The sequence below is a fragment of the Aegilops tauschii genome, chromosome 5 (genome assembly GCF_002575655.3).
Source record: "Aegilops tauschii subsp. strangulata cultivar AL8/78 chromosome 5, Aet v6.0, whole genome shotgun sequence".
Taxonomy (NCBI): domain Eukaryota; kingdom Viridiplantae; phylum Streptophyta; class Magnoliopsida; order Poales; family Poaceae; genus Aegilops; species Aegilops tauschii.
Window position 1 is genome coordinate 583,532,405 of NC_053039.3, and position 70,812 is coordinate 583,603,216.

General features: G+C 47.1%; 3 protein-coding genes across 9 annotated transcripts; 1 reads left to right on the forward strand and 2 right to left on the reverse strand.

The window, feature by feature from the left end:
• Window positions 1-21,214: 21,214 nt before the first annotated feature.
• Window positions 21,215-25,801, reverse strand: LOC109733664 (rhodanese-like domain-containing protein 8, chloroplastic). 2 transcript variants are annotated; one of them, XM_020292889.4, is made up of 8 exons: window positions 25,471-25,801; window positions 25,264-25,323; window positions 24,530-24,679; window positions 22,553-22,721; window positions 22,335-22,426; window positions 22,133-22,236; window positions 21,773-22,048; window positions 21,215-21,586 (listed from the first exon to the last, which is right to left on the reverse strand). In XM_020292889.4, the coding sequence occupies exons 1-8, from the start codon at window positions 25,738-25,740 to the stop codon at window positions 21,439-21,441; spliced, it is 1,269 nt and encodes a 422-aa protein (XP_020148478.1). In that variant the 5' UTR covers window positions 25,741-25,801; the 3' UTR covers window positions 21,215-21,438. The 2 variants fall into 2 exon arrangements, with proteins under 2 accessions (XP_020148478.1, XP_040247300.1); XM_040391366.3 differs by having other exon boundaries at window positions 24,530-24,684; window positions 25,260-25,323; window positions 25,471-25,797.
• Window positions 25,802-29,580: 3,779 nt separating this feature from the next.
• Window positions 29,581-34,179, forward strand: LOC109733665 (uncharacterized). Its single transcript, XM_020292890.4, has 14 exons — window positions 29,581-29,799; window positions 29,929-30,006; window positions 30,091-30,195; window positions 30,424-31,358; window positions 31,487-31,576; window positions 31,660-31,902; window positions 32,196-32,420; window positions 32,538-32,649; window positions 32,735-32,911; window positions 32,999-33,186; window positions 33,269-33,413; window positions 33,498-33,625; window positions 33,711-33,796; window positions 33,886-34,179. Exons 1-13 carry the CDS (start codon window positions 29,694-29,696, stop codon window positions 33,783-33,785), a joined length of 2,607 nt encoding a protein of 868 aa, XP_020148479.1. The 5' UTR covers window positions 29,581-29,693; the 3' UTR covers window positions 33,786-33,796; window positions 33,886-34,179.
• A 1,213-nt stretch (window positions 34,180-35,392) lies between these two features.
• LOC109733666 (uncharacterized) lies at window positions 35,393-38,800 on the reverse strand. 6 transcript variants are annotated; one of them, XR_012183523.1, is made up of 9 exons: window positions 38,411-38,800; window positions 38,265-38,340; window positions 37,943-38,143; window positions 37,409-37,618; window positions 36,965-37,323; window positions 36,810-36,875; window positions 36,051-36,738; window positions 35,918-35,970; window positions 35,393-35,771 (listed from the first exon to the last, which is right to left on the reverse strand). XR_012183523.1 is itself a non-coding variant. In XM_020292892.3 (6 exons), exons 1-5 carry the CDS (start codon window positions 38,620-38,622, stop codon window positions 36,991-36,993), a joined length of 1,032 nt encoding a protein of 343 aa, XP_020148481.1. In that variant the 5' UTR covers window positions 38,623-38,800; the 3' UTR covers window positions 35,393-35,771; window positions 36,965-36,990. The 6 variants fall into 6 exon arrangements, 1 of the variants encoding a protein (XP_020148481.1); XR_012183522.1 differs by having other exon boundaries at window positions 36,051-36,875; XR_002225685.4 differs by lacking the exons at window positions 35,918-35,970; window positions 36,051-36,738.
• Between the last annotated feature and the right edge of the window lie 32,012 nt (window positions 38,801-70,812).

A 70,812-nucleotide genomic window follows, 5' to 3' on the forward strand; every position in this document is an offset into this window, starting at 1 on the left:
GTGATTGATTGTGGTTCCATTGCTTGTGTTCTTGCTGTGGGTAGAGCCGGGAGACAAGTTCGTGAACGAGGAATGTCGTGGAATTGTCACGGCAGATGTCCTCGTGCAAGGACTTAGTCGTGGAGCCATCACAGCTAGGAAGCTTAAAGGCGTTAAACAGGACAAGGGACACGAGAATTATACTGGTTCGGCCCCTTACGGTGAAGGTAAAAGCCTACGTCCAGTTGAGGTGGTATTACTTAAGGTTTCGATGACCAGGGAGCTTAATCGCTATGCCTGGCTATCGATCTGTGGTCTCTCGTCCTAAACCGCCGCCGGATCGTCCCTTTATATAGAGAGGTTGACGCCCCGGCGGCTCTCAGAGTTCCGGGCCGGCTTATAACAATGTCCGGCCTGGACTCTTAGCTATTCTTGCCTTACACTACAAGTCTTGCCATAACGGCGGTTCATCACTACGGGCCTTAAGCCGCCTCCGGGTCTTAAGCCCATTACTGACCCGCCTTCCGCTAGCTTGGTACTGGGCTTCACGTGATGATCATTATAACGTAACCCGGCCCCTCCTGGGCGGGTGACTCTAATGGTTATATCCTCAACATTAGGCCCCAGATTGATTTGAACCGGTTCACGTCAATCTTCAAAATCTTCCGGCTTCTGCTTGTGCAAAGGTTATAACCCGCCATGAAGTCATCTTCTGGATTCTTGGTAACCCGCCATGATGTCATCTTCCATTAAATTCATTTTTTATTCTGTCATATCCCAACGGATCTTATCTTTAATGACCATCCCAAAAATCGAGGCGTTCTGCGACAAGATAATCATGTCTTTCGCCTCCTCTTTTCCCGCGCCCATTTACCAGCCGGCCCTTATAAATAGGCCCGGCCCATAGGTCTTCGTCACTCTTCCCCTCCATCGTCTTCCTCCTCCGACGCTCCAGAGCCCAAGCTCCGCCGCCGTCGCCGCGCACCTCGTCTTCACCGACCAAGGCTGCTGCATCAACCTGTCTTGACCAGAAACCTGCGGCGCGCCTCCGCTGCTCATCAGCACCAGTAAGTCCTCGCCGTCCCGTACCTTAGATCCGCATTAGGGCTCGCAAGTTCTCTGTGTTCTTCGTAGTTCATCACGATTTCTTCACAGTTCCGCCACCGAGGTTTCATTTTGATCCAAAACGGTACAGACTCCCTGCGGTAGTAGTTTCTCACCCATTTTTATGCTAGTAGATCCCTTTTGTCCGCAAAAAGACCTCGTTTAGAGCTTATGAACTTCTCTGTATCAGCTTTTTAGGTCTAGAAATTTTTCCTTTCTAGACGATCGTTTGATCCAAAATAATCCCGGCAATCTGTGAAACTTGTTTGTGCAACACTTAGACAAAAACTGCATCTGTTAACCATGGCGGCTCATATCGCCGGCTTAAAAGAGGCCATGCTTTGTGAAATTTCCGGCTCATTCATAATAGAGTTTTAAACAATTTGAATTGCTCATGATATCCACAGCGGCTTAGATAACCCGACACAATTAGCCATATATCATTAGGCCCCTTCATAAGCCGCCATCTTGAATACTGAACGGAAATCTTCCTCCGGCTTAAATTTGAACCAGAAATTTTCTTTTTTCATAGGCTTCCGTCTTTCACAATGCCGCCCAAGGCTCCCAAGGCACCCATTACGTGCAACTGGGTGAGATCCAACATTACTGATAATACCTTAGATGACTTTGTGAAGACGGGTTACCTGCCTAAGAAGGAGGTCATGTCCTATCGTGCCCCTGACCCGTCCGAAGAAAGACCTCAACCAAGAGACGAAGAGGTCGTTATATTTGCTGATCAAATGTGTCGGGGTTTTGCACCTCCCGGCTCAAAATTCTTCAGAGATGTTCTGCACTTTTTCGATCTGCGACCTCAAGACATTGGACCCAATTCCGTGTCGAACATTTGTAACTTCCAAGTGTTCTGTGAGGTGTACCTTGGAGAAGAGCCTAGCCTACTGCTCTTTAGGGAGCTGCTCTTTAGGAGTGCTGTGTTAGGAGATAAACATTATAATTTGGGAGCCATTGTTGCACGTAGGTTGCATCATAATAGATTTAATGGAGATTTCTTTGGTGGAATTTATGCAACCTGTATAGCTAATTTTCTTGGTGTAACCATACGTGAGGATGATATTGAGTTGCCTGTTGCTTATTTAGATTATGAGGCTATGGTTCATCATCGTTTTGTTGAGAGGAACGATCAGTTCCTCCAGTACCGACTAATCTTTGACAGACGACGCACCTATCACGTCGCTCTCCCTGCTTCCACTTTCTTTGACTTTCAGGCAAAGGGGAGATATTACATAACCAGAGAGGAGGCGGAGGAGTATAAGAGGAGAGCTGAGATAGCTCGCCTCCAAGCTGCAGCACACGATGCAATGACCGTTGCATCTCAGTACCACCCCAACTACAACTTTGGATATCCGCCAGGCCATCCGTGGTAATAAACCAACTTAGGCCAAAATCCTAAGCTTGGGGGAGTATGTATTTCCCACCGACATTACATTTATGTCCACACACTCATGCTAGTTTTCGGTGCTCATACTCTTTCGCTGTAATATCCATGCTAGTTTATTTTCTTTTTGTTGCTTTCTTCTTGTGTGTTTGATAAACCTTAAGAAAAACCAAAAAAATTAGTAGTAGCTTTTAGCTAGTTTACTTTTCTTGCTGTAGTAGTAATAATTAAAAAGAAAACCCAAAAATATTTCATGTTCTTCTTTTGCTTGTTGGGAGCTTTCCCGTGTAAATAGTTTTTTTATTTCTTTTCTTTGGGGGTCGATAGGAGAAGACCATGATAAAAATGTTGAAGTGGCTCTTATATGCATTATTGTTGATTTAACCAAGAGCCCATATTGCCTTGTCTTCTCCTGTTTATTGAATGCTCGTAGATTCCAGCTTAGTCCAATGCACGTGCACTATTATTATTCACATCGTTCGGTAGTGCAAGTGAAAGGCAATTATGACGATATATGATGAACTGACTGAGATGAGAGAAGCTGGTATGAACTTGACCTCTCTTGTTTTTTTAAATATGATTAGTTCATCGTTCCTGATTCAGCCTATTATGAATAAACATGTTTGCAATGACAATTAGAGATTATAGTTGCTTATGCCATGCTTAATTAGCTAGGATTTTATAATGGTTTACCTTGCGTGCCAACATGCTATTAAAATGGTTGTGATGTGGTATGATGGGGTGGTATCCTCCTTTGAATGATTCAAGTGACTTGACTTGGCACATGTTCACGCATGTAGTTGAAACAAATCAACATAGCCTTCACGATATTTATGTTCATGGTGGATTATATCCTACTCATGCTTGCACTCAATGTTCATTAATTTAATGCATGTTCATGACTGTTGTCGCTCTCTAGTTGGTCGCCTTCCTAGTCTTTTTCTAGCTTTCACTTGTACTAAGCGGGAATACTGCTTGTGCATCCAATCCCTTAAACCCCAAAGTTATTCCATATGAGTCTACCATACCTTCCTATATGCGGTATCTACCTGCCGTTCCAAGTAAATTTGTATGTGCCAAACTCTAAACCTTCAAATGAAATTCTGTTTTGTATGCTCGAATAGCTCATGTATCAACTAGGGTTGTCCGTATCTTCCATGTTAGGCGGGTTATTCTCAAGAGGAGTGGACTCCGCTCCTCACTCACGAGAAAATGGCTGGTCACCGGGATGCCCAGTCCCATGCTTTATGCAAATCAAATCAAAATAATTGCAAACAAAACTCCACCAGGACTGTTGTTAGTTGGAGGCACTCGTTGTTTCGAGCAAGCCATGGATTGATGCTTGTTGGTGGAGGGGGTATAAACTTTACCATTCTGTTTGGGAACCGCCTATAATGTGTGTAGCATGGAAGATATCGCCATCTCTTGGTTGTTATGTTGACAATGAAAGTATGCCGCTCAAAATATTATTTATCTCTATTTCAAAAATCGAGCTCTGGCACCTCTACAAATCCTTGCTTCCCTCTGCGAAGGGCCTATCTATTTACTTTTATGTTGAGTCATCACCCTCTTATCAAAAGCACCAGCTAGAGAGCACTGCTGTCATTTGCATTCATTATTGTTAATTTATATTTGGGTATGACTATGACTGGATCTCTTTTACCATGAATTACAATGTCTAGTCAGTCCTTGATCTTTAAATGTGTTCTGCATTTATGTTTTGCGGTCTCAGAAAGGGCTAGCGATATACCATCTTGTTATATCATATTATGATTGTTTTGAGAAAGTGTTGTCATCCGAGATTTATTATTATTGCTCGCTAGTTGATTATGCCATTGACATGAGTAAACATGAGACCTAAGTGTTATTGTGAATGTGGTTAGTCATAATCTTTGCTGAAAACTTGAATGCTGGCTTTACATATTTACAACAACAAGAGCAAACAGAGTTTGTAAAAGTTTTTCTTTATCACTTTCAGTTTATCAACTAAATTGCTTGAGGACAAGCAAAGGTTTAAGCTTGGGGGAGTTGATACGTCTCCGTCGTATCTACTTTTCCAAACACTTTTACCCTTGTTTTGGACTCTAACTTGCATGATTTGAATGGAACTAACCCGGACTGACGCTGTTTTCAGCAGAATTGCCATGGTGTTATTTATGTGTAGAAACAAAAGTTCTCAGAATGACCTGAAACACCATGGAACTTATTTTTGGAAAATATTAAAAATATTGGCGAAAGAATCAAGGCCAGGGGGCCCACCACCTAGCCACGAGGGTGGGGGCGCGCCCCCTACCTCATGGGCCCCCTGGAGCTCCACCGACCTCAACTCCAACTTCATATATTCGTGTTCAGGGAGAAAAAAATCAGAGAGAAAGATTCATCACATTTTACGATACGGAGCCGCCGCCAAGCCCTAAACTCTCTCGGGAGGGCTGATCTGGAGTCCGTTCGAGGCTCCGAAGAGGGGAATCCATCGCCGTCGTCATCATCAACCATCCTCCATCACCAATTTCATGATGCTCACCGCCGTGCGTGAGTAATTCCATCGTAGGCTTGCTGGACGGTGATGGGTTGGATGAGATTTATCATGTAATCGAGTTAGTTTTGTTAGGGTTTGATCCCTAGTATCCACTATGTTCTGAGATTAATGTTGCTATGACTTTGCTATGCTTAATGCTTGTCACTAGGGCCCGAGTGCCATGATTTCAGATCTAAACCTATTATGTTTTCATGAATATATGTGAGTTCTTGATCCTATCTTGCAAGTCTATAGTCACCTACTATGTGTTATGATCCGGCAACCCCGAAGTGACAATAATCAGGACCACTCCCGGTGGTGACCATAGTTTGAGGAGTTCATGTATTCACTATGTGTTAATGCTTTGGTCCGGTAGTCTATTAAAAGGAGGCCTTAATATCCCTTAGTTTCCGTTAGGACCCCGCTGCCACGGGAGGGTAGGACAAAAGATGTCATGCAAGTTCTTTTCCATAAGCACGTATGACTATATTCAGAATACATGCCTACATTACATTGATGAATTGGAGCTAGTTCGGTGTCACTCTATGTTATGACTGTTACATGATGAACCACATCCGGCATAATTCTCCATCATCGATCCAATGCCTACGAGCTTTTCACGTATTGTTCTTCGCTTATTTACTTTTTCGTTGCTACTGTTACAATCACTACAAAACCCAAAAATATTACTTTTGCTACCGCTACCGTTACTTCCATATTACTTTGCTACTAAATACTTTGCTGCAGATACTAAGTTATCCAGGTGTGGTCGAATTGACAACTCAACTGCAACTTGAGAATATTCTTTGGCTCCCCTTGTGTTGAATCAATAAATTTGGGTTGAATACTCTACCCTCGAAAACTGTTGCGATCCCCTATACTTGTGGGTTATCAGCGGCGAGGTGGATTTGCAACGCGTATTTGAGCTTATCGCCTTTGGAGAGGTAAGGACAATGCCGGCTCCCAAACCGGTGCGCATCTTCGAGCCATCGAAGTGCATCCGCCAATGGGTGGAATCCGGCGCTGGCGGCAGGTACTGGGTCTCGGCCCAGTCGACAAGGAAGTCGGCCAGCGCTTGGGGCTTGATGGCGGTGCGAAGCTGGTAGAAGATGGTGTAGGGGGCCAACTCGATGGCCCATTTGGCCACTCGGCCCGATGCATCTTGGCTTCCAATGATCTCGGCAAGCGGGGCGGTGCAGACAACTGTGATGGGGTGCTCTTGAAAGTATGGTTTCAGCTTCTTGGCGGCAAAGTGCACGCCGTAGCACATCTTCTGGTAATGGGGGTAATTCTGCTTTGAGGCTGACAGCACCTCACTCAAGTAATACACAGGCCTCTGGACGGACAGTGCTTTGCCCTCTTCTTTGCGTTCTACCACCACGTCTGTGCTGACCACCCGGCTGGTGGCGGCGATGTAGAGGAGCATGGGCTCCTTAGCAGCCGGAGCAGCTAGAATAGGCGGCGTGGTCAACATCTTCTTGAGTTGGAGAAAAGCTTCGTTCGCCTTGTCATTCCACTCGAAGTGAGTGGTTTTCTTCATGAGTGGTACAAGGGAAGAGCCTTCTCGCCCAGCCGACTGATGAACCGGCTGATGGATGCCAAGCATCCGGTAAACTTCTGGACGTCTCGCAGTCGGGTGGGTCTCTCCATCCTCTCGATGGCTTTGATCTTGACAGGGTTGCACTCAATGCCGCGCTCTGAGACCAGGAAGCCAAGGAGCTGGCCGGCTGGTACTCCAAAGACGCATTTCTCTGGGTTGAGCTTGATTTGAAACCAGCACAGATTTTCAAAAGTTTCCTTGTGATCTTCCAAGAGGGTGTCGTGCTTCTCCGTCTTCACCACAATATCATCTACATAGATGTGGCCATTTCTGCCGAGTTGCTTGAGGAGGCACTTCTGCATGCAACGCTGAAAGGTGGCACCAGCATTTCTCAAGCCGAATGTCATGGTCAGGTAGCAGAAGGCTCTGAATGGTGTGATGAAGGCGGTCTTCAGGTGGTCGGCCGGGTTCAACTTGATCTGGTGGTATCCTGAGTAGGCATCCAAAAAACTCAACAGCTCGCATCCGGCTGTGGAGTCTATCACTTGGTCAATCTGAGGCAAAGCAAACGGATCTTTGGGGCAAGCCTTGTTGAGGCTGGTATAATCAATACACATACGCCACTTGTTGTTCTTCTTCAGTACAAGGACCGGGTTGGCAAGCCACTCTGGAAAGAACACTTCCATAATGAAGCCGGCTACTAGAAGCCGGGCTATCTCTTCACCAACAATTCTTCTCTTCCCCTCTGACAGGTGGCGGAGGGATCGTTTGACTGGTTTGGCATCTGCTCTGACATGTAGCTCGTGCTCGGTGAAATCTGTCGGAACACCCAGCATGTCTTTGGGAGACCATGCGAAGATGTCCCGATTCTCACGAAGGAAATCGACGAGATCGCCTTCCTATTTGCTGTCGAGGTGAGCACCTATGACAGCAAACTTCTCAGGGTGGTTTGGGTCCAAGGGAATCTTCTTGGTTTCTTTGGCCGGATGGAAGGAGCCCTGAGGTTCCGACTCCTTGGGGTCTGGCGACAGGTCCAGCCGCTTGCTGGCCATGGCCATCACCCGGTCAAGGAGCTTCCTCTCGGCAGCGATCACAAGGGACTCGGCCAGCCGGCTGCTGGCAGCAGCACAGGCGGCCGACTTCTTGTAATCTCCAGACACGGTGATAATGCCCTTGGCTCCTGGCATCTTCATCTTGAGGTAGGCGTGGTGTGGTACAGCCATGAACTTGGCCAAGGCAGGTCGGCCAAGCAGTGCATGGTACGGGCTCTCCAGATCCACCACCTCAAACCAAATTGCTTCGTGACGGAAGTGATCTTTGTCTCCGAAGAGGACATCTATCTTGATCTTGCCGATTGGTGAGCAGGAAAGGCCAGGTACAATGCCGTGGAAGACAGTCCGACTGGGCTGGAGCTGCTTCTATTTGATGCACAACTTCTCCATAGTGTCACAGTTAAGGATGTTGATGCTGCTACCACCGTCTATCAGGATCCAGGAGAAGCGAGCAGCTCGCCTCTCTGTTGCAAAGGTAGCATCCAACACCAAGGCATAGGAACCCGGAGAAGGCATCACCTCCGGGTGGTCAGCTCGGCTCCAACTGATTGGCCTCTCGGACTAATGCATGAATTTTGGGGCTTCAGAAGCGACAGCATTCACCTCTCGGTGTTACTGACGCCGGTTGTGCTTGTCGTCGGCCTGCCTGGTGAAGACGACATAGGCTCCATGTTCTTCAGGGAATTCGTCTTGGATGGCGGCAACGGGTCGGGCCGGCTGCTACTGAGCAGGAGGCGGCGGTGGTGGGCCAGCAGGCGAAGGAGGCAGCAGTCCTTCGCCCTTGGAGATTCGAGTGAGCCAATGACACTTCCGGGTGGGGTGGTTAGACGGCTTCGCGCCACTGTGGAACTTGCAAGGTGCATCGAGGGTTTGCTCATAAGAGAAGGCGGGCAACCAAGCAGATTTGCCGCCCTTCTGACGCTTGGGGAGGGGTTGTCCCTCCGGCTGTTGGTCTTCAACTGTCGCCACCTGCCGACAGGTAGAAGGCGGCTGCGGGGCTTTGCGCTTGTCGTCGTTCGGCTGTTGGCGCCGACTGTTGTGACCAGCCGGTGTCCGAGGAGCCGGAGAAAGCACCTTCCCAGACGCATATATTTGCAGCTCCGACTTCATTGAGGAATCGGCAGTGGCGTGCTTGTCTGCTATGATCAGCAGTTCATCGAGGGTGGCCGGCTCGTCACAGAGGAGTCGGTGCTTGAGTAAGGTGCCCTCTCGGCACCCGGCAGTGAAGTACTCTATGGCTTGCATCTCGTGCACCCCTTCGCAGGAGTTGCGCAATTCGGCCCACCGCGTCAGGTAGTCGCGGGTGGACTCTGTGGGGTCTTGGACGCACAGAGAGAGCTGGCGAGGCTTGGGCGGCCGCTTGTAGGTGTTGGTGAAGTTGCGGATGAAGACTTCAGTGAAGTCCAGCCAACTGTTGACGGTGTGCGGCTTGAGGCTGTTCAGCCATGTCCGGGTCGTGTCTTGGAGCATGAGCGGAACGTACTTCACGGCAATACGCTTGTTGCCGTTTGCTATGTTGACTGTTGTGGAGTAGTCAACCAGCCAATCTTCCGGCTTCACGAAGCCGTTGTACTTGGGCGTGTCTCTAGGGAGCGAGTACCCTTTGGGGAAGGGCTCGTCACGAATGCGGGGGCCGAAACAAGGCAGGCCGATTGCATCTTCTTCTTCTAACGCCAGGGAACGATTCAGGCGATTGATCCGATGGCGGGCATCGTTTTCTCCGACTTCTTCCCGGGGGCCAAGCCGGCCGCCAAGAGTCGGGTGTTCAACAGCCGGCGGGGAGACGTGCCTCTCCCTGCGCGGGGGAGGCTGACGGTCGTCCCGTCGTTCCACTGCTCGTGGGCGGCCATCTTGGTCGCGCTCGATGGTGATGCGAGTCCGACTGCGGCTAGCTGCCGGCTCTGGATCTCTTTGGCCGCGGACGCCACCAGTCGGCGTTCGGGAGGTCGCGCCATGCTCTCGGTGAGGGGGAGCTTCTCGGCATGCTGGCCGGGTTCCTCCATGTTGCGGCCGGCTTCTTGCTGCGCGGCAGCCGCGTCGATGAGCTGCTGAACGCGCTCCGTCGAAGTGACGCTCGTCGCCTTCCATGCGGTCCAGCTCGTCTGCTGCCGCCTGGGCAGCACGTATGTTCTCCGCGGGCGTGGCGTAGACCGGGCAGTCTGCTCCAAACATGCTGGCAATGGTGGCCCCATGCTGTCTGACCGTGCCTATGTGGCTGGGCCCGCCAGGAGCCGGTGTGCCGCCAACCACGCGGTCGATCTCGCGTTGATAGGCCTCGGAGAGGCGTCTCATGGTAGCCAATTTCTTAGCCTTCTCGACGAGGGAGACGCGGTAGGCTTCTAGCGTCGCGGCATCAGCGTCTTTAGCGATGGGTGCGGACAGGTCCCGCAATGCCGCCTGCAGCGGATCATGGCCGGATCCGCCAGAGGCTCCGTCGTGGCTGATGACAAGCACCTCTGTGACGGTGCTGCCATCGCTGTCCGCTCGAGGGAGTGGGTCATCGATGACCACCACGTTGGTGGGGAAGGCGTTGAGAGATGTCGTGTCAGAATCGACAAGCATCGGGTTGGTGGAGCCGATCGACTATAGGTCGGAGGCCGGCTCGTTGGCGATGTGGAGCTTGCCAAGGAGGTCGACAAGGCAGCTCTCGGAGCTGGCTGCTCCCGCGTCGGGCGCGGGCTCGTTGGAGAGGCGGATCTCGCCGATGAGATCAATGAGGCAGCTCGCCGCGAAGGCAACTTTCGCGCCATGCAGCGCGTCAGCGCAAACGCCATCGGGCGTGTCGGGCTGGCTGCGCCCACCAGGGAGGAAGAGGGTTCCCGTCCAGAACAGATCTCTGGACAACGGTGCACCAGGCCCCATGGTGGGCGCCAAATGTCGGGGTTTTGGTGCAACATATGCCAAAGGATGGCTTATCATGGTGGGGGAGAGTAAGACGTCACCGGTGCCAAGAAACGGGATGAGGCGTAGACACGTACGGCGGCGAACTTTACCCAGGTTCGGGGCTCTCCTAGGAGATAACACCCCTAGTCCTGCTCTGCGGGGTCTCCGCATGATTACTATCTCAACAAGTAGCTACAAGTGGCTCCTTGAGCTGTTTGGCTAGAGGCGGAAGAAGGGCAAGGCTAGCTCTCTCCTCTCTCTAGGTGTGTGTGTTCTCTAAGAAGCTGAACCCTTTGCATGGGTGTCCTGGGGGGTTTATATAGGCCTATCCCCAGGGGTACAATGGTAATCTAGTCGAGTGTAGGACCCGGCTGTCAGTGTCTCTGGTGGCCGACTTCTCCGTCGGCAGCTGGGGCCCGCCGCCTGGTGGGTCCCGCCGGCTGTCTCGTACTTGGCCGATAGGCCGCACCCGCCGCTTGCGGGTCTTGCCGGCTGCTTAGTATTGTAGTCGTTGTTGGGGAACGTAGTAATTTCAAAAAAATTCCTACGCACACATAGGATCATGGTGATGCATAGCAACGAGAGGGGAGAGTGTGTCCACGTACCCTCATAGACCGAAAGCGGAAGCGTTAGCACAATGCGGTTGATGTAGTCGTACGTCTTCACGATCCGACCGATCCAAGTACCGAACGCACGGCACCTCCGAGTTCAGCACACGTTCAGCTCGATGACGTCCCACGAACTCCGATCCGGCATAGCTTCACGGGAGAGTTCCGACAACACGACGGCGTGATGACGGTGATGATGTTGCTACCGACGCAGGGCTTCGCCTAAGCACCGCTACGATATGACCGAGGTGGATTATGGTGGAGGGGGGCACCGCACATGGCTGGGAAAGATCAACAGATCAACGTGTGTGTCTAGAGGTGCCCCCTTCCCCCGTATATAAAGGAGCAACGGGGGGAGGCCGGCCGGCCCCTGTAGGCGCGCCAGGAGGAGAAGTCTTCCTCCTAGTAGGAGTAGGACTCCCCTCTTTCCTACTCCTACTAGGAGGGGGGAGGAAGGGGGAGAGGGAGAAGGAAAGGGGGGCGCCGCCCCCCTCTCCTAGTCCAATTCGGACTAGAGGGGGAGGGGCGCGCGGCCTGCCCTAGGCCAGACCTCTCTCTCTCTCTCCACTAAGGCCCATAAGGCCCACTATTTCTCTCGAGGGGTTCCGGTAACCCTCCGGCACTCTGGTTTTCTCTGAAACCACCCGGAACACTTCCGGTGTCCGAATATAGTCATCCAATATATCGATCTTTACGTATCGACCATTTTGAGACTCCTCGTCATGTCCGTGATCATATCTGGGACTCTGAACTACCTTCGGTACATCAAAACACAAAAACTCATAATACCGATCGTTACCTAACTTTAAGCGTGCGGACCCTACGGGTTCGAGAACTATGTAGACATGACCGAGACACGTTTCTGGTCAATAGCCAATAGCGGAACCTGGATGCTCATATTGGCTCCCACATATTATACGAAGATCTTTATCGGTCAAACCGCATAACAACATATGTTGTTCCCTTTGTCATCGGTATGTTACTTGCCCGAGATTCGACCGTCGGTATCTCAATACCTAGCTCAATCTCGTTACTGGCAAGTCTCTTTACTCGTTACGTAATGCATCATCCCGCAACTAACTCATTAGTCACATTGCTTGCAAAGCTTATTGTGATGTGCATTACCGAGAGGGCCCAGAAATACTAGTGACACTATGTTTGTCTATATATTCACACATGTATTATGTTTCAGGTTAATACAATTCTAGCATGAATAATAAACATTTATCATGATATGAGGAAATAAATAATAACTTTATTATTGCCTCTAGGACATATTTCCTTCAGTCGTGCTGCTGATGATGCGTGCTTTGTCGGGGAGAGTGTGGCTACAGTCCCATCGCCTGGTGGGCATTCACTGTAGCCACACCCCGTCTCTTCTAATTAATGGCGCACAAACTCCAAGGAGGGGGAGGGCCGCCTGGTCAGGAGTCGGCCTCCCCCTGAGCCGACTGGTCAGGGCTCGCCGCCTTCTGGCTTCTCTCACACAGGTAGGGCCCGCCGCCTGCGGGCCGTACCGACAGCCCGTCGTGAGAGCATGGCCTCTTCTGCCATGGTGATGTCATGGGCCACGTGGCAACAGTGCCGCGTCGACCGAGGGACGTCCACCCAATACACTGCACTGTGCCACGCTCCGCCCTGGATTCGGGGGTGGCAGGCTGCACTGTTGCCACGCCCTGTCTCGTCGTAATTATGTGGGTGCTAAATTTGAGGGCACGAGGAGCCGCCTGCTAGGAGCCGGCCTCTCTAGAGGCAGCCTGCTAGGAGTCGGCCCACTCGGTGGTCGTCTTCTGGGTTTTGCCGCCTCCTGGCAGCCGGCAGTTTGGACCAGCCGGCCCCAAAAAGACGGCCTTCTGCCTTTGATTCTTGAGGGGCGCAGCCGGCCCCGATGTCTTGAAATACCATGGGAGGCTGATGAGGCTACCCGTGGTCATTTACTCCGACAAGTCCACAAGAGATTGATTAGCAACATAAACATACTTACTAGTACTGAATAAACTCAACATACTAGTATATAGAGATCGATGCCTGCATGGATGAATTACTTCCGATTCATATTGCTTGTCACTCAAATGGATTTATCTAGATGTATTTCTGTGCTAGATACATCCATTTTGAGCAACGAGTAATATGAATTGGAGGAAGTATCATACATGGTATGATGAATATTCTAGAAGATGGAGCGGGTGTAGATGATCGATCAATTGCTTGATTGGTGATTAACCGTAACAACCGCAATATAATCATGCATATCATAGACACTGTTTTCAGCCACTTAATAATAATCTAGCAATATAAGCATGGGTCTTACAAAAAGTAAAGATTCGGGGCTTGCTGATTGGTTGATGTGGTATCTAGAGCTAGCTAGCTGCCCAGCTCAGTATAAATAATTGTAGTTTAGTACTTCCATAATTAAGCATGATTAATTAGTTGTTGTTGTCATGCATGAGATGAAATCCAACAACGGCGCTTAAGCTAGCAAACTGTGTGGCTTTGTTTGCCTCCAGACTAATCTGCTCTAGGTTGCTAGCGGTTGGAGATCTCCTCTGATTAGGGGGGACAAGCTATCTAGGAGATTATACTAATAATTAATTAATTAAAGCTCCCAGCTTAGTCTGTAAAGCTAGTAAGAGAAAGCAAACTTGCATGCCTTTGTTTGTGCTGGCTAGTATTGTTGTTGGTGCACGCTAGCTTAGCTCAGTATGCATGGATCGATATTTAGTCAGTCAATCAGTCAAGGAATTTGTTCAGATTCAGGTGTGACGAATTTGTCATCCATCCAGACAAGACTAGCAAAGATGGGTGGGGCCTTAATTAATTCCTGATGCAATCACATAGGTCCATGCATGTGCAATTCCCCAATCTAAAAGGAAGATCAAATCTGGGGGTGGTGATGGATGGATGAGTCGATGGATGTGACATGCTCAAGGATTAGTTAGCTTCCCTCACTTATTAGCCAATCACTTCAATTGAGTTCAGCTGCAAGCCAGCATTCATATGGAATACGAATCATTTTGGGTTAGTTGATCAGAGAACTATATATGCATTTATCAATCATTGTTGTCGAAACAATTAAAGATGAGAACGTTGATTTTATTAATCGCGGGGAGAATGAAATCGGTCCATCATTGTCTAAGGGTGTTTGATTAGTTGCGTGGATTTTGGGCCTCCTACATCTTTGGCCCGGTTGAGCCTGGCTGGGATGAAACACGGCTTGGGCAGCTATGTTCCGCGTTGTGTTTGGTAGACCGCATCTCGCATCAATGCTCATTTCCCCCCTGAAGTTTGGTCACCATCTCCATCCTGGTGCACCTGGCCACCATCCTCATCAGTGTTGCATGTTGTTTGGTCACCTGCATCTATATTTCTGGATGAGTGGATGCAAAGCAGAGTAGTTTGTGTACTAATGTGTGTTCAGCTAATCCTGCTTCAAATATGATGAACTTACCAACCCTACACAACACACTAATCACCCCTGAACAACGTGATTTGAAGACAAGATCAAAACACACAACACATTAACACCAATAGGCACACTATTAACATGAGGGGGTGAAACCGTGATCAAGCATACTAACATTAAAACCAATTTTAAGACAACAAGGGCACCCCCATGCCCATGCACAACAGTAGGTGATGTTCCATGATCAAAGTATGGACAGTTTCCAAAGTACTAACTACCACTACTTAGTTCAGAAGGCCCTTGATAGTTTTCCACCTAGCTGCGACGAATCCAACAGTAGCATTTGATCGTGGAGTTGTTGCTGTCAAGGATCTTGACCCTGAATCCCCAAGTGTTGAGCTTGAGGACGATGATGACATCGGCTCGCCCTGGTGCTTCGGGCAGAACGCTCTCCAGCCCTGCCCAAGCACCACATCACCGCAAATTTTGTCACATGTACCCTCATCTTATACCAGCGGCAGGTGGCCACCGGCATGGATTGGGAAAGGAGATGTGGAGCCAGGTCCCCAGAGGCTTCTAGAAAGCCTTTGGAACAACAAGGAGGACCAGTCCACTAGCTGGTCCGACGAGATCCATGGTGGAGTGATCAACCTCGGGCATGAGAAAGGAGTTGGCTATTGTACACATGAGGTGCTTGATGTAATGCCACATAGAAAGAGATGAGGAAGAAGAAGACCAAGTCAATTCGCCCTTGTGGCATTTTTTTCTACCAACTCAGTCTGTGTGTGGGCCCGGCCAATTAGCGACATCATCAAAGCAATCAGCTCTGCACCCAAGTGTTTTTTGCCACTATTAATTCTTCCTTGCGGTGATTTTTGCCACAAATTGTAAACTGATGGTTTCTAATGACCCACAAGTATAGGGGATCAATTGTAGCTCTTTTCGATAAGTAAGAGTGCCGAACCCAACAACGAGCAGAAGGAAATGACAAGTAGTTTTCAGTAAGGTAATGTCTGCAAGTGCTAAAATTGTAAGTAGCGGACTAGTTTGATAGCAAGATAATTTGTAACGAGCAAGTAACGATAATAGTAACAAGTATGCAGCAAGGTAGCCCAATCCTTTTGAGGCAAAGCACAGGCCAAAACGGTCTCTTATGATAAGCAAAGTGTTCTTGAGGGTACGCGGGAATTTCATCTAGTCACTTTCATCATGTTGGTTTAATTCGTGTTTGCTACTTTGATAATTTGATATGTGGGTGGACCTTTTTTTTGGAACGAAGACGCACGAAGCGTCCGGCTTTAAATTAATAAAGCCACAAGGCAGCATCCACACAAGTTTAGGTTTACAGACCAAACGAACAGCAGTTCAGCGGGCTCGACGTCCCGGCTCTTGTTTATATCTAGTTGAGCTAGCTGCCCCAACCCTTTATGTCTTGTTTATATTGGACTACGGTTGGCTCTTGTATATTATTGATTGATCAGTCGTTAATTCTTCGTGCTTGCAGTTAATTAGCTGGAGTAGATACTTGTACTGTTGGTGCATGCTAGCTTAGTTCAAGTGATTCATGTATGGATGTATGTTCAGTCAGTCAGTCAAGGAATTTGTTCAGATTCAGGTGTGACGAATTTGTCATCCATCCAGACAAGACTAACAAAGATGGGTGGGGCCTCAATTAATTCCTGATGCAATCACATAGGTCCATGCATGTGCAATTCCGCAATCTAAAAGGAAGATCAAATCTGGGGGTGGTGATGGATAATGTGAGAGAGACCAAACCCATGTGACATGCTCAAGGATTGGTTACCTTCTCTCACTTATTAGCCAATCAATTGAGTTGAGTTCAGCTGCTAGCCAGCATTCTCAAGGCCAAAAAGCGTGTCTTGCATAATGCTACATCCATGCGGACTACTAATCATTTACTTACTTAGGTTAGTTGATCAGAGAATTATATATGCATCTATAGATCACTCTTGTTGAAAAAATTAAAGAGGAGAATGTGGACTTCATTAATCGTGGAGAGAATGAAGCATCGGTCCATCATTGTCTGAGGGCGTTTGGTTAGTTGCATGAATTTTGTGGCCTCCCGCATCTATGACCCGATTGAGCCTGGATGGGATGAAACGCGGCTCTTGGGCTATGTTCTACACTGCGTTTGGTAGCTCGCATCGCATCAGTGCTCATTTTTCTGCTTGAAGTTTAAGGCACCATCCCCATCAGGGTGCACCTGACCACCATCCTCATTAGTGTTGCATGTTGTTCGGTCATCTACATTTGTGGTTTCCGGGTGAGCGGATGGAAAGCAGAGTTGTTTGGTTATGTACAAATCTGTGTTCAGCTAATCCCACTTCAAATATAATGACATTACCACCCCTACACAACACACTAATCACCCATGAACAACATGATTTGAAGACAAGATCAAAACACATAGCACATTAACACCAATAGGCACACTATTGACATAAGGGGGTGAAACCCTGATCAAACAGACAAACATTAAAACCCAATTTTAAGGCAGCACGGGCACCACATGTCCCTGCACAACATTAGGTGTTGTTCCATGATCAAAATATGGACAGTTTCCAGCAAAGACAATACTAACCACCACTACTTAGTTCAGAAGGCCCTTGATTGTTTTCCACCTAGCCGTGGCGGACGCAACAATAGCATTTGACGGTGGAGTTGTTGAAGATCATGACCCTGAAACCCCAAGTGTTCAACTTGAGAACGACGATGACGTCGGCTCGCGCCTAGTGCATCACACTGAACGCTCTCCAGCCCTGCCCAAGCACCACCTCACCACAAAATTATGTCACATGTACCCACATCTCATACTAGCAGTAGGGCGGCCACCGACATGGATTGGGGAAGGGGATGTGGAGCCAGGTCCGCAGAGGCTTCTGGAAAGCCTTTGGGACAACAAGGAAGACCGGTCCACTAGTTGGTCCGGCGAGATCCATGGTGCGGTGCTCAACCTCCTCGGACATGGGAAAGGAGTTGGCTGGTGCACATGAGGGGCTTGATGTAATGCCATATAGAAAGAGAGGATGAGGAGGAAGAAGACCAAGTCAATTCACCCTCGTGGCATTTTTTTTTTTTGCTAACTCAGTCTGGCGTGTGTGCCGACCAATTAGTGACCTCATCAAAGCAATTAGCTTTGCAATTCAGTGTTTTGGCCACTGTCAATTCTTCCGTGCGGTGATTTTTGCCACGAGTTGTAAAGTGATGGTTTCTTATTAATGAGACCGCTATTGTGGTGTTTCTTTTTTGCATTAAATCGATGGGAGCGGCACGGAGCCAAGGACGATGTGACATTGGCGTCACTAGTGGAGTGGAGTTAGATGTTGATGGTTAAGATGCGGGGTGGGCTGTCGGTGCCTAAGAAGAACAGTGGGGGTAGAGGGATGGCTGCGGGTGATGGAAGCACTGCAGCGAGGCACGCGCAGAGACACCATCAACCGCGGGTAGCGGCAGCTGGCAGTCCAACCGGTGGTCCATGGATGGGGCGTCCGGAGGAAGATGTGGGGCGGGGGAGGAGGAGGAAGAAGAAGGCCAATCCAACAGCTGGAAAAATCTACTGACTCTAGAAAAAAATCAGACGCATGACATATAGTGGGCCCCGTTTATTAGCTAGGTTGGCTTCAAAATCGTGTACAAAAAACTAAAAGTTGAATCTTGGGAAAGGCATGAAAACATTACTTACTTAACTCAGCTCCCATTTAGCATCTATGTTGAGCGAGAAGCAATTTTTGTGTCAACTCTGCCTTAATCCAGTTGCATCTTTGTTTGTCATACATTCATGTGGATCCTGCTTTTCTTTTCTTCCTTGTTTTGTGTTCACAACCAGGCCAACTCGAGTCATCACGATCTAAAAGTTGATCAACGAGCGTGCATGCAGCTGATGGATCCATATCAGATTAATTGCATTGTTGTAGTAGACGATATGCACTGTGCATGGCACTCACGTATAGTGTTATAGTCGGTCAAACCAAACCAACTTATCCCCATCCCATCCATTTTAGAGTTAAGCAGGCTAGCTATATATAACTATACTATACTCCCTCCGTTCGGAATTACTCGTCCAAGAAATGAATGTATCTAGATGTATTTTAATTGTAGATACATCTATTTTTGTGACAAGTAATTCCGAACGGAGAGAGTACATGTTTATATCTCATCTTAAGAGCAACTCTAGTAGACCCCGCAAAACGCCCCGGCCCGCAAAATAACCGTCAAATTGCGGGTCGGGGCCGAAAAATCTGCACGAGCAGACCCCGCAAAACGCCCTGGCCCGCAAAAAATTTTGCGGGGCGCGGCAAATCTTCTCCCCCAACCTCTATCTTCACGGGCTAGGAGGCCGACCCGAGCTCAACCCCCATCTGGCGCGAGATTTGGCGGGAGGGACATTTCCGCGCCCCCTTTCCCGCTTCCTGCACCCTCCGCCACCATTGCCCCCCCTCCGAAAGCTCCGGCTGCTCCTCCCCGGCCGTCCCTCGCCGCCATGGACGACCCCATGCTGCCCCCCGTCACCGTCGAGGTCACGCACGCCCCTTCCCCTTGGGCGGATCTCGTCGCCGGCCATGTAGGCCCCGCCGGCGTCGCCCAAGCACACGCCACGCCTGCCCGCAAGCGGCAGGGCAACGTGCTTGTGCAAGGCGGGAATCCGGCTGCCCCGCCGCGATGGCCCGCGCTCCGGGCGGCAATGCCGCTGTGCGATCCCGGCCGGCGGCGGAGAAGCTTCGGAAGCTTCGGAAGGCAGATTCTTCAAATTAGAGCATTGTTGGGAGTTGCTCCAAAAGTGCGACAAGTGGAAGTTGATCGACAAAGAGTCCCCACCAAAGAGAGGCTCACTTACAAACATGGATGAAGATGAGGATGATGATGGCCTAAGAAATTTGAACAAGCCCGGTGGCGACAAGAAGACTAGAGAGAAGATAAAGAGAGAGCAAGAAGCATCGAGCTTGAGGGAGAAGATTGATGCCATGGTGCAATCAAACGAGTTAATGTTGTTGAAGTCGTTGGAGATCAAGAAAGAGTTGGCCGAAAAGAAGGCAAAAGAGAAGCAAGAAAAATGGCAAATGCCCAAGGAAGAGGGGCTGCGCAGAGCTGCCATTGAGGAGAGAAAAGTACGCGCCTCTAAAAACAAATCGCTGTCAGTGTTGCTCGCCGAAGAGAACAAGATCATGTCAATGAACCGCAATGACATGGACGACGTCACCAAAACATGGCATGATATGGCAAGGAGAGAGATCTTGAAGAGGAGAATGGTCGCCTCGGCCGGTCCGTCTGCCAGTTCCGGTGATGTTTTCTCTGCTTCATACGGTGGCAATGTGGATGATTTCGGTGCGGGAGTTGGAACAAGCGACGGAGGTGGCTACGGTGGCGCCGATGAACTTCAAGATGGACTCCATGGCGCCGAGTGAAGATCGACCCCCAAGACGATGCCGGACATGGGCGCATACCTTTGCATGCCCTCTTTTGCGTAATGAACTTCGCTTTTATTCGCGCGCAAACTGTTTATGTTATTTGAATTTGAACTTGTTTGTGAAGCCCTATGACAAATTCAGATTTGCAGTTTTTCTGTTTGCGGGTCGTTGCGCTGTTGCCCGAGCAAAACCCGCATAGCCGACCCGTAAAAAAGCATATTCCGTTCCGCGAATATACTTTTTTACGAGTCCGTTTGGAAGTCTGCATCTGTGCTAGCCCTCGCCGGCCCGCAAAAGCGGTTTTGCGGGGTCTGCTAAGTTGCTCTAACATCTATCTACAGACCACATATATACGGCGAAGTGGACAAAAAAACCATGCCTGCACTGCACATGTACGCAACCAGCTAACTTTTTGCCATGCTTGGGATCGGATCCGAATCCGATGATGACGACTTTCATTTCCCTTTAGCACTGCACATGCCTAGCGCTTTGTTTACTCTTGTCTGCACATGCCTAGCCCTTTGTTTTGCCCGCTGATCGACAAATCCACCACAGATCGATTACTACCACTAAACGTATACTTACCCAATACTAATAGAGTACTATATGCATTAGCTAGAAGCGTCCGATGAACTCAAAGTTGCACCCGTCCATCATGGGAAATTTACTTTAAGTAACTATCCTTGACACCTGTAGTGGGTGTTTGCCTTGAGATTAATTTGCTCTAGCAGTTGGAGATCTCCTCTGATTAGGGCAGGGCAGGTTAGCTAGGAGAATATATATATATATATATATATATATATATATATATATATATATATATATATATATATATATATATATATATATATACACAGTTAATTTACTAAATTGGATTATTAGTCTATAAAAGGTAGCAAGAGTGAAAGCATGCCTTCGTGCCTTTGTTTGCAGCTAGCTGACGAGGGACAAAGGAATTGTTTTTGTCAGCAAATAATTCAAGTTCCTTTTCATGCCATGGATCCTAGCTAACTGCCCCCACTCTTGCTTGCTTGCTTGCATGGACCTGATTAAGCTAAGCTAACTCCAATTATGTAGCTAGTTTCTGTCTTGTTTAATTTCGACAAATACATATTGATTAATTGGTTAGATGTTCATGTTTGCAGTTAATTAGCTGGAGTAGTTGGTTAGTTAGTTGGCAGCAGAATAAGTGCACACACAGACAGACCCTGCACTTCCACTGCATGCTATCAATTAAAAGTAGGGGGGGGGGGGGGGGGGGGGGGGAAGATGCACCGAAAGTGCAGACAGATCAGAATGCAAGAAAAATAGACACAAGTAATCCTGTTGAATTTGAAGGCACAAAAGAATTTTACTCCAGCCACTTAGTGTGTTGTTGCTTCCTATCCTATATTGTGTGTAACACAAGTAGTAGGTACGTAGTATACATACGTACAAGAGAGAAACAGAGAGAAAGAGCTACTTGTAAACCTTCTGTAATCGAGCAACTACTAGACTGGACTTGGACTGGATGATACTCAGCTCAGCTCAGCTCAGCTAGAGATGACCGAGGCGTCGTCGCGGTACAGATGCCACTTGTCATATCTCTGGTGCCCCGGCAGCAGCGGCCGCAGCCGTGGTGCGCCTCTGCACTCGGAGCAGCAGCAGCCCCTCAGTTCCTCCAAGCACCCACCGCAGCACCTGCACCACCAGTTCACTTCACTTCAATACATTCCACACTGCACTTGAAACAACCTGCAGCTCAATCTATCTAACATATCTACTCCTAGATGGTACTAGAATCTATATACTCCCTCCGTCCGGAGATACTTGTCGGAGAAATAGATCCGGATGGAGGGAGTAGAAAGGAAGGACCAAAATGCGTACAGGTAGAGGCGGTTGCAGTCGATGCTGGCGCAGTTGCGGTGCCTCAGCTCCTCCACCTCCGACCCGCACACGTAGCACCGCCCCAGCCACCGAGACGACGACAGATCCCCGTTGTCAGCACACCCTTCTTCTCCTGCCTCTGCAAACTTGGCCGGTGGCAGGGACAGCCGGTCGTCGAACACAAACAAGTTACCCACCCACTCCGCGCTCCCTTGGCTCTTGAGGTAGTTGGACACGCCCCCCTTCAGAGTGTACAGGTTCCCGAAACCCTTCTCCCTGTCAAGGACACGCACACAAGATTAAGGTATAATACATAGCCACCAATCCCTTAGCATATATGTGTACACTGCTTTTATTTACCTCAAAATCGTTGAGTACACGTCGCATCTTATGCCACCCGTGCAGTACATTAATATGTCTGTCTTCTCTTTGTCTACTCCATGCAGAGGGTCCGTCGAATCCATCTGCATATATATACATTCAATGAAATAAGAAATTACTTCTCAACAAGCTATATGTATGGAAATACATGGCAGCAAGACGGCATTAGCTCAAGGAGTACCTCCTGCTCTGACAGCCCAAATGAAGTGCTTCTGAAGCAGTCCACGTTAGGCCTCTTGGCTCCTTCAAAATGCCCAATGTCCCATTCATAGTCTGACACAAAAACAACATACGACATAAATACCTACTTAGGTGATATTACCACTTCAAATCATATCGACCCACAAAACATAACAGACGGATTCATCAAAGTAGAGCAGGGGAGAGAACATAGTTTACCATTCCTAACATCAAGGAGCAAAAGCTTTCGTCCTTCAGAGGTATCTCCAGCTGCTTCGCTGTCAAGGCGTTTCCTAGCTTCAAGCTTCTCCCTCCACTCCGATGGGGTCAGTGGTGAAGCGCGCATGCTAGGTTCCACCAAAGGAAGATGACAACTCCCTCCTTCCAACTGCAGGTTTTGTTTTGTTTGTAGATAAGATGTCTGCTGACTTTACTGTTAAAAAACGGACTTATCTCTTCACATGAGTCTGAATATAGTAAACCAAATAGTCTCTTTACCAAATTAGCTGAAACAATGCAAATTCAGTGAAGTGAATTAATGAAGAAATGGCTTCATAACTGTCGCACAAAAGAACACTTGAAAAACAATGCACTTTCAGCATCTTAATTCTTAAACAGAGCAAGAGAGATCGTTATCCAGCTTGCACGTAAGATCCTAGAAGATTCAAAATTTCCTATCTGAACTACAGACGGTTCATGAAATTGACAGCGCAGGTCTTGGTTAAACTTAATTACTTTTAAGTTTTTGCCCACTAACTTGCGCTAAAGGCCTTAGCCAAGCGCAAAAAATTTAAGAATACATGGAGCAAAAAAGATACCTACTGGTCACAATACAAATCAGTAATATAACCAAGTCAATATAATCACTTAAAATCAGGTTCAAAAAATTATATATAATCTCTTAAAACGGAGGCAACAACAAAAAGAGCTAGGAAGATTGCTGCCATGCATAGTAGTATCAGGAGGAGCTCCAGGACAGATTAGAATGTGAAACCGTGAAATGATCGCATGAGTTTAGAAAGACAGTGTTTTCAGCTGAATTTTTGTATGCAATATGAGAATGATTATCTTGTGAACTCTCGGATGGTCAATGTTCATTCCTAATTTCACCATTTTGAACTATTACCAGTAATCTGGGACAATATCTATTCGATTGTTTTCTTCTAACATGTAGTCAGTTACTAGAAAAAGGTTGGCACTTGCTAGGTTGGGTCTTCATCTTACCACCGAGACATGCAGGGAGAACATCAGACTGACAATGCGAAACTACCAAACTTTGGTTCGACATGAGATGAGATGAAAAGCAGATATACCATTGCTTACCTGAACCTAGTCGCATGCTCTCAAGTCTAAATACTGTAAACTAAGTAAAATCTTGGTACTTTTATCTACCAATAATGAAATGACTGCATAACTGTCACACGAAATACACTTGAAAACATTGTTGTGGACTTGAACTAAATATGACACTTTGTTACTGCAGCCCATGTCTTCAGTGTGTAACCTAGCACTTTCAGCATTTTTTTTTTAACTGGACACTTCCTTATCTTATCTTAAACAAAGCAAGAGCAATCATTATCTACCATGTAGATTTTCTTATCTTATCTGAAATCTTAAACAGAGCAAGAACGATCATTATCTACCATCTAAATTTTCTTATCTTATCTTAAACAGAGCAAGAGCGATCTTTATCTAGCAGGAACCGGTCCACGTATTCGGTGTGCAGCCCTGCATTTTCAGTATCTTTGGCAGAGAAAGAGCGATAGTTATCTAGCATGTAACATACTTTTAGAGTTAATCTGTAAGATAACCAAGTCAATTCCACCATTTTGAATGAAAACAACAGGAAAGGACCTAGGAGGCTTGCATCGATGCATAGTTATGAGGAGAAGCTCCAGGACAGTTTAGAATGTGAAGCGTGAAATTGTCATGGGAGTTGTAAGAAAACGAGGTTATGAGCTGAAATTTTGTACATGGCATGACAAGAGTCACATATCTGTTGCTATGTTTTTCACCATTTAGACTTGTGACTAGAAGTAAGAGACAATATATATTCGATTCGATTATTATCTTGTAACATGTGGTCGGTTACTTGGATGATTATCACTTAATTAGGTGGAGAATATGAGCCTCTAAATGTGTGAAGGTACTGAACTTTGTTTCCCTATGCAGCAAAAAAGAGCAGGCATTGCTTACCTGAACAAGAGATTGTTTGTACCGCAGTTTGAGCCGAGGAAAAGCATGCCCACTTAGCGCTGGCGAAATCTGGACGAGTATATCAGAGAAGCGAGGGTCTGTCCTGAGCCAGTCCGCGTACGCTATTGCATCTTTGCGTGGACCACTGTACTGTACTGTGACAAGAGCACAAGTTAGAAAAGTAGCCATGCTGACAATTTCGGCATTGAGATGTAGGAGTATCACTCTTTGTATTTTGCGCTACCCCGCAACGCAGTGATGTTGCTTGCTAATTAATATGCATCGAAGGGTAAGAGAGAGAGGCATATGAATACTAGTGTAGAAAAGTTATGAGGAGATGTGACATTTGGACTGTGGTGACAAACCAACCTAAATTCATTGCTTGTGCCAAGAGTATAGTAGAGTTGTTGGGTGGGTTAATGCAGTGTGACATTAACTTGAGTGTTAACCATATAGTATTAGTATATATATATATATATATATATATATATATATATATATATATATATATATATATATATATATATATATATATATATATATATATGTTGAGAATGGAAGCATGAGACCCTAAACTGTCTCAAACTTGCAGAGATGCACAACCATTACTGTATTTATTTACAGTTGCTACGTGGTGTGCATTTCCCTCCCTATGATGTGCTGCGCTGTTGACTAACATAACATGTGCATCGATGAAAAACAGAGGATGTGTTTTGGATTACGTACGTACGTACCTGAGCGTTGATCCCCTGCTGGTTCATGTAGATGCGACCGTGTATGTCCATGTCGCGTCCCTGGATCGGATCAGGATCAGGATCAGGACAGGAGAGATGCAATTTTTTTTGTTGTAAGAAAAAAAAGATCCAGACTTTCATTCATTCAGATATCCAAAATCTGGTGAAGTGAAGTGAAACTGGAGGAATGGAGTTAGGTGGACCGACCTGGAGGAATTGGAGGTGCGCGGCGACCTCTGCGCGGGGGTCCTCCAAGGGCACCAGCTTGTAGAAGGTGACCACCACGAATCCCGACTCATCTGTGCCGTCGGCGGTGAGGTGGGAGGTGGGGGCCGGGAGGGAGGAGCGGAGGCGGACGGGCGGGAGCAGAGGCGGGAGGGAGCGCCACGGCGAGGAGAAGAGGCCGGCTCGGCGAGCCGGCGGACATGGACGGAGGAGGTAATGGAGGTGGAGGTGGAGGTGGACGGCGGCCGCCATGGCTCCCACTCCAGGTCCAGGTCCAGGTCTTTTTCTTTTTCTTTTGAGGGATATCCTCTCTTCTTCTTCTTCTTCTTCTTCTTAACCACATGAACATTGCCACAACCGTTCCCTTCCTTTTTCCTTTTCCCTTTTTTTTCTCACAAAATTGTAGCAAAACCTATGACTGCCTTGTTATTATAAATATAAATAAATAAATCGGTGAACCAACATGTGATTGAATGGTTAGGTGGACCACAACACAGATACACTACACTAGTCTGCGGTCGGCCACGGTGAATCTCTTTTACCTTCCCCATGTGAGGCATATTCTTTTCCATTTCCCTACCTCCGGCTCTGCCGCTTGCCGGGGTGGCAAAGAGGATGCTTTAGCCGGAGGGGAAGGGTTGCATCTGCTTCCGTGAAGCGCGGATCTGTGCTTGTTTTTGGGCGGGGAAGGACGATGGCCTAGAATAGAGGACGAGACACCCGCTGTGGCGACTTGCCTGCGGTGGCCTTAATTATTGGGACCAAAGCCGCAGTGGTCTCTCATGTTCTACTTTTTTCTCAGTGTCGTGGACGAACACGTACGCGCTGGCCACCGACTCGTCGAGCTCCATGTAGCCAGCCTCTTTCTACATCGACCGGGTGCGGTTTCGCCAACGTGTTGACGACCTTGATGCCCCGCGTGCCTCCGTGGAGCAACTACTCGCCACTCCTCCACGCGCTGGCTTGGCTTGCTCCGTCAGGCTAGGCGGGGTAGGTGGAGCAGCAAACTTTCTTGCTCGTATCCAGCGGGCTCGACGGGCCATAGAACTGCTCTTCCTACTCGACGGATGCCATTGAAAGGGTGGAGAAAATTATAGAAGGAGAAGGGGAGCAGCGGAGCAATTTGAAGAAAACGCCTCGAGAGGGTATCCATCATGAGGCCTTTTTCAGCAATGCCTCGCAATCTAACCAATGGCATTTGTAGAAACCCCTCAGTATGTCTATTTTGTGGCAATCATAAAAGATGCCCGAAAAGCTTCATCCATCGAAGGCATTTTCCATATCTGCCTTCTTGTATATAGTTTAGAGGCATCTTCTATATCTAAATAGCTGCCCCCCCCCCCACTACCTGATTTTCCTGGCTTCTCGTGAGGCCACGTCATTGCTAATCCCCCTGCCGTTGATCGAACGACTACATCATCGCTAATCCTCCCACAGTGTAGGCAAGCGAGTCAGGGCATTGTTCGTTGGTGATAGCCCATGGTGGTGGCCCATGTAAATAAACGCAGGCCTATAGCTGGCTTATTTGATAGCCCATATAAATTAGGTTCATCTTCTCTACTAGGGGAGTAATTTCCGCTGCTTTCTCTTCTGTTCGCGGCAGCCATGACCGATGAGATCCTCCGGCTAAAAGTGCAGCCACTAATGCAATGAAACGGCATCATTAATGCAATGAAACAGCCAAGAATTGATATTTTTCAGTCGGTGAGATATATATTTGTCGGTTTTGTGAAATATATTATAGGAGTTATGTTCGCAACCAGTGCCTAATCTAGCAGTTTCCATTCCAAAAACTACCGCACCGTCCCCTGGAAAAAAGAAGAGCCATTGTACTTGATGGAAAACAATGGACGTAGGCCAGCATCGAATGGATGTAATTTCCTTTTCTCTTTTGTCTAATATCTTTAGAAATTTATAGTCACTCACCCTATTAAGATTTTGATTTCCATAGAGGTTATGTGTGTGAGCACGTTTAATTCTAGACAGCTATTTTAGTCACCATTGTTGGTGCATATTTAATTCATTGATTCAGATTAAGTTCATTGTGCTCGAATCTGTACTGTGAAAAGCTATGGTATCAGACAAGTGGTTCTTCTTAATCAATGTGAACTGAAAGTCTACTCTCATCATTCAAAGAGAGAAAAACTTGAACAAGTATCTCTTAGTATCAAGGCACCGTGCCATGCTTTGAGGTTATGATGCACTCTTTTAGTGCCATTCACATAAAAAATATTGACACACTTAGATAATCGATGTAATCTCTTGGTAAGCAAGTATCAATAATCCAGTGGGCTCAAATGGTGATATCTATAGTCTATCCATGCATCCACAAGACCCAGTGGCGGAGGACGAAACTTTTTGGAGGTGGGGCGAACTCTTAAGCAACAAGTTTTTTTTGATGCAAAACCAACATAAATAATACGAACCAATAGTGCACAACAATATTTTCATATGATCCTAAACAAAATAGCCAAATACAATGAAAATGCAAACATATTTTAAATAGAAGAACAACCTAAAACATACCGATAAGTAAACTTTAATAGCGTGTAGAAGACCCGGGCAATGGTAGTGCCCTACCCTTCTTTTGAAAAGCTCAAGGTGATCTTGTATAAGTTCCATGGTATTCACTTCATTTTGATGAACGGATTGGCCCCTATCATTGCCACTTTCCCGTGTACTTGGATTGAGCCGCTATGACCACCAACTACCTCAAAATATCTCTTTAAATTTGCAATTTATCGCATAAAATGCAACTAATCACTACCACATCATTGTATATCAAACCAATTATCTCAAAATGGCACTAAAATTCAAGAAATTTACCAATGCCCTTTGGCTTTGGCGCTTTGCTGGCCCTTCGCCCCTTTCCCCTTCTTGTTCCTGTCCATCTTCTCCTTCTGCCCGTCGAACTCAAATTGTCACGCGAGCAGCAAGCTCGTGCTGCCCGCCAGGAACGGCGAGCTCTTGTAGCCGTCGGGAAAGCACCCCGGCCGTCTCCACTCTCCACGCGTGCTCCTCCTGCTGGCCGCAGCTGCGCCACTCCCGGCGCTCTCCTGCAGGTTGCAGTCGGGCTGAACGCCGCCCTCGCCCCCGCACGGCGAGCCGCCAAGCTCCTTCTGGCCGCCGCCCTCGCCCCGCCGTCGTCCCGTGCTAGGGTTCGCGCCGCCGTCGTGCACTCCCTATATCTGTTCGAGGCTTCGAGCGAGGGTTCTGATCCTCTGGAGCGTTTCGCGTGCGTGGGCGCGTGGCTGAGTGGATCGAGAGAAGCCAGCCTGATACGCTTTGAGCCTGTGACGGCCCAACCAGGCCGAGGCCCAGTAAATCGTTTCACGGGAGTTTTATTGATCGATTCGATCCGTAGGGATGGACTGATATACGTATAGGTATACCTAGTAATTTTTTCCCAAAAATCAAGGTAGGGCGGGAGCCCCACCTCGCCCTACCGCGTCCTCCGCCTGTGACAAGACCCAATCTACTACCAACGGAGAACCTACTCTCTTTGCTATTACATTGTTTATTTTGGATTTTTAGCGCATTTAGGGTTTTTATTCAAATCATTACACTAGTTCAATTCGAGCGAAGAGGTCCCGCAGCAACGCGCGGGGTATCACCTAGTTTATAGAAACACTCTTACGAAAACACCTCATATTGACAACCGTGTTGTAGTGTTTGGAGACAAATTAAAGCCAAGTGTGTTTTGTGCAGGTTTGATTCTAGATTGGATTGAATTGGTATGTACATGGGTGTGGTGGTGCTGCTTTTTATTGCCATTGCTAGGTTAACATCCTGGTTTGTTATGTGAGAGGAAATAGTTGTTGTTTCACATATTTCTAACTATATACCATAGTAAGAAGTAGGGTTGTGTAATTTGTAAAGGTGATGCGGCATAGAAAACAAAAAATGAAGTAAACATTGCAAATTAGAAGACATATAATAGTTGTTTTTATGATTGATTAAAAAATAGGCCCAGGCGATAAAAATGGCGCATGAGGAGGAGAAGTTATTATATTATTTATTTTCTTGGCTTACTTAACGCGTGGGTGTCACTGTTACCACTTGTCCATCTCCATCTTCTTCAACTAATAATAATAAAATAAATAGGAAAAGGAAAGAAATCCCCAACTCCTTGCCCTCCCCTCCCAAATCTGTCTGTCCCCAACCCTAGCCCCCAACTCCACTCCTTCATCAGCAAGCCAAGAAGCATGGCGCCGGCGGCCGGTCGCGGGCGAGGACGAGGACGGGCCCGGGGACGAGGCCGCGGCCGTGGGCGTGGCCGAGCGGCCAAGACCCCGCCGCCTCCCGCCGCAGGTGCTTCCTTCCTTCCTTTCTTTCTTTCTTTCTTTCTTCCCCCACCACCTTCATTCCTCTCTCTCTCTCTCTGTGTCTAACCAAGCAATCCCCTTCCTTGCTTGCTTGCTCCCGCCCGCCCGCCCGCAGAACCCGCGCCGGAGGAGGCTCCCGACGCCGCCCAGCAGGAGCAGGAGCACGAGCAGGAGCAGCTCACCCACACCCAAGGTATTCCTCTTCCCTCCGCCCTACCTAAATAAAAGTTTTCAACTTTCCTTGTTATTACTGCCCGTCTCCTCTTCTTCTTTCCAGATGCCGCCGCCTCTGCCTCTGCTTTTGCCGGGCGAGAGACGATTGAGATCTCTGACTCGCCAGACGCATCCCCGCAGCACTGCGCCTCCTCGCCAGACATATCTAGTAAGTAACAAGTACCTACCTACTCTGTATATGTTTCCTTTCCACTACTCTACATACAAATACAAGCAAGCGTTGATGGATGGGTCTCTCGTCTCGTGATTTACTAGTTACTTGCTCTTACACACAAGTCTTATTACTCCCACTACATAGTGTAAATATGTTGCTTTGCCCGCCTTCTATCTATTCTATTCTATTCTATTCTAATGGAATGTCATGTCATGATGCCAGGCTCAACCACAGTCCACCAGCACATCAAGGAGGAGGAGCCAAGCTCAATCACACTGCTCCACAACAAACCCCATGAGCTGCTGAGTGAGGCCGACATGCCGTCTGCGTCTGCGTCTGCTACCAATAATGATGAGCAGCAGCAGCAGGAGAAAATGGAGGTGGAGGCTGGAGAGCCTCATGATACGCCCGCAGAGGAACAAGAAGAAGAAGCAGTCCCTACACAAGAAGAACAAGAGGCAGCAACATACGCAGACAAGCAAACGGTACAGAACGAGGCAGCACAGCCACAGGTGATAATAGAGCAGGAGGGTGAAAAAGCCGACGACGATGATGATGTAGCGGTCAAGACTGATGTTCCTGCACATACTTCAAGCGCTGACACACAAAATGAGCAACACACTCACGCTATTAACCCACTCCACCAGGGACAAATGCTTGCTGCAACTCATGATGATAATTCAGAAAATAAGCACCCATTCCACCAACAACAAATGGATGCTGAGCAGGAAGAGGAGGACCCTGAAGAGGTCATTTTCGACGACTCTGTCTCTGTTGGTGAAGGGCAGGCCGCATCTGAGATCAAACAAGGAGAGGACGACGACGGGCAGGCTGCAGCTGAGAGCAAACAGGAAGAGCACCGTGCTAGGGCCGCGGAGGCTGCAGCTGAGGTCAAACAGCAAGAGGACGAGCGCAAGGTTATGTCAGACATGGCCAAGAACAGGCAGCGCAAAAAGGAGCTAGAGATCTTTGTGGGAGGGCTGGACCGTGAAGCCGTCGAGGAGGATATTAGGAAGGTGTTTGCGCACGTCGGTGATGTTGTGGAGGTCCGTCTCCACAAGGATTTATCCACCAACAAGAACAAGGGCTTTGCGTTCGTCAGGTTTGCAAACAAACACCAGGTGGCTCGGGCGCTTGCTGAGGTGAAGAATCCTATGGTAATACCTCAGCTCCCCTCACATTTTCACTTTGAAAAAAAATGTTAGGATACAATGTTCTGTAATGCGATATCTATCCGATTGTTTGTGGGATGTGTGATACATGTTCTTCTTTTATTTTGCTGCAGATACATGGCAAACGTTGTGGTGTCGCTGCTAGCGAGGACAACGATACACTCTTCTTGGGCAATATTTGCAATACGTGGACAAAGGAAGCTGTATGTTTTCCTTCAATAATATGCGCAATCACGAGCTTGCCTGTTAATAAGTAATTTGCTGATTCTGTGCCTTTATTTTCCAGATTAAGAAGAGGCTGCTTGACTATGGGGTAGAAGGAGTTCAAAGCTTAACTCTTGTTCCTGATACTCAAAACGAAGGCCAGAGCCGTGGTTTTGCATTTCTCGAGTTTTCTTGCCACGCGGATGCGATGCTTGCATTCAAAAGGCTGCAGCAACCAGATGCTCTATTTGGTCATCCTGAGAGAACTGCAAAAGTTGCTTTTGCAGAGCCAATAAAAGAAGCAGATGCAGAAGTTATGGCCCAGGTGCTTAACTACTTTACCATGCTTCCGTTCTGTATATACACAGGATTGTTGTATAAGCAAGTTGCCTTCAATTTTTATTGATGGGGTTAGTGAATTAAGTGACAAGTATAGAAAGATGTCATTGTACTTGCAATAATGGTCTTAAACCTATTGGTTAGTTATTTGTAGTTTATCCAAGAGTTATGATTTACAATGATGCTCATATTTAGCTGCTTGTTAATTATTTGGTTTTCATGTCCAACCATCGCAAGTCTACGATTTGTCATGCCGTTGAATACTTTTTCATGCTGCAGGTCAAATCAGTTTTTATTGATGGGCTTCCACCATACTGGGATGAAGAGCGTGTTAAAAACCGATTCAGAGCTTATGGTTTGATAGAACGGGTTGTGCTTGCTCGCAATATGTCTAGTGCTAAAAGAAACGATTTTGGATTTGTCAACTTCTCGACCCATGAGGAGGCTCTTGCTTGTATTGAAGCCACCAACAACACCGAACTGGGTGATGATGGAAAAGCAAAGGTATTTTTCTGGTTTGGAATGGTGCCGTCTTTGTTTTCATGTATACCAAACAATGTGCTCACATGTCCTTGTGTTGATGCTTATAAGTGATAGATAATTTTGGTGTTTTTAACTTAGCTAAAAGTAAGGGTTAGACTTTCGAACCCTCTACCTAAAAGTCAGGCTGTGAAAGGTGAAATGAGTGGCGGGTTTCGAATTGGACATCCTGGTTCTGGTTTTAACAGGCCTGGTAAGTAATTGTGCCCCCTCCCGAATTCCTTGGCTGCTTGTGTTGTTATATGAGGATTTGTTTGTTGACTTCTATGGCTGTGCAGGTAGAGGTTTTAATAGGGGAAGAGCTGCCCCTCGCCGGGAAGGTTTCCATGGTGATAGGGGTTTCAATACTCATACTCCTGGTCGTGGTGGCAGATTTAATTCTGCATACAGTAACAACAGTTTTGAAGCTTCACCCTCTGATTTCCGAGCCAGGCAGGCTCCTCCTGCCTTTCGAGGTGGGCTGCCTATTTCGATTCAAAAACACAAATTTACTCCTTCAACCTTTTGAGCGCTTTTTTTACAATGCTGACTAATATTCGCAGGGGGTAGATGGGAACCTTCCTCAGGAAGGCAGCATGATTTCTTTGATAGAGGGCAGGGGAGAGGATATCATCATCCACCTAGAGGGCCAACATTTGAGCCCGAGGGTGATTTTGGTAGACCCTTTGGTGAAAACCCATATCTCTATGAAGATGTTCGGCATGGTGCTAAGAGGCCATATTCTCACATGGTTTGTTACAATATTTATTACTATATTAAGTCCTAAGTAGTTCTCTGTACCATCTGCACTGAACTTGCTTTTTGTATGATAGGAACCCGGTCCTCCTGGATACTTTGAGCATGGTCCTCCTCGTGTGCGCCCTCGCTTTGACCATTACGAGCAGCCGCCATTTCCTGGAGGGAACCGTTTTGGTCATTATGACCAGCCACCATTTCCTGGAGGGGACCGCGACAGAGGTTGTAATCCTATGTTGTAACCATTTTGCTATGCCCCTTTGATCTTATTTTGTGATAGTTTCTCATTGTATATTGCCATTGCAGACTCTTTTGGGACGAGGGGTGGTTATTCACGTGATCACTATGGCCCTGGTCCTGGTCATCCCCCGCCCCCTGCCCATGCCCATGCCCATGCCCATGCCCATGCCCATGCCCCGCCCCCTGCCCCAGCTGTAAGTATAATGTACCTTGGTGAAGTTTGGTTATCCCTATTTGTCTAATTATCTGGCTTCTACTTTTCTCTCCCATGTTATGCAGCAATATGGTAGGGGTGCATTCCGACCACACCATAGAGGCGGCGGGCATTCTGGAGGCGGTTATTACCACCACTAGGTGGTATCACAGTATGTCTCTTGTCACCTGGTGTGACGTTTCTCTTACTGGTCTTGTTTGATATTTGCATCGTGCGGCACTAACATGGGTTTACATGCAGACTTGAGGTGGTGCCGCGTGACACTAGTGTTTGGTTTGGTATGACTAGTGAGAAACATTATGCCGCTTATTAGCTACTAGTACTCGCAAGTCAGTTGGTTGTTAGTTATCTTGATAATTACCGTTGTTGGGGACCAATAATTAATTGTCCTTGTTAAAGGACATGTTTGGGGTCATGAATCTGTTGTGAGGATATTGGTGGATGATGTTATATGACTAGAGGCATGACATGGACCGACCTCTCTGTATTTGATTAGATAACATTATGGATTATGGATTTTAGACAGTTTATTTATGTGGCTTTGCAGAGAATTACCTGAGATTGTTGATGTTGGTCTTGAGGTGAATGGGGATATGAAATTGATATGAGACTGTTGTTTAGTAAGATATTTGATTCTTGTCTTGGGGATATTTGGTGTAAATGTTGTGATTATATAGTGGAGTGGATGGATGATGCAGTTACTAGCATTCACATGAGGCTGCAGTTAGGTGTCACAATTGTTGGAGTTGGTCAAGTAGACTTGTTTTCTCGAGGTTCATTGGCTGGCTATTTTAGCAGCTGGTCCAAATTTGGTCATATTTATGAGGTGCTCTTTGGGGGACATGATGACAGAATTTCAGCATGGATCAAGAAGTTGTTTTGGTGTTATATAAGAGATTGGTTCTGGTTGGTATCATTTTACAGTCAAATATGAGTTGGATTTTGGGTTGTTGATGATTGGTTCTGGTAGCAAGATTTCATGGAATTCGTTAGAACTTTTAGGCTTTGGTGTTTCTGGTACGTGAAGGATTTTGGCCCCTAACTTGGTGGCAGTTTATGCTGTTGAGTTGTCTGTCCTGTGTTTGTGTTTTTTTAACACTTGTAGCTCTTCCTTCTTCTCTTGGTAATTTGCTAACATAGCTTCAAGCGATTATTACTGGAGCACTAGAAGGAGCATCTTCATGAGGCAGGTAAGAAAAGCCGTCTGGCATGTTGGTCTAGAGGTGTGCTGCATTCTTGGGGCGATGAAGGCATTCTATTTCTTGGTGTATGCATAGCAGCATTTGTTTTGAACAAGGATTCTTCTGATGGATCTTGTGTTTGTACATTTGACGACGACTCTTGTGTTTTTAGATACTATATTCCCAGATGTTTTTGTTTTGTTTTTCAACTCCGTGCACAGATGTTTTGAATGTGATGATAATTATAATTGCTTACTCCCTCTTGATGCGAACAAGTCCGTCCGCCATGAAAAATTTAGGTCATCGATTTAACTAGTGCAACATGTATAATATGACATAAAAATTATGTTTTGAAAGCTCATTTGATAATGAGTCTAGAGACATAATTTTTATGGCTTACCAAGTTACAAGACAAGTTTCGATAGTCAGATCTAGGACCTAACAAACCATGTGCCCAAATTATATTTCACACCTGGGGCAAGTATTTGTTATTACTGATGGTTGTTAACGGGTTTGTCTCGTGTGGTAGAAGGAAGTGATCCGCGTTTCATATTTGAACCAACACAGCCAGCAAACAAATACCACTAATGTTTCAAGCTTGTTTTTACATCACACGTCACTTGGTACATGTGCCTGCGTTTGCGAGAAAATACAACTTAAACATACTTGAAAACGTTTAAGTCCGCTCAAAGCTCAAATTCTTACATCATCACATCACACGTCACTTGGTACATGTGCCTGCATTTGCGAGAAAATACAACTTGAAAACGTTTAAGTCCGCTCAAAGCTCAAATTCAAGTCTGAACCGTTTGAATTCTCAACGCCCAAAAGGGTGATTCTGTAATTGAAATCTGGCATTGATCTCTGTGGCATGCACCGGCCAACAACACTCGCTGGAATTCTTCAGGTTGATGTACCAACAAGTCCCAAGTTGACGATCCAATCCTGTATTATTTAAAGATTGATTGATGATGAATACTAATGACCATCATATATCTTATCAAGACAAGATAGACCATGCTCGTCTCTTGATAAACAACAACAAGAAGTTGGCTGGGTATACAAAAACGGATGCCCTATAATGTTGTTACCTCTTGTTCTTGTGCCAAAATATCACCTGCGGCTAATTCTTCCAGGTTCCCTCCTTACCCAGCCATGTATGTTGTCAATTTCAATTAAACATGTAAGACAGACGACAGACGGAGACAGAGGTTACGGTTTTACCTGCACTGCCTAGGATGATACGATAGTGCTATCATCATCTCAAGACTTTGAGCTCTATCGCACAACAATTTTTCACTTCCTAGACTGAAAGAAATCCCAATGTCGACCATCCTCGTGTTTAACGATTGTACGATACACCTACTGCAGATACTAGTCAATGTCATTTTTTTAAATCTGTCAAGAAGAAATGCCTGGCGCACTACACACAAAATCTCTACTGGCAGTGTAAATTAAATCCTGTACGTACAAGACTGGGCCTTCAGAAACCCATCTCCTATAATGTTAACCTGAATTTTCCATGTCCTAAACGAACCTTGCATATATCATCAGTTTAACATGCAAGACAGGTTACGGGTTACCTGCCTACTGTTCTTCCAGGTCGTATCATCAACCATTTTAACATGTATAAGACGGAGATTACGGGTTACCTTCCTACTGTTTCTTCCAGGTCCGACCCAACCCAACCTTGTATATATCATCAATCATTTTAACATGTAGTACAAGACAGAGGTTACCTGTCTAGTGTTTCTTCCAGGTCCTAACCAAACCTTGTATGTCATCAATCAATCAATCATTTTAACATGTAAGACAGACAGAGGTTACGGAATACCTGCCTAGGATAGGATGATAGTATCATCACACGGCTTTCAGCTCAATCATATCAAACAACATTTTTTCAGTTCCTAGACTGGGAAACACAATCTCAGAGTGCACGTAAGATGTAATAAACACAGAAATATTGCCAAGAACAGATGGTACCTTCCTCTGTTTTTTATCCTCTCTATAATAAAAGGAAGACCATAGGGGTATGGTTTCAACAAAAAGCTGCTAGAGCAGAGTAAGGTTTAAATTTAATCATGACAGCACTCAGACATTGCGACTGAATGAATAAGCAAAGGAGCATAATGGTCTACCTCACGAGTCTCATAACTTGAAATGATTAATAACCATGCCTCCCCGGAGATCGGGACCTGCTCCTCACCCTCCCCGGGTCTCCTCTTCTTGAAAAATCACCACCGTTCCTATCTCTGGGCCTCGCCCTTTCAGAATCCCTGCGGCTGTTATAGGAACCGCCTCTATAGTCTGACCCTCTACCTCCGTGCTCATAGGGCCTCTCTCTGTCACGGCTTCGCTCATAGTAGCGGTCACGGTCATGCTCCCTGGACCTCTCCCTATAGTCGTCGCGGTGGCCTCTGTTATGGTGGCCTCTCTCCCGGTTCAGACGCTCCTCTGCTTCCTTCTCCCTTGCAAGCTTCTCCGCTTCTTTCGCAGCCTGAAAAAGCAACTACCATCAGAACTTGGCTCATAAAGCAGAAGAACATTCTTCTCTTTTGGCGCAACCACTAGTTACAACTGACCTTATATTCGGCGAGGAATTCCCTGACCAGACCATAACCAATGTGCTGCTTGCCAGTGACATGGGACTGCGTCCTCTCAAGGACATCGTTGGTGACGAGAAAGGAGCCGCACTGCTCGCAGAGCTCCATCTTCTTCTCTTGCGGGACCATGGAGAGCTTGGTCTCAATCTGGTGGGTCAGAGCCGACTTCTCGAGGTTGAGAATGTCCACCTGCAAGCCAGGAACAGAAGCTTTGGTTGAGGCATCATGTAATTATCACCAATGGCTGGTAATAATCAGTAAGACGATGTTTCGTTCACTGTCCGTGCTAGCCTTGCCAAAGTTGGCCACGCGAATAATTTGGCGTAGGTTTTCGCCGCCAGCGATTCGGCAACCCGCGGATGTACAAAGGCTGCCAAAAAATTGGCGTGGATCACTATCGAAAGCACGCCAACGCCAATTAATTAATTGGTAGGGCAGCCCCAGGCTTGAATTCAATCCAAGCAGACCCTAAGTAAGATTAGTAAACACAAAGAGAAGGCCAGGGGGGTCTACCTTCCTCATGAGCGCGGTGGCCTCGTCGATCTTGCCGGTGTCACCGAGCTGCTCAATCTGCTCGAGCAGCTTCTTGATCTTCTCTTCGAGAATGGCGAGCTGCTCGACCTTTTCGGCGTGGGCGGCGGGGGGCGGCACCTCCACGACGTCCTGGGCCAGCCTGTCGCGGCCGCGCCTGATCTTCTTATCAAGGTCCTGGACCTGCAGCAGCAGCAGAAAGAGAGATGCGTTGGAATCTGGATAGATAATTCAACCAAAATAGCACCACCATGTCTGTGTAGATGCAAATCTGTGTGTGAAGAAGAGGAAGAGGAACACAGACCAGCCTCTCGCAGCGGTGGGCGAGGTCGGCCTCGAATTTGGGGAGGGCGGCGGCGTAGCGGGGGGAGGACTCGAAGCTGCAAACATATGTTGGTTGGGAGGGGATGATGAATCGAAATCGAAATCTAGATAAGAAAGGATAAAAACCTTTGCTTGAGCGCCGGGTCGTGGATCTTTGGGCATACTCCGAGGTTGCTCTTGGTGTTGATGAAGAGGTCGTGGGGGCAGAAGCGGGCCATGTAGGGGGCGCACACGTCGGGGTCGTCCCACGCCACCTCCCGGTGCTCCTTCTTCTCCTCCTCCGTCAGGTCCCGCGACGAACCCATCAGCGCGTCAAGCAGGGCACGCTGCGCGTCCATCTCTATCGATTCTCTTCTCTTCGATTCGACTCGAATGGAATCGAATCCGAGGGATCTCCGGCCACAAACCCTAACCCTCGGCGGCGGCGGCGGCGGCGGCGGTGTGAGATGTTTGGGGCAGGAGAAGAGAGCCAGAGGAAGAACTACACCACAGAGAGAGAGAGAGAGGGGGGGCCGGCCATTGGATTGGATAATTGTTATTTGGGCCCAAATCTCAATGAAATTTCAGATTCCAAGTCCAGTTACCCAAATTGTTGTATTTACTCCAACTCCTCTAGGATTTTCATCTGGTTTTACTCATGTATACTATAGTATGTATGTAACTCCTCTTACGGCCTACTTGCTTGGTGATTCTTTCCCTCTTGCGACTACGCGGCCATCCCCTCCATGCTTCAGCGACGAGCCTCTCAATCCGACTCCCTTCTGCCTCCCACTCGAGTTGGGAGAGGGCACTCATCGCTCGGGTTGGAGATGATGCTTCGTCTTCGAGTTGGCCTTTCAGACTTCAATCCTCCTTGAGTTTCTTCATCGAGGCGGAATCGACAGAGCTTCGACGTAGATTCATGTCATCTCCTTGGGGAACCGAGAGTAGGAAAAAAAATTGTCGTATGGGTGCGATAGAGAGATTTTATAGCAAGCAAACACTTCCCAGTTTTCATAAACAAGGTCGGGTCAGCTTCTATAAAGGTGCGGCGACAACGGCTCATCAGATAGAGATTGTTGTGCTCCATGTACTCAATGCACTTCTTAGAGTTATAATTACACCTGAGGTACAAAAACTTGTGTGGTGGTAATAAAATCATACATAAACTAAAAAAACATAAAAGTGGTACATTATTTTCGATAAGAACTCAATCAGGCCCAAATCATATCCAAAGTAGCCACACACACCACATATACCGAGAAAAGCCGATTGTGCATGTGTTTTTATGCGGAAAGCCCCACAAGATATATGCTAATTAACCCATGCCACTCCTCTCTATTTTATCCCAGTTCCCAAATCCTCTTCTCCAAATCCGTACCTCAACGCCCAACGGCACACCAACTTCTCGTGTGCACGCCATGGAGGGAGGGAAGAAGGTGAGGCTCAATATTGGGTCATCGCCGATGGCAAGCTCTCGTTGTGCACCTCTGAGAGGCAAGATCTGCGACAAGAACGACGGCGTCAACCAAGCCAGCGGCACCGACGGTGACATGGCTAGCAAATGAAGAATGACCTCAGCGCTTCATTTTGAACCTTTTCGCTTTTGCTGACGCCAGTCACCAAATGAAGGCGAGTTAGACTGGGTCATGTGAAACTGCCCGAGATGATGGGGCTAAATCGTGTGGGTACGAAATGACGCCGGTTCTTAGATTGTGCAATGAAGGATTTGATGCAGACCAACGATTTCAGAGCTGTTCATATGAGGTACTAAATTAGGTATTTTGGTTTCACTAACTTTTGCATTGTCTGAAATTTTGACTTAATGTGCTTTTGCCATTTAAAACTCGATCATAGGGGTTTCACTCCTATGGGTGCTTGAGGTGGATCGATCAAGAGCGGCAGGGAAAAGCAAGGCTTGTGATTCACAAGCCTGTAGATTGATACGTCCATTTTGCATCATGCTTTTATATTGACATTTATTGCATTATGGGTTGTTATTACACATTATGTCACAATACTTATGCCTATTCTCTCTTATTTTACAAGGTTTACATAAAGAGGGAGAATGCCGGAAGCTGGAATTCTGGGTTGGAAAAGGAGCAAATATTAGAGACCTATTCTGCACAACTCCAAAAGTCCTGAAACTCCACAGAAGTTATTTTCGGAAATAAAAAAAAATACTGAGCGAAGAAAATACCAGAGGGGGCCCACACCCTGGCCACGAGGGTGGGGGCACGCCCTACCCCCTGGGAGCGCCCCCCTGCCTTGTGGGCCCACTGGTGGCCCTCCGGTGCCCATCTTCTGCTATATGAAGTCTTTCGTCCGAGAAAAAATCATAAGCAAGCTTTCGGGACGAGACTCCGCCGCCACGAGGCGGAACCTTGGCGGAACCAATCTAGGGCTCTGGCGGAGCTATTCTGCCGGGGGCACTTCCCTCCGGGAGGGGGAAAATCATCGCCATCGTCATCACCAACGCTCCTCTCATCGGGAGGGGGCCAATCTCCATCAACATCTTCACCAGCACCATCTCCTCTCAAACCCTAGTTCATCTCTTGTATCCAATTCTTGTCTCTAAGTCTGAGATTGGTACTTGTAGGTTGCTAATAGTGTTGATTACTCCTTGTAGTTGATGCTAGTTGGTTTATTTGGTGGAAGATCATATGTTCAGATCCATTATGCATATTAATACCCCTCTGATTATGAACATGAATATGCTTTGTGAGTAGTTACGTTTGTTCCTGAGGACATGGGAGAAGTCTTGCTATTAGTAGTCATGTGAATTTGGTATTCGTTCGATATTTTGATGAGATGTATGTTGTCTCTCCTCTAGCGGCGTTATGTGAACGTCGACTACATGACACTTCACCATTATTTGGGCCTAGAGGAAGGCATTGGGAAGTAATAAGTAGATGATGGGTTGCTAGAGTGACAGAAGCTTAAACCCTAGTTTATGCGTTGCTTCGTAAGGGGCTGATTTGGATCCATATGTTTCATGCTATGGTTAGGTTTACCTTAATACTTCTTTTGTAGTTGCGGATGCTTGCATTAGGAGTTAATCATAAGTGGGATGCTTGTCCAAGTAAGGACAGCACCCAAGCACCGATCCACCCACATATCAAATTATCAAAGTACCGAACGCGAATCATATGAACGTGATGAAAACTAGCTTGACGATAATTCCCATGTGTCCTCGGGAGCGTTTTCCTTCATATAAGAATTTGTCCAGGCTTGTCCTTTGCTACAAAAAGGATTGGGCCACCTTGCTGCACCTTATTTACTTTTGTTACTTGTTGCTCGTTACCAATTACCTTATCACAAAACTATCTGTTACCGATAATTTCAGTGCTTGCAGACAATACCTTGCTGAAAACCGCTTATCATTTCCTTCTGCTCCTCGTTGGGTTCGACACTCTTACTTATCAAAAGGACTACGATAGATCCCCTATACTTGTGGGTCATCAAGACTCTTTTCTGGCGCCGTTGCCGGGGAGTGAAGCGCCTTTGGTAGGTGGAATTTGGTAAGGAAAAATTTATATAGTGTGCTGAAATTTACTGTCACTTGTTACTATGGAAAGTAATCCTCTGAGGGGCTTGTTCGGGGTATCTTCACCTCGACCAGTAGAGCAAAGAGTTGCTCCTCAACCTACTGGACCTACTGAAAATGTCTACTTTGAAATTCCTTCGGGTATGATAGAAAAACTGCTAGCTAATCCTTTTGCAGGAGACAGAACATTACATCCTGATGAGCACCTAATCTATGTGGATGAAGTTTGTGGATTATTTAAGCTTGCAGGTATGCCCGATGATGTTATCAAGAAGAAGGTCTTCCCTTTATCTTTGAAGGGAGATGCGTTGACATGGTATAGGCTATGTGATGATATGGGATCATGGGACTACAAACAGTTGAAATTGGAATTCCATCAGAAGTTTTATCCTATGCATCTTGTTCATCGTGATCGTAATTATATATATAATTTTTGGCCTCGCGAAGGAGAAAGCATCCCTCAAGCTTGGGGGAGGCTTAAGTCAATGTTATATTCATGCCCCAATCATGAGCTCTCGAGGGAAATGATTATTCAAAAAATTTATGCTCGGCTTTCTGACAACAATCGCTCCATGCTCGATACTTCTTGTACCGGTTCTTTTATGATGAAGACTATTGAATTCAAATGGGATTTATTGGAAAGAATTAAACGCAACTTTGAAGATTGGGATCTCGATGAAGGTAAGGAGTCAGGTATAACACCTAAGTTTGATTGTGTTAAATCTTTTATGGATACCGATGTTTTCCGTGAATTTAGCACTAACTATGGACTTGACTCTGAGATAGTAGCTTCTTTCTGTGAATCATTTGCTACTCATGTTGATCTCCCTAAGGAGAAGTGGTTTAAATATAATCCTCCCATTGAAGTAAAAGCAGTTGCACCTATTAAAGTTGAAGAAAAGGCTATCACTTATAATGATCCTATTGTTCCTACTGCTTATGTTGAGAAACCACGTTTCCCTGTTAGATTAAAGGATCATGCTAAAGCTTCAACTGTGGTTAACAAAAGTAATATTAGGACACACAAACCTCCTAAGCAAGTTAAAGTTGAACCTAATATTGCTATGGTTAAAGATCTATTGGCTGATAATATCGATGGGCATGTTATTTACTTTTGTGATGAAACTGCTAGGATTGCTAAACCGGTGCTAAAGATAAACATAGACCTGTGGTAGGCATGCCTGTTATTTATGTTGAAATAGGAGATCATTGTTATCATGGCTTACATGATATGGGTGTGAAAGTGCGTTATATCGACTAGAGGGGGGGTGAATAGGCGATTTTTATGAATTCTTCACTGAGGAATTTGCCAGTGAGGAAATTCCTTAGTGAAGAACTACTTGTAGCGGAATAAGTACTCAAAAGTATGCATAGCAGAACACAAGCATGGTCATCATGATGAAATGAAGACAAGCACAGAGTACAGAAGCGTAAACACAAGATAGCACAGGATGAAGACAAACAGACTGAAGAAATTGAACTGAGGAAATTGAGAAAGTCTTCAGTCAAAGTCTTCAATCACAGATATGACAAGCACACAACACAGTAATGAGGAAATGAAAGAGTTGAGGAAATAGAACCAGTAAGCTTGGTGAAGACAATGATTTGGTAGACCAGTTCCAACTGCTGTCTCAGTTGTATGCCTGGTTGGAGCGGCTAGGTATTTAAACCTGAGGACACATAGTCCCGGACACACAGTCCTCACCGTATTCTCCTTGAGCTAAGGTCACACAGACCTCGCCGAATCACTCGTGGTAAGTCTTCAGGTGACTTCCAAACCTTCACAAACTCGGTCACTCGGCGATCCACAATTTCCTCTTGGATGCTCTAGACCATGACGCCTAACCGTCTGGAAGAAGCACAATCTTCAAAGGTAACAAGCGTCGGATCCACACAGGATCAATCTCTTCAGTGATGCTCAATCACTTTAGGTTTGTGGGTGTTTGGGTTTGGGTTTTCCTCACTTGATGATTTTCGCTCAAAGTCCTCGGAGGATGGGATGCTCTCAAATGACAAGTGTCAGTTTCTCTCGGAGCAGCCAACCAGCTAGTGGTTGTAGGGGGCGGCTATTTATAGCCTAGGGAGCAGCCCGGCATGATAAGACATAAATGCCCTTAAATGATATGACCGTTAGGTGGGTAGATATTTTGGGACAGCTGGCGCATTGCACATCAACGGTCGGAAATTTGAGTATCAAATTCCTCAGGGCTATCATGTTCCTCACTGTGTAGGCAATCCGCACTGGCGAATTCCTAACTCCTCAGTCAGAACAAATTCCTCAGAGACCAGAAGAACTTCGTCACTGTCACTGAAGAATATGACTGAACTGTATGAGATTTCCAATGGCTTCACTCGAAGGGATTGGTAGGTGTAGGATTTTGAGTTGAGCATCACATGGAAGTTTTTCCTTCGTATTTCCTCGACCCCCTTTAACAGTACGGTGTTTCCTATGACTCGAGAAAGAGAAAATGAAACTACGAAAACAGAAGTCTTCACGCTTCATGTTCCTCAAATGAATACCAAGTCTTCAAGGTCACACCAATTTCTTCACTTTCAAAGTCTTCAGAAAGTCTTTGAAATCCAAAGTCTTCAGTCGAAGAACTTCATTTTTAGGGGTCGACTTTCACTGTAAATATCAAACTCCTCATAGACTTATAGACCTGTGTACACTCATAAACACATTAGTCCCTTAACCTATAAGTCTTCAATACACCAAAATCACTAAGGGGCACTAGATGCACTTACAATCTCTCCCTTTTTGGTGATTGATGACAATATAGGTTAAGTTTTCAACGGGGATAAACATATGAAGTGTAAATACTGAATTGAGGAATTTGATTGCAAGATATAGAAGAACTCCCCTTGAAGATGTGCATAGTGAGGAATTTGCTTTTGAAGCAATGCACACTTGAAGAGTTGAATCATGGAGATCTCCCCCTATATCTTGTAATTCATACACGCATTTGACATAATATATGAAGAATTTGAAATGCATGATGAAATATGGTGACTGATGTAATTCAGCATGCGTGCAATGACATTAACGAGGTATAAGCATGCAGAAGAAACAGCAAAAGTATCAGGCCACCATAGAGTTTAAGTTTACAACTTGATCCAACAAAGTCATCAGAAGAACGAGAGTTGTAACTTAGGAAAAAAAACGCCCATATAATAGACCCGCTTGAAGACTAACTCAATTTCTCCCCCTTTGTCATCGAATGACCAAAAGGTTCGAAAATGAGGACTAACGCCCCTGAAGAATATCAAGTTGATGAAGGAGCGTCAGCGTTGTCGGGGTCGTTTGTTGAAGTAGGGCCTGCCGCAGTGTCATCCAAGTCTTCATGTTCATCAGTGTCACGTGATGAAGAATAGGAGCTGGCCACCAAGGAAGGAACTTTGACCTTCTTGTACTTCTTCGGAGGAGGTGCAGCCCAGTCAAGATCTTCCTTGAGACCCATTTTCTTCAGATCTTCTTCACCATATATGTGCAACAGAACAGCCCAGGTGCGGTTGAGGGTGTCATGAAGGTAGTAGTGGTTTTTCTTCACTGCATTGTGGGTAGCAGTCATGTTGTGAAGAATTGAACCAAACTGAGGTTTGACCCATTTATGATTGCGATCAACCTTTTGGTGAAGACTGAGGAGAAGCTCACGGTCAGTCATCACCCTGGGTGCTGTGCCTTGAGGATTTTTCTTGGGTGCGTTGGCGGCAGAGTCATGGGTGACAGAGTCATCATTGGTGGAGTAGGATGCAGCCTTGCGAAATTGACCATCCAATGGACGAATGCCTTCATCAATTACAGCAGTAGCCTTGCCCTTTTCATCAGCTGAGGAAAATGTCCGTTTGAGGACTTCAATCGGGGGCAAGTAGCTGCAATGGTTCAGTGTATCAGCTTTGTAGTTGAGTGAAGACCTTGTTCTGATGAATCTCATAATCCACGGTGCATAAGGCTTCAACTCAAATGGTGACATTGCGACATTGGCCAGAGTCCTCATGAAGAAATCATGGAAGTTGACAGGAACGCCATGAATGATATTGAAAAGCAGATTCTTCATGATGCAAACGACTTCTTCTTCATTCGAGTCGTGGCCCTTGATAGGACTCAATGTCTTCGTCAGAATGTGATAGACAGTCCGAGGCACATACAGCAATTCCTTCACAAGGAATTTTGTTCTTGGGGCCTGACCTGGCTTCAAAGGCTTCATCAGCACTTGCATATAGTGATCGGTAAGCTCAGGTTCGTTGTAGACGCAACAAGCACCTTCAAGGGGCGGACTGAGAGGCAAAGCACGAAGCAATTCAGTAGCTGGTGCTTTGTAGTGAGTGTTTTCAGACATCTAGTCCAGCACCCATGAATTCACGTCTTCAGAGTTGCCGGTGATGTGTAGAGTTGCATAAAATTGAAGAATTAGCTCTTCATTCCAATCACATATGTCAGTGCAGAAATTTAACAGTCCAGCGTCGTAGAGAACACTGAGGACTGGCCCGAAGCATGGCAGAGATTCCATATCCACGTGACGAATGTGCTCATGATCGAAGACTTTGTCTTTGTTGAACAGCACTGAGGAATAGAAATTTGCCTGGCTGGCAGTCCAGAAACGCCTCTTCCTTATGCGAGCAGAGTCATAAGGGTTGTAATCAGTGAAGAATATGTGCTCGCCGAAGAAATCATCACCCTTGAATTTTTGCTTCCTTGAGAATGGATCCTTTGGCTTGGGCAGAGGAGTGTCAGTCAGTTGCATGATGACCTCAAGAATCGCAATCTCAGGTTCTTCAGGCTGAGGAATTTTTGGTTCCTCTTCAGTGGCAGCCTGGTTCTTCAAATCTTCATTTTCATTTTCTTCAGCACTAGTGGCTGGAATGTCTTCATGAGCTTCATCAGATCCCATTTGAAAACTGTAGTGGCTCGGGACTGAGGAATTTGCTGCAGTGGAGTGAAGAGTGGAGAATTGGGGTGCTGACTTTCCCAAAAGTCATCATTCATCACTGGTGTGGTACAACCAATGTCCACATCTTCTTCTTCAATTTCTTCAACGCCAGCCTCTTCAGCAGTAAACTGAGGCATAGGCGAGGAAACTGTGGGGGTTGAAGGGATTTTATCCACTTCAATTTCTTCATCCATCTGCTCTGACGAAGCAGCAGAAGGGTTTTCTTCATCAGATCCGCTAGGGATCACATATTCTTCATCAAAAGGGATGATTTCCTTTGATGGCATGGAGGAATCTGGAACATCATCAATTGGATTAGCAAATGAGCTTGTCAATTCTTCATCTTCTTCGGTGCTGAAGAATCTGAAGGAGATGATGCTTTCCTTTTCTTCACTGCTGCACACTCTGCAGCCTTGGTCTTCTTCACATCTGATGCAGATGGAAGGATTGGAGTTGGTGTAGGCGCAGGAGGAGCAGAGGACTGTGGTTGATTTTCTTCAGGCACAACTGATGCAGTTGCCCTGACCTCTTCATTTTCTTCAGGCGCACCACTAGTGGGTGCCCTGGCAGTTTCATCAGCGGCTGGAATGCAGTCATCAGCCCTGGAACTCACATTTTCTTCAGTAGCTTGATCGTCATCAGCGGTGCTGGCATGTTCTTCAGTTGGCTGAGCAGATGCTTCAGCCTGAGGAATTTCTTGTTGCGATGGGGCTGCAATATTTGAGGTGAACATCTTAGTCAGTTTGACAAACCTGACCTTGGCTCCTTTCCAATCAGCATAGTAAGCATTGAAATCATCGTTGAGGACTTTGATTTCAGACTGGATCTTCACAAGTTCATCAGCTGTCATAGAGACAACATTGTTCTTCAGGAATTTCTCCTTCCTGTACTGTGCTTTCTTGAGCTGCCTGGCCTTCTCAAATTTCCATTTTTCTTCTTGGATGAAGGCAGTCAGCTGACTTTGCATTTCCTCGTTCTTCTCAGCTTTTCAATTTTTTCCGCTTGTGGTAGGTTACCACCTCATAATTTTGAGATGTTATCCGTAAGTCCACAGCAAGCTTAGTCTTTTGTTGTTGAATTTCCAACAACTCCGTTCAATGTTTCCTTCTAAGGATGTTCTCTATTTCATTCATGGTAGAAGTTGTCATCTTCTTCCCCGTTCTTCTCATTCCACTCTTTCAAGTCTTCCGGAGGTTTTGTGTTGTTCCTCAAGTCAAGTATCGTTCCATTTCTCAAGTTCATGTTCTATTCTTTCCTTGTTCAGCCGGAGTGCTGCATAAATTCCTTCGTTATTATTCCTTTTCTATCTTGTCCTAACCGGAGTGGTTTCAAATTCAGCCTTATTCCTTGAGCTTTTGCTTCTTGTCTCATTCAACATTACTTTTTCCTACTCGAGTGTTCTTGACTTTGTTCATCCTCACTGTTTTGTTCTTATTTCACCTCATCCCTTTTTCCTTCCGTCTCGGTCCTAAGATCTCGGGACGAGATCTCTTGTTAGTGGAGGAGTGTTGTAACTGTTGGGGATCGTAGAATAATTTTAAAATTTTCCTATGCTCACCAAGATCCATCTATGGAGTATACTAGCAACGAGGGGAAAGGAGTGCATCTACATACCCTTGTAGATCGCGAGCGGAAGCGTTCCAATGAACGTGGTTGATGGAGTCGTACTCGCCGTGATCCAAATCACCGATGACCTAGTGCCGAACGGACGGCACCTCCGCGTTCAACACACGTACGGTGCAGCGACGTCTCCTCCTTCTTGATCCAGCAAGGGGGAAGGAGAGGTTGATGGAGATCCAGCAGCACGACGGCGTGGTGGTGGATGTAGCGGGATCTCGGCAGGGCTTCGCCGAGCGTCTGCGAGAGGGAGAGGTGTAGCAGGGGAGGAGGGAGGCGCCCAAGGCTGTAATCTTGCTGCCCTCCCTCCCCCCTTTATATAGGCCCCCTGGGAGGGGGCGCGCCGGCCTGGAACCCATCTGGAGGGGGGGGGGGCGGCGGCCAGGGGGGTAACTTACCCCCCAAGTCAAGTGGGGGCGCCCCCCACCCTAGGGTTTCCAACCATAGGCGCAGGGGGAGGCCCATGGGGGGCGCCCCAGCCCACTAAGGGCTGGTTCCCTTCCCACTTCAGCCCATGGGGCCCTCCGGGATAGGTGGCCCCACCCGGTGGACCCCCGGGACCCTTCCGGTGGTCCCGGTACAATACCGATAACCCCTGAAACTTTCCCGGTGGCCGAAACTGGACTTCCTATATATAATTCTTCACCTCCGGACCATTCCGGAGCTCCTCGTGACGTCCGGGATCTCATCCGGGACTCCGAACAACTTTCGGGTTTCCGCATACTCATATCTCTACAACCCTAGCGTCACCGAACCTTAAGTGTGTAGACCCTACGGGTTCGGGAGACATGCAGACATGACCGAGACGCCTCTCTGGTCAATAACCAACAGCGGGATCTGGATACCCATGTTGGCTCCCACATGTTCCACCATGATCTCATCGGATGAACCACGATGTCGAGGATTCAATCAATCCTGTATACAATTCCCTTTGTCAATCGGTATGTTACTTGCCCGAGATTCGATCGTCGGTATCCCAATACCTTGTTCAATCTCGTTACCGGCAAGTCTCTTTACTCGTACCGCAATGCATGATCCCATGACTAACGCCTTAGTCACATTGAGCTCATTATGATGATGCATTACCGAGTGGGCCCAGAGATACCTCTCCGTCATACGGAGTGACAAATCCCAGTCTCGGTCCGTGCCAACCCAACAGTCACTTTCGGAGATACCCGTAGTGTACCTTTATGGTCACCCAGTTACGTTGTGACGTTTGGCACACCCAAAGCACTCCTACGGTATCCGGGAGTTGCACGATCTCATGGTCTAAGGAAAAGATACTTGACATTGGAAAAGCTCTAGCAAACGAAACTACACGATCTTTTATGCTATGCTTAGGATTGGGTCTTGTCCATCACATCATTCTCCCAATGATGTGATCCCGTTATCAATGACATCCAATGTCCATAGTCAGGAAACCATGACTATCTGTTGATCAACGAGCTAGTCAACTAGAGGCTTACTAGGGACACCTTGTGGTTTATGTATTCACACATGTATTACTATTTCCGGATAACACAATTATAGCATGAACAATAGACAATTATCATGAACAAAGAAATATAATAATAACCATTTATTATTGCCTCTAGGGCATATTTCCAACAGTCTCCCACTTGCACTAGAGTCAATAATCTAGTTACATTGTGATGAATCGAACACCCATTGCGTCCTGGTGTTGATCATGTTTTGCCCTAGGGAGAGGTTTAGTCAACGGATCTACTACATTCAGGTCCGTATGTACTTTACAAATATCTATGTCTCCATTTTGAACACTTTCATGAATGGAGTTGAAGCGGCGCTTGATATGCCTGGTCTTCCTGTGAAACCTGGGCTCCTTCACAAGGGCAATAGCTCCAGTGTTGTCACAGAAGAGAGTCATCGGGCCCGACGCATTGGGAATCACCCCTAGGTCGGTAATGAACTCCTTCATCCAGACTGCTTCCTGTGCTGCCTCCGAGGCTGCCATGTACTCCGCTTCACATGTAGATCCCGCCACGACGCTTTGCTTGCAACCGCACCAGCTTACTGCTCCTCCATTCAAAATATACACGTATCCGGTTTGTGACTTTGAGTCATCCAGATCTGTGTCGAAGCTTGCGTCGACGTAACCCTTTACGACGAGCTCTTCGTCACCTCCATAAACAAGAGACATATCCTTAGTCCTTTTCAGGTACTTCGGGATATTCCTGACCGATGTCCAGTGTTCCATGCCGGGATTACTTTGGTACCTTCCTACCAAACTTGCGGCAAGGTTTACATCAGGTCTGGTACACAGCATGGCATACATAATAGACCCTATGGCCGAGGCATAGGGGATGACACTCATCTTTTCTATATCTTCTGCCGTGGTCGGGCATTGAGCCGTGCTCAATTGCACACCTTGCAATACAGGCAAGAACCCCTTCTTGGACTGATCCATATTGAACTTCTTCAATATCTTGTCAAGGTATGTACTCTGCGAAAGACCAATGAGGCGTCTCGATCTATCTCTATAGATCTTGATGCCTAATATATAAGCAGCTTCTCCAAGGTCCTTCATTGAAAAACACTTATTCAAATAGGCCTTTATACTTTCCAAGAATTCTATATCATTTCCCATCAATAGTATGTCATCCACATATAATATGAGAAATGCTACAGAGCTCCCACTCACTTTCTTGTAAACACAGGCTTCTCCATAAGTCTGTGTAGACCCAAACGCTTTGATCATCTCATCAAAGCGAATGTTCCAACTCCGAGATGCTTGCACCAGCCCATAGATTGAGCGCTGGAGCTTGCATACTTTGTTAGCATTCTTAGGATCGACAAAACCTTCCGGCTGCATCATATACAACTCTTCCTTAAGGAAGCCGTTAAGGAATGCCGTTTTAACGTCCATCTGCCATATCTCATAATCATAGTATGCGGCAATTGCTAACATGATTCGGACGGACTTCAGCTTCGCTACGGGTGAGAAAGTCTCATCGTAGTCAACCCCTTGAACTTGTCGATAACCCTTAGCGACAAGTCGAGCTTTGTAGATGGTCACATTACCATCCGCGTCTGTCTTCTTCTTAAAGATCCATTTATTTTCTATGGCTCGCCGATCATCGGGCAAGTCAGTCAAAGTCCATACTTCGTTTTCATACATGGATCCTATCTCGGATTTCATGGCTTCTAGCCATTTGTCGGAATCCGGGCCCGCCATCGCTTCTTCATAGTTCGAAGGTTCACCGTTGTCTAACAACATGATTTCCAGGACAGGGTTGCCGTACCACTCTGGTGCGGAACGTGTCCTTGTGGACCTACGAAGTTCAGTGGCAACTTGATCCGAAGCTTCATGATCATCATCATTAACTTCCTCCCCAGTCGGTGTAGGCACCACAGGAACATCTTCCCGTGCTGCGCTACTATCCGGCACGGAAGGGGTGACTATCACCTCATCAAGTTCCACTTTCCTCCCACTCAATTCTTTCGAGAGAAACTCCTTCTCCAGAAAGGACCCGTTCTTGGCAACGAAGATCTTGCCTTCGGATCTGAGGTAGAAGGTATACCCAATAGTTTCCTTAGGGTATCCTATGAAGACGCATTTCTCAGACTTGGGTTCGAGCTTTTCTGGTTGAAGTTTCTTGACATAAGCATCGCATCCCCAAACTTTTAGAAACGATAGCTTAGGTTTCTTCCCAAACCATAATTCATACGGTGTCGTCTCAACGGATTTCGACGGAGCCCTATTTAAAGTGAATGCGGCAGTCTCTAAAGCATAGCCCCAAAATGAGAGCGGTAAATCGGTAAGAGACATCATAGATCGCACCATATCCAATAGAGTGCGATTACGACGTTCGGACACACCATTTCTCTGAGGTGTTCCAGGCGGCATGAGTTGTGAAACTATTCCACATTTCCTTAAGTGCGTACCAAATTCGTGACTTAAATATTCTCCACCACGATCTGATCGTAAGAATTTTATTTTTCTGTCACGTTGATTCTCAACCTCACTCTGAAATTCCTTGAACTTTTCAAAGGTTTCAGACTTGTGTTTCATTAAGTAGACATACCCATATCTACTTAAGTCATCAGTGAGAGTGAGAACATAACGATATCCTCCGCGAGCCTCAACACTCATTGGACCGCACACATCGGTATGTATGATTTCCAATAAGTTGATTGCTCGCTCCATTGTTCCGGAGAACGGAGTCTTGGTCATCTTACCCATGAGGCATGGTTCGCACGTGTCAAATGATTCGTAATCAAGAGACTCCAAAAGTCCATCTGCATGGAGCTTCTTCATGCGCTTGACACCAATGTGACCAAGGTGGTAGTGCCACAAGTATGTGGGACTATCGTTATCAACTTTACATCTTTTGGTATTCACACTATGAATATGTGTAACATCACGTTCGAGATTCATCAAGAATAAACCATTGACCAGCGGGGCATGACCATAAAACATATCTCTCAAATTAATAGAACAACCATTATTCTCGGATTTAAATGAGTAGCCATCTCGAATTAAACGAGATCCAGATACAATGTTCATGCTCAAAGCTGGCACTAAATAACAATTATTGAGGTTTATAACTAATCCCGTAGGTAGATGCAGAGGTAGCGTGCCGACGGCGATCACATCGACCTTGGAACCATTCCCGACGCGCATCGTCACCTCGTCCTTTGCCAGTCTCCGTTTATTTTGCAGTTCCTGTTTTGAGTTACAAATATGAGCAACCGCACCGGTATCAAATACCCAGGAGCTACTACGAGTACTGGTAAGGTACACATCAATTACATGTATATCACATATACCTTTGGTGTTGCCGGCCTTCTTGTCCGCTAAGTATTTGGGGCAGTTCCGCTTCCAGTGACCACTTCCCTTGCAATAAAAGCACTCAGTCTCGGGCTTGGGTCCATTCCTTGACTTCTTCCCGGCAACTGGCTTACCGGGCGCGGCAACTCCCTTTCCGTCCTTCTTAAAGTTCTTCTTACCCTTGCCCTTCTTGAACTTAGTGGTTTTATTCACCATCAACACTTGATGTTCTTTTCTGATCTCCACCTCCGCTGATTTCAGCATCGAATGTACCTCAGGAATGGTCTTTTCCATCCCTTGCATATTGAAGTTCATCACAAAGCTCTTGTAGCTTGGTGGAAGCGACTGAAGGATTCTGTCAATGACCGCGTCATCCGGGAGATTAACTCCCAGCTGAGACAAGCGGTTGTGCAACCCAGACATTCTGAGTATGTGCTCACTAACAGAACTATTCTCCTCCATTTTATAGCTGAAGAACTTGTCGGAGACTTCATATCTCTCGACCCGGGCATGAGCTTGGAAAACCATTTTCAGCTCCTCGAACATCTCATATGCTCCATGTTTCTCAAAACGCTTTTGGAGACCCGGTTCTAAGCTGTAAAGCATGCCGCACTGAACAAGGGAGTAATCATCAGCACGTGATTGCCAAGCGTTCATAACGTCTTGGTTCTGAGGGATTGGTGCTTCACCTAGCGGTGCTTCTAGGACACAATCTTTCTTGGTAGCTATGAGGATGATCCTCAGGTTCCGGACCCAGTCCGTATAGTTACTGCCATCATCTTTCAGCTTGGTTTTCTCTAGGAACGCGTTGAAGTTGAGGACAACGTTGGCCATTTGATCTACAAGACATAGTGTAAAGATTTTGGACTAAGTTCATGATAATTAAGTTCATATAATCAAATTATTTAATGAACTCCCACTCAGATAGACATCCCTCTAGTCATCTAAGTGATACATGATCCGAATTTAACTAGGCCGTGTCCGATCATCACGTGAGACGGACTAGTCAAGATCGGTGAACATCTCCATGTTGATCGTATCTTCTATACGACTCATGGTCGACCTTTCGGTCCTCCGTGTTCCGAGGCCATGTCTGTACATGCTAGGCTCGTCAAGTTAACCTAAGTGTATTGCGTGTGTTCCGAGGCCATGTCTGTACATGCTAGGCTCGTCAACACCCGTTGTATGCGAATGTTAGAATCTATCACACCCGATCATCACGTGGTGCTTTGAAACAACGAACCTTCGCAACGGTGCACAGTTAGGGGGAACACTTTCTTGAAATTATCATAAGGGATCATCTTATTTACTACCGTCGTTCTAAGCAAGTAAGATGCAAAAACATGATAAACATCACATGCAATCAAATAGTGACATGATATGGCCAATATCATTTTGCTCCTTTGATCTCCATCTTCGGGGCGCCATGATCATCTTCGTCACCGGCATGACACCATGATCTCCATCATCATGATCTCCATCATTGTGTCTTCATGAAGTTGTCACGCCAACAGTTACTTCTACTTCTATGGCTAACGCGTTTAGCAATAAAGTAAAGTAATTTACATGGCGTTATTCAATGACACGCAGGTCATACAAAATAATAAAGACAACTCCTATGGCTCCTGCCGGTTGTCATACTCATCGACATGCAAGTCGTGATTCCTATTACAAGAATATGATCAATCTCATACATCACATATATCATTCATCACATCTTCTGGCCATATCACATCACATAGCACATGCTGCAAAAACAAGTTAGACGTCCTCTAATTGTTGTTGCAAGTTTTTTACGTGGTTTGTAGGTTTCTAGCAAGAACGTTTCTTACCTACATATGACCACAACGTGATTTGCCAATTTCTATTTACCCTTCATAAGGACCCTTTTCATCGAATCCGTTCCGACTAAAGTAGGAGAGACAGACACCCGCTAGCCACCTTATGCAACTAGTGCATGTCAGTCGGTGGAACCTGTCTCACGTAAGCGTACGTGTAAGGTCGGTCCGGGCCGCTTCATCCCACAATGCCGCTGAAACAAGATAAGACTAGTAGCGGCAAGAAGAATTGGCAACATCAACGCCCACAACTACTTTGTGTTCTACTCGTGCATAGTAACTACGCATAGGCTTGGCTCATGATGCCACTGTTGCGGATCGTAGCATAATTTTAAAATTTTCCTACGCTCACCAAGATCCATCTATGGAGTATACTAGCAACGAGGGGAAAGGAGTCCATCTACATACCCTTGTAGATCGCGAGCGGAAGCGTTCCAATGAACGTGGTTGATGGAGTCGTACTCGCCGTGATCCAAATCACCGATGACCTAGTGCCGAACGGACGGCACCTCCGCGTTCAACACACGTACGGTGCAGCGACGCCTCCTCCTTCTTGATCCAGCAAGGGGGAAGGAGAGGTTGATGGAGATCCAGCAGCACGACGGTGTGGTGGTGGATGTAGCGGGATCTCGGCAGGGCTTCGCCGAGCGTCTGCGAGAGGGAGAGGTGTAGCAAGGGAGGAGGGAGGCGCCCAAGGCTGTAATCTTGCTGCCCTCCCTCCCCCCTTTATATAGGCCCCCTGGGAGGGGGGGCGCCGGCCTGGAACCCATCTGGAGGGGGGGGGGGGGCGGCGGCCAGGGGGGTAACTTACCCCCCAAGTCAAGTGGGGCGCCCCCCACCCTAGGGTTTCCAACCCTAGGCGCAGGGGGGAGGCCCATGGGGGGCGCCCCAGCCCACTAAGGGCTGGTTCCCTTCCCACTTCAGCCCACGGGGCCCTCCGGGATAGGTGGCCCCACCCGGTGGACCCCCGGGACCCTTCCGGTGGTCCCGGTACAATACCGATAACCCCCGAAACTGTCCCGGTGGCCGAAACTGGACTTCCTATATATAATTCTTCACCTCCGGACCATTCCGAAACTCCTCGTGACGTCCGGGATCTCATCCGGGACTCCGAACAACTTTCGGGTTTCCGCATACTCATATCTCTACAACCCTAGCGTCACCGAACCTTAAGTGTGTAGACCCTACGGGTTCGGGAGACATGCAGACATGACCGAGACGCCTCTCCGGTCAATAACCAACAGCGGGATCTGGATACCCATGTTGGCTCCCACATGTTCCACCATGATCTCATCGGATGAACCACGATGTTGAGGATTCAATCAATCCCGTATACAATTCCCTTTGTCAATCGGTATGTTACTTGCCCGAGATTCGATCGTCGGTATCCCAATACCTTGTTCAATCTCGTTACCGGCAAGTCTCTTTACTCGTACTGCAATGCATGATCCCGTGACTAACGCCTTAGTCACATTGAGCTCATTATGATGATGCATTACCGAGTGGGCCCAGAGATACCTCTCCGTCATACGGAGTGACAAATCCCAGTCTCGATCCGTGCCAACCCAACAGTCACTTTCGGAGATACCCGTAGTGTACCTTTATGGTCACCCAGTTACGTTGTGACGTTTGCCACACCCAAAGCACTCCTACGGTATCCGGGAGTTGCACGATCTCATGGTCTAAGGAAAAGATACTTGACATTGGAAAAGCTCTAGCAAACGAAACTACACGATCTTTTATGCTATGCTTAGGATTGGGTCTTGTCCATCACATCATTCTCCCAATGATGTGATCCCGTCATCAACGACATCCAATGTCCATAGTCAGGAAACCATGACTATCTGTAGATCAACGAGCTAGTCAACTAGAGGCTTACTAGGGACACCTTGTGGTCTATGTATTCACACATGTATTACGATTTCCGGATAACACAATTATAGCATGAACAATAGACAATTATCATGAACAAAGAAATATAATAATAACCATTTATTATTGCCTCTAGGGCATATTTCCAACAGTAACGCCCCTGATTCGATGCGCCAGGTGTCTTCCAGTTATTCGCCGTCGTTGCCATGTCTTTTGCTTGCGTGTTGCATTTTTCCATGTCGTCATCTGCATGTTTTCCAAAACTTGCATCCGTTCGGGTCCCGCCGGTTCTCTCCGTTGTCTGTTCTGAGCCCAACCTCTTCCACACGCACTCGTTGCACCTTTCAGATCTTGTTTCGTGAGCGGGAGAAAAACGTTCTCGGAATGGGCCGAGATTTGCCGAGCGGCCTTGGTATATCACCGGTAGACCGCCCGTCAAATTTCGTTCCATTTAGAGGTCATTTGATGCCCCAACCGTTAACCGCGTAGCCCGAAACCCCTCTCTCCTTGCAGTCCAGCACCCCTCCAAATCAGCCCCTAGCCCATCCAACTCCCCTCCATGCTCTCCGCCGTTCGATCACGATCGTGTGGGCGAAAACTGCACCTCATTTGGACTCTCCTAGCTCCCTCTACCTATAAATAGGTGCCCTCCCCCGAAATTCGCGGATGAATCCTACCCTAACCCTAGTAATCTTCCTCCTCGCGCCGCCGGACGTGTCCAACCACGCTGGACATGTCCAGCCGCCGCCTCTCGGCCAATCCCGTCGCGCCACGTCAGCGCCCCGTCGCTCCCGCACGTCCCCGCACCGCGGCCCGTCGGGGCCTGGATCGGGCCCTCCCGGCCCGCGCGCCCGACCCTGCCGCCGACCTGCGCCCCGCCCGGCTCCCGCAGCCGAGTCCCGCGCCCTCCGCCGTCCAGCCCCGCCGCCGGCCGCCGCTCCTCCGCCGTCGTCTACCGCCGCGCCGCCCCTCAGCATCCTCGCCGGAGCTCTGCTCCCTCTCGCATGCCCTATAGGAGCCGCAAGACGCCGCCCGTGACCGGATCCGGCCGATCCCCACCGGATCCGCGTGCCCCGCCGTCGCTCCGCCCCTCTCCGGCCATCTTCGTCGCTCTGATACCAACTTGTCACGCCCAAGATGTGACCCTATCCGAGAGGAACTCGAAGGTCCCACCAAGGATAGACCCGCATATTGAAACGCTTTTGCAAGGTGGAAATCATTACATCAACATTACATAATATATGGGGATACATACAAGGCATACAAATGCCGCAAGAATAACTCAATACATCATACATAAGATCAACATCCGACTACGGATGAAACACAAACATAAACTCAAACGACATCCACCCTGCTAGCCCAGGCTGCCGACCTGGAACCTTTCCCCTGATCGAAGAAGAAGCAGAAGAAGAACTCCCAAAACAAGTAAAATCGCTCTCGCATCATGATCATCGCAAAACCTGTACCTGCAACTGTTGTTGTAGTAATCTATGAGCCACGAGGACTCAGCAATCCCATTACCATGGGTATCAAGACTAGCAAAGCTTAATGGGTAAGGAAGGGGTAAAGTGGTGAGGTTGTAGCAGCGACTAAGCTTGATATGGTGGCTAACATACGCAAATAAGAGCGAGAAGAGGAGCAACGGAACGGTCGTGGAGCTAGCAATGATCAAGAAGTGATCCTGAACTCCTACTTACGTCAAACATAACTCAGAAACCGTGTTCACTTCCCCCAATATGCGATACTATCCTAAAGAGACTCGAAGGTACCACTAAGGATAGAACCGCATATTGAAGCGTGACAAGTTGGTATCAGAGCCTCGACCGACCATAGGAGCCCCCTTGATTGATCGTGTAGTTTGGCCGTTGTTGAGTCTAGAAGATAACTGTTTTCTAAGTCTAGTTATATCGGAGAGTAGAAATTCTTTTTACTCCTCAGCCCCTTCGTCGCTCTGGTGAGAAATCTTGACGTAGGTGTTTTGAACTACCTCTCTTCCCCTTCAAATTTTTCTTTAGGATCACGCGGTTAGTTTTTCGTTCGTTGTCCTTTCTCTTTTCAATCCGGCGCATTTCTCTTCGAGTGGTTTCGATCCTTGTCATCTTTTGCAAGATCAATCCTCAGCTCTTTTCAATCGATGTTGTTTCCCTGTCCGAAGTTGTCCTTGTTTTTCCCACCCGCCCACCCTTCTTCTTATCGGAACCGGAGTCCAAAATCGAGTATCCATCCTACTCGTGTGAAGTTTTTGCATTTTCTCCTCAATCATTTCAACCGGCGCTTCTCTTTTCAATTATTCGTTGTTCCAGCTGACTGTGTTTTTTCCCGCCTCCCACCCCTTTGATTTCAGAGTCTGAGCCTTTATTCGAGCATAAATTTCATTCATGCGGAGTATCTTCAGTCTTTCCTCAGTTGTCTCAACCGGTGGATTCTCGTTTAGTTCATCATTGTTCGTCTCATTTCCTTTTCCGGTGGATCCAATTCAAGTTTTTGGTGTTGATCGTATTCTTTTCCTTGACCGAAGTGTTTTCCCCTTGCTCGTTCCTCCTTTCGCCATTCTATTATCCCGGAGTGTTGAAGACATCTCAGAAGATTCGTGTTTGCATCCATTTAATTCGAGGTTGTCACCTCATTCAAATATTTCAATTGTTCCGGTGCATCATCTATCTTTTCAACAATCTTTTCAACGGTGTTTTCTTTTCAGTGGGCCCTAACCCACAGGTCTTTTCCCAGGATCTTACCTGACTCTTCTAATTTCCCGGAGCTATTCTCAAATTCTTTTCGAAGTTGACGTAAGAATGAATTTCATCAGTCAGATGCCTTTCCAAGATCGATTTCAAAATATTTTCATTGTTGGCTCAACCTCTTCGCTTTTCATTCTCCCGGAGTATATCAACAATTTTGGTGTTATTTCTCATCGTCATTCTCAACATTTGAAGACTGAAGTAGAATTTTTCTTAACTCTTGTCTGTTCTCCCGGAGATTTGCGGTGCTAGCTCGATGTTATCCTATCAAATTGTTTCCAATCGTGTGACTCTTTTCTTACCCATCCGGAGTATCTCAGGAGTTGTCTTCCATTTCGATCATTCAGAGGCCATCATTTTAGGAGATTCCCTCGCTCCAAGTTTTCAGCTTCATTCGTTCCCATATTTGTGCCGGTGCCCCGTTCAAACATTCTTTAATCAGCTTGTGATCTCTTTGTTCTTTTGCATCTTGATTCACTCAAGTATCTTCGTTCGTTTCTAATTCTTTCCGGCGATTCGTTATCTTCTCTTCGTTCATTTTCAATTCTTACGGTGCTTCGTTCAAGATTTCTTTTCTGTTGTTATTCGTATCAATTCATTCGTTCTTTCCAGTCCTACCGGTGGTTCTTGAAGTTTTTCCCAAGTATTGCGCTATATCTCCCCTTAATTTTTTCCTAATGTGAATAAGTTGTATGCAAATCCATTGCTTCTCATCAATTTAATTGATGAAGGATAAGCATAACATAATTCTTATTCTTCTTTCATCAAGTGGATTTATTCCTTTCTCCGGAGATTGTTCATGAGAAATAATTTCTCGGTTCTAAGTTGTTCGTCTTTTCTTTTCCGGAATTCCAAGCTTCTCGCTTGTTCCGTCGCGAACCTCCATCCAAGTCATCGCAAGGCTTTAATATTATCCCTTCCATCCTTCAATTTTATCTCGTCATCCTTTTGTTACCAGAGTTCTTCACAGTGGCTCGTCATGATTTAATTCATTCCTCAAGTGTCCATCAAGATTCTTATCGAAGGAGCTCAAGTATCTTCTTCTTGCTTCTCAAAGTGCAATTAATTCTCCATATTCTTCTGAAGTGGAGTTTTGCATTTCCTCGTTCTTCTCAGCTTTTCAATTTTTTCCGCTTGTGGTAGGTTACCACCTCATAATTTTGAGATGTTATCCATAAGTCCACAGCAAGCTTAGTCTTTTGTTGTTGAATTTCCAACAACTCCGTTCAATGTTTCCTTCTAAGGATGCTCTCTATTTCATTCATGGTAGAAGTTGTCATCTTCTTCCCCGTTCTTCTCATTCCACTCTTTCAAGTCTTCTGGAGGTTTTGTGTTGTTCCTCAAGTCAAGTATCATTCCATTTCTCAAGTTCATGTTCTATTCTTTCCTTGTTCAGCCGGAGTGCTGCATAAATTCCTTCGTTATTATTCCTTTTCTGTCTTGTCCTAACCGGAGTGGTTTCAAATTCAGCCTTATTCCTTGAGCTTTTGCTTCTTGTCTCATTCAACATTACTTTTTCCTACTCGAGTGTTCTTGACTTTGTTCATCCTCACTGTTTTGTTCTTATTTCACCTCATCCCTTTTTCCTTCCGTCTCAGTCCTAAGATCTCAGGACGAGATCTCTTGTTAGTGGAGGAGTATTGTAACGCCCCGGATTCGATGCGCCAGGTGTCTTCCAGTTATTCGCCGTCGTTGCCATGTCTTTTGCTTGCGTGTTGCATTTTTCCATGTCGTCATCTGCATTTCATCTGCATGTTTTTCAAAACTTGCATCCGTTCGGGTCCCGCCGGTTCTCTCCGTTGTCTATTCTGAGCCCAACCTCTTCCACACGCACCCGTTGCACCTTTCAGATCTTGTTTCGTGAGTGGGAGAAAAACGTTCTCGGAATGGGCCGAGATTTGCCGAGTGGCCTTGGTATATCACCGGTAGACCGCCCGTCAAATTTCGTTCCATTTGGAGGTCGTTTGATGCCCCAACCATTAACCGCGTAGCCCGAAACCCCTCTCTCCTTGCAGCCCAGCACCCCTCCAAATCAGCCCCTAGCCCATCCAACTCCCCTCCATGCTCTCCGCCGTTTGATCACGATCGTGTGGGCGAAAACCGCACCTCATTTGGACTCTCCTAGCTCCCTCTACCTATAAATAGGTGCCCTCCCCCGAAATTCGTGGATGAATCCTACCCTAACCCTAGTCATCTTCCTCCTCGCACCGCCGGACGTGTCCAACCGCGCCGGACATGTCCTGCCGCCGCCTCCCGGCCAATCCCATCGCGCCACGTCAGCGCCCCGTCGCTCCCGCACGTCCCCGCGCCGTGGCCCGTCGGGGCACGGATCGGGCCCTCCCGGCCCGCGCGCCCGACCCCGCCGCCGACCTGCGCCCCGCTCGGCTCCCGCAGCCGAGTCCCGCGCCCTCCGCCGTCCAGCCCCGCCGCCGGCCGCCACTCCTCCGCCGTCGTCTACCACCACGCCGCCCCTCAGCATCCTCGCCGGAGCTCTGCTCCCTCTCGCGTGCCCTGTAGGAGCCGCAAGACGCCGCCGCCGGAGTCCCTCCGGAGACCTCCCGTGACCGGATCTGACCGATCCCCACCGGATCTGTGTGCCCCGCCGTCGCTCCGCACCTCTCCGGCCATCTTCGTCTCGCCGGAATCGCGCCGCCGCCGTCCTCCAGTTCGTCGGGGGCTCGCCCAAGCGCCCGTTGACCGTGTCCCGCGCGTGGGCCTCCACGCCGGCCTCGGGCCATCGCGCTGCGCGGGCCGCGTCCAGCAGGCCCCCTGCCTCCTGCCTCCTCCTCCTTCTGGGCCTCGGCCCATGCTGAGCGCCCACATATTCCCCGCCCGTGCGTTGTTTTGCTATTAGACGCTCTCTGTTTTTTTCCATTAAAACGACCAAGTCCCGAAAATTGCATAATATGTGTGCATCTTTGACCTGCTGTAACTTCTCGCACATAGCTCCGTTTCGTGCGTGTAATATGTCGAAATGTTCATCATGAGATGCTCTTAATTTCATTCCATTGTGCCATGTTCGTTTGAGTCCATCTTGATGCCTTTATCATCGTTTCAAGAGTGCTATATGCTGTTAACCTGCTGAAACTGTTATAACTTGGCAATTTGTCTTTTTTATTGCATTTTGTGTGTGCATCCTATGAGCATGATCTCTACATGTGTTTTGAACTAAATCATGCCATCTTTATAGGTGTGCTTGTCCCTATGAGCATGATCCCTACATTTTTGTAATCTATGTGGTGACTAGAACAAGCATGCAAAGTAGCCTCCGTGATGTTGCTGATTTCTGTGACTTAGTGATTTCTTCTAAGTCTGTAGCTGTAACATTGTGATGCCATGTAAACCTGCTGTCACCATGAGTTCTATGCATAATCTAGAGATGTTCACTAAGGGTGTTTTGTTATACATGTTATTCTCTATCTATCCATGCCATTTTTTTGCATTTATAGACTTCTGTAGCTTGTTGCAAACTGGCTCTCAAATTGCTAAATAATGTTGCTGTCAGCCTGTTAACATGAAGTTCAGTTTTGACATGTGTTTTGCTAGTGATCCATGCACCCTATGAACTTGCTCTTGCCATGCTTAGCTTCATAATTATGCCATCTTACTGTTGGATGCCTTCACATGCCATGAAAGTCTTTGTGATGAGTGATTTGAGCTCGCAAAGATGCCTTCATAATTCTGTTTATGCCATGCTCAGTTTTTCTGGTATGTCTGAATCCGTTTATGAAACTTGATATGTTTACATGGGTGCCATCATATCTTTTGTGCCTTTTTGGCTCGTGATCAGTAATGGACTTTTGTTCTATGCAATTGGTAGATTCATGCCATGTCTTTGTTTGCTATGATATGTTCCTGTAGCATGTTGTTTGATAGCTCTAAACTCTGCAACCTGATGTTATTTCTGTCATGTCTAGTGAAATTCTGCTGTCTGTGAAACTGTTATTATTTGCAATCTGGCCATGTCCTTTTGAGCTTGTTGTAGTGGTTTCTAGAGATAGCTCAGTGTTCATGTTTTGCAATGCTTTACCTGTACATCACATCCATGCCTTTTGTGTTCATGCTGGGGTGCTGTAGCATATTGTTTTGATGCTTGCAAGATGCCTAGTTGCTGTTTTGGACAGATTGTTGCTATATCTTGTTTGGAGTGTATGCGTTGCACCGTTGCTCCGTTTTGAGCATGCTCTATATGAAACTTGCTTAGTTTGGCATGTAGTTTCATATTACCTTGTTGCATCCTTGTTTCGAGAGTGTTTGCTTGATGTTTGAATGCATTTTGCATCAATGCCATGGTTAACTTGTTTTGCTCATAACTTCTAGGCCGTAGCTCCGAATCTAATGAACCTTATATGTAACTTGTCGTGGAATTGTCACGACAGATGTCTTAGTGTTAGGACTTAGTCGCGAGGGCAACGCATCTATGCGGTAGCTTGAGAGGGGTTGATCGGGACGAGAGACGCAACACACAAGACAAGGATTTAGATAGCTTCGGGCCCCGGGAAACATCATCCGGTAATAGCCCTACATGTTGTTTCTGGCTAGATCTCATTATGCTCATCAAGGAGACGCCGCATAAGCCGGCTCCCTTTTAGTTGTGTCTAGCCTTAGAGATTGTTTCTTCCTGCTTGTCCCTCTTTGGGGAGCCCTGCCCCTCCTTATATAAGTTGAAGGGGCGGGTTACATGACTAGTCCTAGTAGGATTAGGATTGCTCTGTTACAAGTGGAGTCCTAGTCTTGCTTCCTTTGTAGGAGAATATTCCTTATGCCTTCCCTCTTAAACTGGCCCATCATAACGTGAACCGGTCTTCTGGGCTTTGGGCCTTATTGTCCATCGGACCCGCCCGCCGGGTTACTAATGAATCACCAAGCTCCGGGCGGGTTACCAGTTAGTCGCCATGCTCCAGCCGGGTCATACATCCGGTGGGTTACACCGCGGGGTATATCCCCGACATTAGCCCCCAGTTTAGTTTGGATTTATCCATGTTAAACTGATCCTGCAAAATAACTCAAGAACAAATTTGACAGGTTGTGCTCCGGGTTAAAAATTCTTTGTAAGCCGGAACTTGATCATCCTTAAGTCCTTGACATCTCCTTCTTGATATGTACAGATATATTTCAACTTTGTCAATGCAAAAAATCCAGATACTTCTTTTGGAAAATCCGGGTCAACAGGCCAGCTTCAGAATCAATTTGCTGACATTGGTCTCTTGTAGAGAAATACTGTAAGAAATAATCCACTTGAGTCGGCTTCCAAAATGCCGGTTTAAAAAATATTGGTCTTTGAAATACTCATCTGATATTCAGCCGGTTTGAAGATATAGAACTTGCCGGTTTATTATTGCCAAAATTGTTGGGTTATAAAAACTGATGATTCCGGGTTATGACTGTTATACACACCGGGTCATGATTATTGCCAACGTCGGGTAACTCAAGTAATCTTCCTGATTTGCTCAAAACTGAGAATTTGAAGATGTTCCTCCTTTATATGCATATTAACTGTAGCCCCCAAGTCTTAAGAGGAGAACATAGTGATAGCTTAAGACTTGTTTTAATATAAATGTTGCAACCTTGAAGAAATCCAGATTGTTCATCTCAGTCACTAGTCAAAACTGACTATTCCACATATGTAGCCCCCAAGTGCCGGGTTGTCATGCTTGCAGCAACCTGGGACTTGTAATTGCCTTATGCTCACAAAAATTTCAAGCAATGTAGCCCCCAAGGGACGGGTCATTATGCAATAATGAGCAGGGACTTTGTAGATATGATCATGTAGATTCAAGCATCAACGTGTAGCCTCCAAGGGCCGGCTTAGTAAGATAATACTGACCTGGGACTTTATATATACTTCATTGAAAATAACATCATATGATGTAACCCCACCATGGGGCTTGAACCCACGTCCACAAGTTTAAGAGTCTTGTCCTCTACCAACTGATCAATGAACCCTTCAATATAATGGATTAAGGCTTGTGTACCTTGAATTTTTGACAGGAGCAATTGGTAGTCCCCAAGGGCCGGCTCATTTAGAATGTGATGAGTCGGGTCTTCAATAAGTTGAGCAAAAAATGACTTTGCATTAGCCCCCAAGTGCCATGGTGCATGCTGGCAGTGACATGGGACTTGCATATTTGATGTAATCTCAATTTAAATAATGTAGCCCCCCAAGTGCCGGGTCGTAAGCCTGCAGTGACTCGGGACTATTCCTTCCATTGTAGAGTAAATCATATCCATTGATAAAACAATAGCCATTGCGCCAAAGCGACTTTGAATACCTCATCTGTTGATAAGTATATAAATCCGGAGTTTAAATACCCGACGGCTCTTGGCCGATGGCGATTTGATACGCCTCCATTGTAAGCCGGAATTTTTATAACCCGGCGACTTATAGCCTTTGAGAAAATCAAGAATTGATAACCCTTTTGAGACACCAATTTCAATCTTTGATGATGGGCTTGAACTTAATCATTTATGTAAGTCATAGCTCTGTAAATCCTGCACAGAGTTTAAACAACATATGCCCTGGCGACTAAACGTCAAAAGCCAGGGCGGGACCCAAATGTAGTCTTATCCTGCACACAAGTAGATCACAAGATCCCTTGGCGATTTACCGCAAGGCGGGTCATAATATCTCACATATAACCACTGTGATATTGAATTTGTACTGCTGGTTTACATGACCTGTGCAGTAAGGGTGATAACCCAATCCTTAGAAGCCAATACTTCCAAATATATGATGATTGTCATATGCTGGCGACTTATCGTCCAAAGCCAAGCCGGGTTAAATTTAAACCACACTCATACTTAGATCTGAACAAAAAAGTCTCAAGACAAAACCAAAGAGTTGTTTGCAAAAAAGACTTAAAAAATTGTGAGGCTTCTGATTCGAATACGATCTGAAACCGTTCCAAAAGGGTTAAGCTAAGATTCGAATGCGATCATATAGCCCCCAGTGGCTTTGGTGTTGCCGATCAAGAGGGTACCGACAGCTACGTTCTCTTTGGTTCGAATACGACCTATGTTTGAACAGGAAGCCCCCAAATGACCTGGAGAGTTGTTTTACGACGCTGATTCGAATACGATCCACGTCGGACCCAAAAGGGGTTGAGCTATGATTCGAATACGATCAAGAAGCCCCCTAGTGAGTTTGGCAGTGTGTCGATCAAAAGGGTACCGACAACTATGTTCTCTTTGGTTCGAATACGACCTATGTTTGAACAAGAAGCCCCCAAGTGACCATAAATTTGGCATTACGCTGATCAAGAGGGTACCGGCAACTATGCTCGATGAGCAAGAAGCCCCCAAGTGACCATGATAAGATAAGCCGTAAGGCAGGATACCCATGTTTGAACCGCGCATCATGGCAGCAAGTTCTCTTTGGCAACCCTTAATTTGTCTGAGAACTCGAACTTGCGAGAGATTAATTCTTTTTGAACCGGAACTTTAAACCGGATTTGAGAGCTTCAAGCTTTGTGGGAGACAGGTTTACCTTGAACCGGATTTTGAATCGGAATCCTTCCTTTTAAGCCGAAAATTTCCTGACGGCCTTTAAATATTCGTCAAAAAAGGCAGTAGCCTCCAGGGCCGGGCTATTTTTTCTTCCAATGACCCGGAGTTCTTGAATCTGCCTTAAACTGGCAATCATTTATTGAGTCATGTCATCATAGCCCCCGAGTCTCGCGGCGACTCGAGGAGTTGTCTTGAGATTCTCCATATTTGACCGTGATGTAAACTGGTATGAGTCATTCAACAGCTCAGTGATATAACTTGTCCTGCATTGAAGAACTTGCAAGCCAGAGTAATTGCTCTTTTAAAGAAAAGCAATATATAATATAAAAATATACTGTATGGATTTCACCTGATATGTTGAACCAGAAATTATCCACTGCGGAGTGGATGATCACCATGGTGAAGCTGAAATCAATCATGGCCGAGTCGGCCGTGGGAGCAGACAGATGAGTCGGTCGAGGCATTGTAAGCCGGCGCAGTCGGGCGAGTCAATCACAGGTGCGGTAAGCCACGTGGGCGGGCAAGTTGTCTGCCCATTGTAAGCCGGCGCAAATGTGTGAGCCGGCCGCGAGGGCGGACGGGCAAATCGTCCATGGCATTGTAAGGCGGCGCGGACGGACGAGTCAGCCGCGGGCATGGTAAACCGTGCGAACAACGAGCCAATCGCGGGCGTGGTCCAAGTGAGTTTGATGTAGATCGGACCACAGGTTGTGCACGATCGTTCAACATCAGCGTTCAAGGGGACACGGCCGTGGTGTATCGTCGTAGACCGGCACGTGCGTCCACCGGGTACACCGGCGAAGTGCGGACGGTGAAGCGGCCTCACGCTTATAGATTAACCTGCGCATAAACATGTACAAATTAAAAGTACAAAAATTCTTGATAGAATTAATCCGCATGAACAATTTTATCAGGAAAAATATCACCTGAGAATAAATTCCATTCAACAGCCAATGCGGCTGGGCAGTTGAATTTCTGGCTCATTTTATGCAGAGGGCTAGTCCTGCTAGTACCAGTTTTCCTTCACCGCATCATCACTTTTTCCGTTTCCCTCTTTAGGTGCATGTGCTCTAGATTAATCAACCTCGATTTCTGTGCAACTGCTAGTGGTCCTTGGGGTTTCACGTGGAGTAGCCTTCAGCTAGTATTATGGAGTACTAGTGAACTGCTCAAGATCTGAGTTCGTATCAGGTTTTGAGCAACTGATCTCCATGTGGGTAGGAATGGCCATTTGGCTCGCAGCAATGTGAGAGGTTCGGAGCCCCAATCTCTGGTTCTCGGATGATCGCCATGTGACTCATCTCCAATTCCATATGGCCACTGTCCTCAGCAGCATTCGGTAGAAAGGTAGCATCGGAGTTTAATTTTAACTGAACTTTGACCCGGGCGCACCTAGTGCATGGCTGGCTGAATTATCCTTGTCCATGATCTCTCCATAGCAGAAAAAAGACTCGCTCGTATTGCTTCAGTCTCAGGACTCGCTCTGTTCTGAAGTTCCTCGGCGGCGGAAGTGACGACCAAGGCTGCAAAGTGCAGAGACGAACCACGGCTGTTCCGCGACAGCCGGAGCGGCAACTCGCAGGTGAGCCCTTGGCCGTGGCAACGGCGAAGGCGGCTCAACTGGGAGGGGCATCCCACGACAGCAAAACCACGGGCGGCTCGCAGCAAGGAGAAGCCGGCTTGACGGGTTAAGGCTATAGCAGCAGCGGCGGCACGACACCTCGGGGCGACGCAGTGAGCCGGGAGCCGGAGCCTGCGGATGACCGGGTCGCACAGCGTCGGTGATCGGAGGTTGAGTGCGGCTGAAACCAAGGGGCGCCGACGACTCGTAAAGAGGCAGTTCTCAGAAACAACAGTAAGCTGGACCCCAGCCTAGAAGCAGGGGCATGCCAGCGGCTCAAAGACCTGCGAAGGCGGCGACAGGCAGAGGCGACTCGGCCACTGGGGCGTGCTGGCGGAGGCCGGCGGCTCGATGAGGCCGTAGAGATGCAGTCGACCCATAGGATAGATCGGCGTTGGTGAGGCGGAACAGCAAACCGGGGCCACGGCAGCGACTCGCGGGAGGCGGCTCATTGGTCGGCGGGTTAGTGACGGCGGCTCTCACCATGGCGAACGGCGACTCAAGGCTGTGGAACGGCGTCCCAAAACCAGCGAGGCGGCAGGCAATCCCGGGGTGCGGCAGCTTGTGGTACGGCGGCTTGAGGCCGCGTGCACCGGAGGCGAGCAGGAAGTCGGGCCCGCAACAGAGGCGGAGGCGTCAGGCGACGCAGTTGCAGAGGCGCTAACAGCGGCCGGCGGCAGGGCCACAAAACCAGCGGGTCGACGGTGACAGTTCGCAGCAGGCAAGGCGGGTCAGCAAGGTCCGATCTGGGCGGCTCAGCAGAGGAAGCACCGCAGGCGCGGCGGCGTGTCAACAAGGTCCCCCTGGTAGCAGAGGCACGCCGGCGGTTTGGAGAAGGACGGGTTGCAGTAGCACCGAAAAGCCCGCAACGGTTTGACGAAGGAGCACCGCGGAAGGCGGGGACCCGGCGGCTCAAGACCGCAGCCACGCACAGTAGAGCCGGAGAGCGGTCCCGGCGGGTTGCGGTGTAGAAGACGGCGACGACTCGGAAGCCGCGGAAGCGCACGCGAGGCGGCAGGGACAGGCACTTCGAAACGAGGCCGCTCGGGTCAGAAGAATCCAGGTGGTGACCGGCTCTGTTTCTTGATCATATTTGCTTTGACCGAGTTTTCTTTTAACCCGATTTTGTTTTCGATGTAGATTGGATCTTTGCTTGACGCCGACACACATAGCTATTGACAGTAATCCTTCTTGCCGCGGTTGTAGGCGGCGGCTCAACAGCAAACCCTACTTTCTTCAATGATACTTTTTTCAATGCTGGTTCTTCTTTTCCTGGTCAATCGCAAGCTTCTAGATCCCTGAAAGAAATCCCTCCAAGAACTCAACACCATCGTGCGCAGGCCCCACGGTGGGCGCCAACTGTCGTGGAATTGTCACGGCAGATGTCTTAGTGTTAGGACTTAGTCGCGAGGCCAACGCATCTATGCGGTAGCTTGAGAGGGGTTGATCGGGACGAGAGACGCAACACAGAAGACAAGGATTTAGATAGCTTCGGGCCCCGGGAAACATCATCCGGTAATAGCCCTACATGCTGTTTGTGGCTAGATCTCATTATGCTCATCAAGGAGATGCCGCATAAGCCGGCTCCCTTTTAGTTGTGTCTAGCCTTAGAGATTGTTTCTTCCTGCTTGTCCCTCTTTGGGGAGCCCTGCCCCTCCTTATATAAGTTGAAAGGGCGGGTTACATGACTAGTCCTAGTAGGATTAGGATTGCTCTATTACAAGTGGAGTCCTAGTCTTGCTTCCTTTGTAGGAGAATATTCCTTATGCCTTCCCTCTTAAACTGGCCCATCATAAGGTGAACCGGTCTTCTGGGCTTTGGGCCTTATTGTCCATCGGACCCGCCCGCCGGGTTACTAATGAATCACCAAGCTCCGGGCGGGTTACCAGTTAGTCGCCATGCTCCAGCCGGGTCATACATCCGGCGGGTTACACCGCGGGGTATATCCCCGACATAACTTGACTAGAAATTTCGTGTAGATCATCTTGGTGCAACTTAACTTGCTGTTTAACAACTTGAACATAAGGTTTATTCAGATCTGGACCAATTTCGAAATTTGCATATGAGGACTTACCGGAATTGTTAGATGT

Bases quoted from the DNA above. Each gene is read 5' to 3' on its own strand.
- LOC109733665 (XM_020292890.4), top strand. From the start codon at position 29,694: ATGGCGCCGGCGGCCGGTCGCGGGCGAGGACGAGGACGGGCCCGGGGA. The intron at 31,903-32,195 runs GTGCTTAACTAC...TTCATGCTGCAG, and splicing joins ATGCAGAAGTTATGGCCCAG to GTCAAATCAGTTTTTATTGA. The intron at 32,421-32,537 runs GTATTTTTCTGG...TTTTTAACTTAG, and splicing joins GTGATGATGGAAAAGCAAAG to CTAAAAGTAAGGGTTAGACT.
- LOC109733666 (XM_020292892.3), bottom strand. From the start codon at position 38,622: ATGGACGCGCAGCGTGCCCTGCTTGACGCGCTGATGGGTTCGTCGCGG. The intron at 37,619-37,942 runs GTAGACCCCCCT...CCTGGCTTGCAG, and splicing joins CCACCGCGCTCATGAGGAAG to GTGGACATTCTCAACCTCGA. The intron at 37,324-37,408 runs GTCAGTTGTAAC...TTGCTTTTTCAG, and splicing joins AATTCCTCGCCGAATATAAG to GCTGCGAAAGAAGCGGAGAA.
- LOC109733664 (XM_040391366.3), bottom strand. From the start codon at position 25,740: ATGGCGGCCGCCGTCCACCTCCACCTCCACCTCCATTACCTCCTCCGT. The intron at 22,049-22,132 runs GTAAATAAAAGC...TGTCCTTGACAG, and splicing joins GTGTACTCAACGATTTTGAG to GGAGAAGGGTTTCGGGAACC. The intron at 21,587-21,772 runs GTACGCATTTTG...CTGGTGGTGCAG, and splicing joins GACTGCAACCGCCTCTACCT to GTGCTGCGGTGGGTGCTTGG.